Below are 72,089 nucleotides of genomic sequence, written 5' to 3'. Positions count from 1 at the left end.
AAGATCCTTCATTAAATTATATATAAATAATAGTCTACTTTGTTAGGTGGCTGCGTTATACTATTTAAATTATGCTTCAGATTGACGCGATAGCCGGCGACAAGCACTTTTTAATTTCAATTTTTACTCAGGATAACTTAAGTGGAATAATTCAATTTATATACTTAATACAAATCATATCCTGCATTTAAATTTGTAAGTATGAAACATAGTTATTTTTTAAGACTAAAATGTGTACGTGGCTCAGTAACAACACTAGTCTTATATTCTCGATCAGATTTTGAACTACAGCTACCGCTACGTGCTGGGCCAGTTTCTACACTACTTAAAACTGGTTCCCGTTTACCCTAAGTTTCATCCGTAGTAGATGTATATGAAGAAATTTGATTTCTCATTACCATTGACTTATCCGAAGTCGGAGAAAATTTAACGTTCACCAGAGCCCACAGAAAGTCTGCGCTACTCAAATCCTCACATTCTAGTTCTGTGCTTTGTTTTCACTAGTATTCTAACTAGTATTCTCCATACGCCCATTGCGAAGCCTACACTACTAAGTAGAGAAATAAATAATAATTGCAGTAATTCTGTCATTTCTTCTTCCAGTTAACTTTTATTTCCTTATTAGCTGGAGATTCGCTGTCGCTATGCTTAGAACCAGTGCTAATGTATGATTATTACTCACATCGTAATACTTCACGTTGCTTTAATTCTGGTAACAAAGAGTGACTAAAGAAACTCTTTTGTTGTCATTTATCTTTAAGCATATATTAGATTGGCAATGCTATCCAAATTTGTAGATTTTAATGATATTCTCGAAGATTCCGTCCTCAGATCACAACTAACTGTCTTCTTCTTCTTTAGAATGTTTTCAGCCGGGCAGAGGTGACGTCATCATCCTTCTTATTTTCTTCGGCCATAGTACCCTCCAAAGATAGCACAAAATATTGCAGCAAATTTTTAAAAATTTCCCATAGCAAGCCAAAAAGCTTGCAGGAAAACTTACTTTGCTAACGGAAAATTTGTTATAATTTGTTTGCAAATAACGGAGTTGGCAGTAAATGAACTTTCAAAAAGTTTGCATGGCATACGAAAATGTTTGCAAAGGTAAATGAAATTTTGACATGGCAAATATGAAATATTTACATATAGTTTGCAGCAAACGTTATTTGACTGAAAAAACTTTTTTTGTTTTTGGAAATTTTGTTGAAAACATTCATAAAAGTTTTCAGATATTTTACCAAAATTTATTGTAAAATTTGTTGAAAAGATTCTAATATTTGCAGACAAAGTTTGCTTTCTATATGCAATGTACGTTTGTTGTTTACTTGCAATGTACGTTGGTAGCAAACGTACATTGGAAGCATACAGCACTTTTACATTGCAAATATAAAGCAAACTTTTATTGCAAGTATACTGCATACTTATTTGCAAGCATAGAATGGCTTACATATTTTCAACCTGAAAAATTAGTATACCTTTTTTACAATTACACACATTGTAGTGAATTTTACTGCGATTTGCAAAGTACATTTTGCAGGAAATGTTCAAAGCTAAAATTATGTAGAAAAACTTTCTAACTTGCGTAAGAAGTCAGATCATGTTACAGCTCCTTGAGCTGAAGAGAATACAAAATCACTAAATACCACAATTTGTCATTGGCATTTATAGAAAGTAGCCGGAATAAACTCCATTACTCGTTTTATATGCTTTAAAGTAGGTCCGGAAACCAAAGCAGCTATAATAATATGACTAACGTGAGTTTCATAATTTTTCTACATAAACTTTACATTAGAAGTTTCTAGAAAAGAGTTCATTGCAAATTGCATATTATGCACTGCAAAGAGATATACAAATGTTCCAGAGAAAAAATATGTGATTCATTCCAAGCTTCCAAAGTAAGTATGCAGCAACATGCAATGAAATGAAGAATCAGCTGAATTTTAAGTGTATACGATTCTGGAATTACTGAAGAAAAACATAAAGTTAAACCTATTCTATTATAGATCTATTACACATGAAGAAAAGAAAAATTTCGTAATTACACGATATTAATTATATAACACTGTATCAGAATGGAGTACAAATATCATTAAGAAAGAGTATCAGTTTGTAATATGTCTATATAAACAATTAAAATGTATGATTTTCTTCAGAAAAATGTTTCAATCCAATACAAATCTTGTCCACACAAAGTACTCAATATTTCATTTAACTTCAGAAAAATGAGAAAAGAAATGTAAACTTGAGGACTCACGATGTTTCTTCTTACATTTAAGAGCCCAATCTTTCTTTATATTGCCAATCAAAATTCTACTTCTGATCTGGTTTCTTGTTGACTTTCATTGTCGTCTGAAGCGTATGTGCTGCTTCGACGTTTTCTGAAATGAAAACTCAGCGTTAGGTATGTTTCTATTTATAATTAGCTGAACGTACAGCTTTGCTACGCCAGACCAACAATTGAGCCCCTTAAATCACTTGGTTAGTTTTCAGGGTAATTTCACCGAGCTACCAGAAGAGAACAAACTTATATGTTTGTTAATGTTATACTCGCGATTTGAAATGCATAAATAGAAGGTGTTTTCATTAATTCTCTTTGCTGGCAATTAATTGCTCATTAATCAAAGAAACGCTGCGATTGTGAATGCTAAGCAGAAAAGTACAATGACAATGAAAAACTGTATGTTGTATGACTTGCAAGGTCTTATTATATGAATTATAATTGTCATCCGTCTCCTTTCTCCAATTGTACGTTCTCAAAAAAATAACCTGACATACGAGTGTAATTATTTTAAATGAGAAATGCATAGTCCATGTGTCTGACCATCACATATCGATTTATTTTAATAATTGAGAAAGCATCCCATTTCACATCTTTTGTCCATTTTTACTGAAATATCAAAAAAAAAAAACATTGAAACACATGTCAAGTTGATTAAAATGGAAAGCCCAAATACAAAACAAAGTTTCTCAGCATAAGAGATTCGAAGTTATGGAAATCTTATTACAACATTTCCCAAAGCTTCCTCGTTGAATTTCCAAAATTTCGTCCTTAGTGATACCTTACATCACAGATACTATCTACTGTCCAAATTTCGTTTCCAGCTTAAGCAGTTTGGCTTGTTCAAGGATTACTGATTAATAATATCAATAAGCGTCACTTGTGTCTTTCCTCACTCTTTTCTTCCCCTCTTACTAAAATATCAAAAAAATGCTCAAGCACGTGTCAAATTATTTTAAATGAGGAATCCAAATTCAAAATTGGACGTATCTAAGCTTAAGAGATCAGGAGATATGGCTATCTTATTAAAATATTTTCCATGCTCATTTTCCCCTTCCCCGTTGAATTTCCAAAAATCCTTCCTTAGTGGGACTCTACATCACAAATCCACAAATCCTATGTTCTCCCCAAATTTCATGTTTCTAGCTTAAGTGGTTTTACCTGTGCGAGGATCAATCAGCCAGTCACTCAGAACTCTGAATTTTATATACAGAGATATCACTTGTGACAATTAAGACGAGAGTGAACACATAATTTGCAAGGAACCATTTTTATATAAAAAATACACCTCTTGGCACAGGGCCAAAGAGACAGGGCGACACATATAAGCGATATAAAATTTCCTTTAACCGAACAATTTTGAACGGACTGAATTCAAACTTGGTTAAGGAATTGGTTTAGAAAATACGACGGATATATTCGTTAGCGAGAATAATCGCATGAAAAATTTCAAAAAAGGGACCATTTACACTTTTTAAAATAATTTCTTTTTCGAATAATGATGTTCATACACAACTAATGTTTTATAAGGAGATATTTTTGAGCAACGGATGCGAATGGTTCATAATTGCGGAAATAAGTATTGTTAAAGTTGGGGTAGATAGCAGAAGACAATCCTCCATAACTGGTGTTCGGTCTTTTATATGGGCTGATTGTGACACTGTCCTACTTCGTAGCAGCGATAATAAGAAAAAGTTTATCGTTGAATAAAGGAAATATTCAATGTCTGAAAATGGAGATGCTTAGTTTAGAGAAATAGAAGAGAAATATAAGATTGGGGTTTCGAATAAACTCTAGGATTTACAAGATTTGGAATGGATTAACGTTGAGGATACTTAGATTGAAATCAGAGAGAGCATTAACATTTCAGCAAAAAAAATATATATGATATGTGGAAATACGTTCGAACAAACTATAGTTCGACCAGGAATAAATGAAACTAGCTGAGAAGAGAAACTAGTGAAGAAATGAACGTGATATATTAATACTGCTGCTCAGTTTGGGTCTATTTTACCCGAAATGAATTGTGTTTGCTAATAAAATTTGTTTATTTTCGTTGTGTAGATCAGGTTTGTGATTTGGTTTTATTCATTTCGAATGATGTTTTGTGAAAAATACATACTTTTAATTTTAACGGTTTTCGAAATTTTCCTATTATTAATAATATACTGTTCGGATCACCCGGATGACCCGAATATTTTTTCTGTGCTGTATAAGTGAATTTTCAACAGGTGTCTTATATTTCCCGTGAAATGTATGTGTCTATGTTTTTCCTAATGTAAACATCACTGTTCTAGAACAATTGTATTTAGATGGTGTTGTCCTTACAAGAAATGTACATCCAATAAACCGGCAAAATACGGTATAAATATCTTGACTCTATGTATACCAAAACATCTTACGTACTGAAGCAACAAGTAAGTATACGGAGGTTAAGGGCCAGGTACATAGCCTCGCAGAAAGCATGGCATGCGTGTTAGAAGTGATCTTGTTTCCGAACTAAGGAGTCATAATGTTACTTGGATAACTTCTCACCTCGTTGAATTTTGGAAAGCATCTTCTTGATAAGAAATTAACTATTCTTGGGGTTATAAGGAAAAAAAAACCTGAACTTTCGAAGATTTTGTCAAACAAAGAAACACTCATCATTGTTTTATTTTGGAAACAATACAACCGTTGTAAATTATCGCTAATCAAAATGAGAACATTTGATCATGAGTACCCTTCACTGAAAACAGAAAATCAGCAATTAAGTGTACAGGAAACCCAACATAATATTCTTTGGCGCCCGAAGAAAATCTTCTGGGGGCATCTCCCTGGTTGCTATATTACGATTAGTATTTTTTATTTGTATTAAAAAAATCATAAGAAATGTAAGTTGCTTTCTTCAGTCGAGGGTGGCCCGGACTCCACGCTGTCCTCTTCGGGCTCCCATGATAATATTGCATTATAAGTCAACCAAAAGTGCTGCTTTCCGATCAATTGGTGAAAACGGACCAACGGATGGCTGACGATATTGTTATATAATATAATCGGTTTATCAGTTTACAATGGATTTAATTTGTTGATTTCAATCAACGAAAGGTGGCAACAAGGGAAGCTTTTCAAAAGGAGATTGTACGTATTTAGAAGAACTTGGAAAATCTCATTTTACCTTACATACAATATAGCTAAAATATGATGAGAAGTGACAAATCTCGAAGAATTGTAAAAAGAGCACAAAGCAGTAGTGAATCACAAGCTACAGTGACAACACCCGTAACGAGCATTCCTTTTCAAGCGAGCAAGCTGCAAATTCTATCCATCATCTAACGAAAAGAACTGATTTGTATATTCGCAAGAAACATATCAGTAAATCTCACGCTGCTTATTTCTGTCCGCGCTGTAAATAAAGAGTGTTGTAGTCGCATGTAACGCTTACAAAATTGTTTTATGCAAGTAACGCTTACCAATTTTTACCAACAAATAATATGAGTGTCAAATGTATTGTATTGTCCTTACTTGACTAAAAATAGTAAAGCAACGCTATGGCATCTCAATTTTATGAATATGAACAGCTTTATAGTAATACAAGTCTTATTACTTTAAGTCATCTTCTTTAGTTAAAGTACAGTAAATCATTATAAAATGTTCAATATTTGTGTCTATATCAAAATTCCCTACATTTTGATTTCATCAAGAGAATTTGCACGTGTTGATGATGATTATGAAATTCCTCCCTGAAGGCAGGTTTTCACTCAAAGGTCCCTGTCCAAGGTAAGCCCGTGCCGGTTTGCCTTCCTATGATAATGACGACGTCCTAGGGACGGAAATTGTAGTTTAAAGTGGTATCCGCAACACTTGTGTCCTCAACGGGAATCGAAGACGGATTCTTTTGATAACAAAGAAACCTGTGTAACCACTCATCCACCGGGGACAGTATGTGCATTGCAAAAATATTAGAAACAATTACAATATTTTCTTAGCACTATACTATTAAATAAACTAGTAATTGAAAACCGGGCCGATTACGCGACGACACACGAGGCTCGGAAAACCGGACAAAGTTGCCACATCATCATAGCTGTGTTTTCATGTAGGAAACAATTAAACACAATATTTGAATATTTAAAATGACCATTTACTTCTACCGCTTTGTCATTATTTTCAACTGTAACTATGAATCTGCTTAATTTATTCGCGTGTTTCTGTTTTAATCTCTCATTTACTCGTGTTATGCATTTTCGCATTGGAATAAGTTGCTTTGACTCCCACTCATTGGCTACATTGAAGGAAATCACAAGTAATGTAGGAAAATCCGCTATAGTTTCTACGTTTGTTCATTTTAATATATTGTAATCAGTAGCACGTTGTCCTGGTCAGCGAAGTTGTCAACTTAATATTTATCGGTCCCTACTTTAAGTCACGGTGGGGTATTCGATTAAAAACATCTTTCACGCTAGCAATCGTGAATGAGGTTTCTCATTGGATTTCCTCATTTAAACTAGGAAAATTTTGGATGATACCTAATATACCGGTCACAGCCATTTCCTTCCTTTCTCCTTTCCGTAGATATTGTAATCACCAAGAGACATCATACATGACGGACATAAGGACATGAATATCACTAATACAAAGTAACGGTAATAAATTAGAACGACCCTTATTTATAGTAGAGATTTACTACTTCAAATTTTAATATTGGATTTGCATAGTTTGGAATTACCTATATTCAAACCGAACTCGACCTTCGTTGGGATTAATTCAGGAGTCTTGTCTTTTGTGGGATTTAATAAAATTAAGATTTTACGCATATATTTAGAGTCACGTGTTATATGTTTTCGTATGAAATGTTAGGCTTGGGATTGACATGAAATTCGCTGGTTTGTTTCTTTAGAGATTGGCTTTCATTTCAATTGCGATTGTATATAAAATGTAGGCCTGCTCATTAACGTGTGTTTCGAGCAACATAGCATCGCATTTAGCATTTTCCGTCCATATTTGGATATTGTCAAATTACTGCAACGCTATGAAGTGTGACAGATTTTGTATCATGGATATTAATACTTATGAAGGACAAGGGGTTCCTTCAGTTTTCATCACGATTAGAATAAAAAAATCGCAATGGTATTTCTTCAGTAGTTTTAAGTTATTTCTAATGATGGATGTAAAACAATTACCTGTTTGCCATGTTTTTCTGAAATCTCCCATTTTTAAGTATTCCAAAGCATAAAATGTTTGTTAAATCATATATATTCGCAGTTAAATTTAGTTAAATTCGCAGTTAGCTAAATGCGATGCTATGTTGGAAATTATTTGTCTAAAAATACCGATGGTACTAAAGTAACTTCAACAAAATTATCAGTTTAATACATATATTCAAGACTTTTCATCTGATTGTGCATATATTTAAAGGTGATAATTAGGTTGGTGATTATATGTCCAAATGAAAATAAGCTACCTAAATTCTTTCTTTTAATTGCATTGCATTGACGTTTATCTCTGAAAGACATTTTTTTAGAAAATATATGCACTGTTATAAATTAAGGCTTTCATTCTGATGGTTTTCTTCTAACATTCAAGCAAAATACAACTATAAAACTTAATTATCTATTGAATAATGTCATACACATTTATTTACTTCTTGACCCTTTCACTTCCAGGGTAACTACAGAACTTATCTCCATAAATTTGGCTTGAACGTTAAAGCAATCTGTAATTTGTTACAACTTAAATCAACAGTAAACCTAAGTTTTTACAACTCAATAGATTCCTGATTTCACCCTTTTTTCAAATTAGTATGTTTCGATTTTTTAGACCTTAGTAAGATCACATGATTTTTTTCAAGTGGTTATCGTCAAACATAAAACTACAATCACATATTTTTTGAATAATTTAATGTTATAAATTCTACGATATTAGTAATACATAGATTTATATTGACGAATCATTACAAATTATATACATTAATTAAATTTCCTTCTCTAAACTTAAATTTAAATTTCGTATCTTTTTTCTCAATTTTTCATGTAGTTATGGCACAATTTTGCTATCTGATATAATAACCATAATCCATAACACTGGTGTAGCACATGCTAGTATCTTAGAAACTAATATTATTTTCATTCATCTTTCGTTTATGATGCCACCTTCCAAGATATGAAAATAAATTATATGTCACCTAGTTGTTGAGGAGACAGGTTATGAAGTGGCAACTCAAATTTTAAAGTTAAGTTTCTTTAAAATTAATGTGACATATTTTATAACTAATCTGGGTCATGCAGCTAGACAACAGCCATCGCCTGTGTCAGAAGTATAAGATATATTTCTGGAAACCAAGAGATATACTGCTTTTGCAATAGAGAGCGAATAAAGATAATTCGAGTCACTCAAAATCCACACACTCTTCTACGACGGGACATTAGGTGATATCCGTAAGGTAACTTATGTTAATGTAGGAAAACAAATGTCAGAGAAAACCTTACCCAAAACATAAGATAAAACAAATTCGGTAATATATATTAACAATACTTAGTAACGGATATATCACAGGTGAAATGTTATCCGAGGTGTTTCTACCCTAAAACCTCTGTCTGTTGATATCATAAAAAATAAATTACCTTATTTATGGTAAAGAGGTTTCAAAATTTTATTTTACGTGAAAGCTCAATTTCTAATAATAAGATTTTTTAAAAATAACTTAAGTGAAAAAAGTACAATTGAGGTACAATATTTTATTATATAACATTAACAATATGTAAATAGTTTATACTATGTAATAATGTTCTCATATGATCATTTTATACTCACTGAGAAAAACTTACAAGTGAACAAGTACCGACACCCAACACGAAAATTACCGAAGTTTTCCAATCTGGTATACAAATGCAACAACCGAAAGTACTAGAAAGTACTCCTATGGATAAGAAGGCAAGTGAACAGCAAAGGATAGATATTAACTAAAAATGATTAGAATAAATACTAAGATGTATTTATTTCCGATATTCCGTGCCAATATTAGTACATTTCAGCAGCCTTGATTTCAGTGATATGCATTCATCAAAACTAATTAAAATATGTAAGTAGGAAGTCGTGTTCCAGTGGATTTGATGAAAGATTAAAAACGCGAAATACTATCTCAATTATATAAAACTTGTAATTCGTACTAGTGTTAAGGGCATTCCCAACCGGTCAAAGAAAAATTGCAAGTTACGTCTAGTACACATACTGTAATTTGTTCTTTCAGATGATATTTGAGTTTTGTTTAAGTATTATCTCTTTCTTTAATAGTTTAGTAGATACTTCGAGATGTCTAAACGTATTGTTTATTTTAAAGTAGGAAATGAACGAATGTAACAATTTTCTTCTTATTGTTTCTTCTTATCTAACGAAGTGGTTTCTACACTAGTGGAAAATATGTAGGTTAAAATATATAAAAATGAACTGCATGAATAATAATTTTCACATATCCTTATAAACAACATTTTTTTCTATTGCCCGTATCCATATACTAAAATATCGAATTAAAATTAATGTCTAATATCACAATATATTTTCTAATCAAAAGTAATCGTAGTATATGACATCATAGTAATCATAATTTACAGTATATATCATCATCACATAAACCTAAAATGTTTTTAATGTAATATGTTCCGGAAATTTATTTGCAGATTATTGTGGAGGTAAGTATATTACAATAGCATTAAATCCGAAAGTAATAAAGATTAAGTAATTTCATGTTAACAATGATTTATAAATAATTGTAGAATATTAACCGCGAATTGATATATTTACTGGGAAGTCAAACTTTTCTATAACTAAATACTTATAATAATAGTTTCCATCTATTTTTAGATTCTTATACAGGTTTGACGTCTTAAACAAATACACTGTTTGGGCATCAATGGGTGTAAAGATACATTTCCTTTTGAAAGTTTCGAAAAAGAAACTTTTTATTGCAACACGTTATGCAAACTTATGCAGATTATGCTATTGATTATGCATTATCAAATGTACGTAATACTTATATTATATTAGTAGCAATAATATGAAAATTACCTTTCTTAATGCCACATTCAACACACATATTAGTAAACTTTCCTGAGATCTACATAAAGTACACATTTTAAAGCTACATTATATTATATAAAACGTATCGTTCCGTGCTGACGCACACACATGCACACACATGCACACGCACACACACACACACACACACATATATATATATATATATATATATATATATATATATATATATATATGTCTGTTTGTGTGTGTTGAAAATAAAAGTTATAAAAAGTCACATCAAGGGAAACATGCAATTTTTAACACACTCGCTACTTTGTATCTAATAAAAACTAGTGAAACTGGTCGCCATTAAATATTTAATGAGAACTCCTTTGCAATTAAATCACCAAAAATATGCACAGAGTGATGATCAATTAATGTAACTTTAAGGTTAGTCTCCTAAATTTTAAGTGTAACGCCAGGTCCAAAGAAGGTACACTAAGAATACGAAAGAAATGATTCGAGTTCTTTCGCAACATGTATGACACTTACTGGTGGAGTACTTCAAGTGGTTCGATGTCTATTTAACACATAATCTAAATGTGTTAAATATAATTCGAAAGGTCATACCAAGTACACTTCAAGCTTGAAATATCCTGCTTGAATGGGGCCTGTAGGGATCGTTGCGACCATTTGAAGATTAAAAGTAGACCGCTCCAGAAGCCATAACACGTGGACAAAATAGGAAACTATGAACTAATTGTTTTCAGGCGTGATATTTACAGGTTTAAAAGATAGCTGAATACGAATCTGACATCAAATGTATACACACCAAAATCACAGATCAAACATGACGCACAACATTTCCGAAAACATAAAAATAATAAATGAGCAATGGATCTGAATTTCGATATTTTGAGATATTTGAATTCACCATGAATGTATCAGATACCAAAAGTGCAAAATTCAAAATTGCTGATGCAAGATCGCGGAAAAATTCAAAACAATGTTAACGAAACTGGGTAGAATGAGGTCTTCATGGTTACGGAGTACAAATCCAATGTTAAGAGAGGAAAATGGAATATGGCGTGTTCAATATGGTGGGCAAAAGTATGAAATGTAACACGAAGGCTCATATCAGGCAGACAAAAAGTGTGCAAAAATGTATGTACACAATATACATATTACACATGTAGTAGAAAAATAGTATAGTACATAACGTACGTAGTAACTGTAGCAAGGTGATGTTTTAATATACAGTCATGCCAATTTTGGCGTGATTGTTATTGGCTCGAGCCCAGTCCAAATGATTTTTTGTGGTCAACGTCATGTTCACGGATGAGGCATGCAATGTAAAGAAGTGTTAGTAGCTTACATGAAAGTTCTGTGACACGAAGAGATTGTAATCATATACAATAATTGTTTTACAAAAATTCCTTCCCAGCCCTCGAAGATATACGTACGGATATGCATGTGTTTTTCGTTGTTAGAAAATTCGCACAGAGCGCACTTTATAACTTTATCGTCTCGCTTGAATAACAGCAGCAGAGTACCTTGCAATTATTTGAAGATACCATCTCAGGATTCGAAACAACGAAACGGAAAAGTACGAGTTGTAATTTAGGAAATCGTTATTTTCCCGCAATTGTGTTTCCGGTATCACTTTATGCCGTGTACACTTATGAGCCATATATATGACAAATGCCCACCATCATGACTTGGGATGGTACCGACAAAGATGGTAGTCTCGATCTCGCCACGAATTCGAAGCCGAGACTGAGATAATTTTTTGAGATCGGGACGAGACTATGACTGAGCCCAGACGAATCTTTGTACCATCCCTAGTCATGGGGACTTTCTGCATACTCATTCGTTTCACTTGCATTAGTGTGAGGGAGAGTGATGGTCAAATATATTCCGTAGCGGAAAGTGAAATTAGATTCCTGCGGTCTTCGTGAGGGTGAAAGCGATGTAGACAAGGGCCAGTGGTTGTCGTGAGGTTAGGGAAAGTGTGGCCAAACGGTTTACGTGACCGTAAGTATGAGACAGGGCCATAAAATAGTCGTGAGGGAGAGAGCCAAGTGTTCTTTAGGAAGCTTAAGGAAAGGGACAAAAAGTCTTCAAAAGATTGAGGGATGTATCAGAGTGAGGATGTGCTGATGAGAAATGACTCCTTTGCTAGTTGCTAACTAACTAACTAGCTCTATGGCCTATGGAATCCGGAGGTTAAATGCCGCGTTCACAAAAGCTGTCCCCTCTCTTCTATTCTTAGCCAATTGGAGCCAGTTTCTACTTTGTATTCCTATCACTCTGAGATCCATCTTGATATTGTCGTCCCATCTGCACCTAGGTCTTCCTAATGGTGGTTTTCCGATTGGTCTTCCAGTCAAGACTTTGAAAGCGTTTCTACTTTCCTCCTGTGTGGCTACATGACGTGCCTACCTAAGCCTCCTAGACTTGACGACCCTAACAATCTTGGGTAAACCGTATAAATTGTGTAGTTGATCGTTATGAAGTTTCCACCATTCCCCATTTCCGTTACTCTTGGGTCCGAATATTCGTTTCAGGATCTTGTTCTCAAATACTTTCAGTCTATCTTCTTATCTCAGAGTAAGCGACCACGTTTGGCAACTATACATAGCAACAGGCATGACTTTCGTTTTATATATTTTAAGCTTCAAATTCCTCGACACAATTCGCGACGACAAGAGATCTTGAGTCGAATACTAGCGCGAATTCCCTGCTTTTATTGATATTTAATTTCTTCATGAATATGATTTTCGTATGGTAATATTGATCCGAAATATTTGAAAGTATCCAATTTATCAAAATTTAACGCATTCAGAATTGGACGTATTACGGTCCCGACGCACTTCCATGTATTTAGATTTCTCTGCATTTACTTCTAAACCCATGTCCTTGTAAGCGCTTAATAGGATCCCAGCATTTCCTTCTATTGTTCTTCTATCATCCCCTATTAAATTTGCATCATCAGGATATGCCATTACGTGGTGAATACCGTTCAACTCTAGGCCCAGGTTGCTATCTTTGATTTTCCTTATAGCGTATTCCAGAACAAAGTTAAATAATAATGACGTCAACGGTTCTCCTTCCTTCAGACCATTTTCGACGTGAAAGCTCGTGGAAAAATTTTTCCTACCGAGTCTTCACTTTGTGATTCATTTAAACATATCTTAATTAATCTATTTAGCTTTCTTGGTATTCCAAGTTTTGTAAGAACGTTGTATAATATTCCCTTCCTAACAGGGCCATACGCCTTTCTAAAATCAATAAGTAATTGATGTACCGGAATATTGTATTCCCACTTTTTTAGAGTATTTGGCGAATGGTAAATATATGGTCTATAGTTGATTTATTTCATCTACATCCACACTGATAATCTCCAATAATTTCATCTGCGTACGGGTCAATCTTGCTAATAGAGTAATTGAAACGATTTTATAGGATTTTGACAGAAGATGTAACCAATCTCAGTTCGAGTCGCTGTTCGGGCGGCCATTTATTTGTAACCACCCTGTGTTCGGGTCACTGTCCGTTGCTCGTGATACTACCAAGAGGTATCTTCCTGATACTTTAACTTACCTGGACAGGACGGTGAAGGACCTCTCCAGGAAAAGGTTACAAACTGCTTCCAAATCGTTCGTCGGTCACAATAATATGAGCATTAAGCGCCGAGAGGTTCGGGTGTCTCGTCTCGAAGACCTCACGGACGATCAGGCGGTCATCCAGCCATGATGCACACAAACATCACTCATACAAACAACGAAACACACTGGATTAAATAACACTATACTTATTTATTAGAACACTATTTTATAAAAAAAAAATAGTGAAGAGGAATGGACACAACACTGAACACTGAGGATGTATAACAATTTTAGTCGCTAAAATCACGCTTTGCCCTTTTCGGGCAATATAGCCCCTTTTATATATATGATTATGATTCAGATATCACTACAAATGCTTCTCTCACACCACCTGGTTATGAACCTGGGACTTCACTAGTTGGGGCTAGCCGTAAGAAATCGTCCTTCACCGGCTAAATAGTTTGTGCCCCTTCACAATAAGTCGTATCTGAAGCTCGACACGACATGCGTGGTTACGGCTTCCAGACCTGGAGTCAAACTCCCTGAGCATCCAAGCTCAAGGAACGGGTTGCAATGGTTAACTGAAAGTGTTGGCAGTTCATTTCAAAAATCACTCCGTTAACTCACCTGTATGCACATACAAACAGAATACGGAAAATAATATATGTTAATTTTGGTCAACTGCCTATAATGCACTAGACACGGCGATAACTTTGGCGTGAGAGAGTACAGATAACGGACTGTAGAACAACGCAGTTGGTGCCACTTTGGTTGCTGGAACATCTGGTCAGCCCGTATTTCTGTAATCTATTATAATGTTTCCATAAGCGATTAAAGAAAGCACTTAATTCAGTTCCCAATAACTATAGAATATACACTGTGCATATAATAAGTCGGGGAGAAACACTGAAATGGTTAGTCACTAAATGAAATGTTCTCAGCAAAAGCAATGTTTTAAATATATATATGAAAAAAATATGAAAGATTTCTTTGTCCAATTGTGTGGGAAAGAAGCAATTCCCACCAAATAAAGAACTTATGTGCGTTGTAGAATAAAGTATAAATCGAAAATAATAATCACTGTCTTTACGAAATATACAGAGTATCAACAAAAAATCCTTCTATAACCTGGTAGCGGTTATATATGGCGTCTGAAACGTGGAACGCCCTGCCAAGTGCACACGTAGACAGGTTGAGAACCCTTGGCCGTCTGACGAAGTATGAATTCCTGGGTTCTTCACCTGGGATTTAAAATGAGTTAGTTGGCAACACTGTCATATGGTGTGAGACTTACGTGCATAAACGATGAATGGTTTTTCACCTGAAAAAGAGCTATTTAAAATAGTTAAAGAACTTGTTTACTCACTACAACATGATGAGGTTCCTGCATGAGCAATGTCCAATCCAAGTGTTCCATAAAGTAATAAGATCCTCTTGAACAATTGGTGCAATTGGGTTTCCTTATCTTCCGTTTCTTCACATGTTGAAACCATACTGTCTTCCTGTGTGAGTATCCTCCATGGTTCTCCAACGATGAGTTGATGAGGGGAGAAGGGGATTTTTTTTAAACACTGGTGTGAGAAACGAGGTATGGTTATAACACCTGTATGATAACCTTTTTTTTAAAGTTCGCAGAAAGCGTTTATAGGGCTATTAAAATTCTTACTTAAAAAAAACACAAATAATTTTCGTAAAATGTTTAAGTCTTCCGTTTCGATCACTTTATTTGATATAATATGAAGTAAATACGTTATAGGGCTATTTAAATGTTTTTTTTTAAAAAAAAGACACTAATAAATTCTTTTCGTAAAATGTTTAAGTGTTTCGTTTCGATCACTTTATTTTGTGTAATATGAAATAAATAAACACACACGATAACTATTCATGAAAACATCGACTTAAAGAATTATCAAATATCTCAATAAAAATTAGTAAATATACTGATATCTATATTTAAAATATCAAAATATGAATGAATAAGCAAATAGCAAAACATGTTAAAGGTACTAAAATATTAAAATTATGGTTAAAGTTTCGATATCACTATAATATATTTGAAAAATATGAAAATCATTGAAAAAGTAAAATGAATGAAAATGTAAACACATGATAAACTGACAATATGTAAACAAAATAAGATTTTAGCCTGTATGTCCTTTTTTTAACTGTGCCTCGTGTTGTTTGGCAGAAAAGAACGAAAAATCGTTTTTCAAAAATAAAAAAAAAAATAAACTTAAGTGTTAAAGATGACGTTCATAGTGATTCCAAGAAATAAGCATGATTCTATATATCAAGAAAAAATCGTGATTTCGTTGACATGTATGAAGAAAATTCGGCACGCCATAAGATCAAATGCCATCTGCTCGTCGAGACTTTAATTCAATAATGCTCAATACAACTAATGGTTTCATTCTGAAACAAAGTTATTATTAGCTTAAGCCTAGAATAATGGTCGTTGTTCACTTACAAAAACGTAAACATTGTAGGGTTACCAGAATAGGTGAGTATTATCTGCAAAAAATTTATTAATAAAGCTTTGAAAACTATTCAATATTGATCCAAGTTTTTCAAAGGTCTGAATCAAGGAAGTTGACTCAATAGTCCAAACATTCTTGAAAATAAATGGTCATTACGCCATGAATTGACCAAAACCATAGGTGGGAAAATTCGTAATACTACACGTACTTACACACGAAATATGCCATCGACACCTGCGAGGCAAAACTAGAAACGAGATAAGGCCTGCAACCATAGGCACTTACAAAATGTTTCTATACATAACAGTAATATCAACACTAATATTCAGTAAAATACACGTATGTTCCCTGGAACATAACGTACATCATCCACCTGGAAAAAGATATGTAAAAACACAAAACACAAATGCTCTCGTAGCACCGTAAAATGTCTCTACAAGACAAAATACATGAGACCTATTAGAAAAACATGAGATACAAACACAAAAATATAGTCAACGACATTACAACTTTCTGGTCGATCTGAAAACATCCAAATTAAATTCCTTACAAACAGTTATGTCACTCCACGACAGGTAAACTTCCTTAGGCATCTTCGCTACAAATATTCAAAATGGTCTTATTGACACATTAAAATTCAGAGTCATCGAGCATATGAAATAATTGATAGAAAGTAATTTTTATAAAACGTTATGGCTTCATGCTGTTGGAAAGAAAGAACATAAGTTTATTTTTCGGGATCTATATCAATATCTCTAAGACGGCTGAAACCTCATAAATAATGGGCCATGTCGATTTTTGAAGAAAATCATCCGTCATTGGCAGTATGGCTGAAACCTAAAGATTTATATTTCAAAACCTTTGGAAATGTTGATTTAAAAAATCCTCCATACTGTTTGTTATGGCTGAAACCTAAAGATTTATATTCCAAAACCTTTGGCCATGTTGATTTAAAAAATCCTCCATAACAAAAACAATTTTACTAAAAAAATTCCAAATAATTTAGGGACATACTGTGACTAAAATATAATTTTCTAAAAATTAATGTATAAACTAAATATTACAACACATTAGTATACAAGTACACAATATAGTTACGATTCATAAACACAAAAATATTCATTAGAATATTACTAGACGTATAGAATATACTAAAAAAATTAACCTAAAAATTTACATGCTTAATTACGGGTTACTATAAAGAAGAAAAACTATATTAAAATTTTTATATTCTACGCATGAGATTACGTACTAAGTTTCAATGTCAAATATACAAATATATATATAATTAACAACTAAAAATTTTCTTATCTATACATTCTCCTTTTCTTAAAAGGAAATCAAACTAATTGTGAGTCATACGTATGATAACATGTTTAAGAATTTGGAAAGTGGGAAGGGATTCTAAAAAGAATTTTTAAAATTTTAAAACACAACAAAAATATATTATAACGCCAAAACATCTTCCCACTGGCTGAGGGTACGGAAATCGCGCCAAGATTTCAAACCGTTTTTGGATAAATACGGTCCCCCTACGTATGTGATTACATACTAAATTTTATTTATAAACATACAACTATATATATAAGTAACAACTAAAATTTTTATGATTCTGTGCATCTGGATACATTATTCTTTTTTTTAAAAAAATAGAAAATCAAACATTAATTGTAAATAACATGTAATAGCATATTTAAGAATTTCGAAAGTGGGAAAGGATCCTAAAAAGGGATTTAAAATTTAAAACATTTAATAAAAATATGTTATAAGGCCAAAATATCTTCCCACTGGCTGAGGGTACGGAACTGCGCTACTAGTTCAAACCGTTTTTAGAAAAGTACGGCTCCCCTACGTATGTGATACGTTAATTATTTACTAAAAAATCTAAATTCAAACATCTGAAATGAAAACAAGAAAAAATTAATGACATTAAACTAATAGTAAGTCAGTGATAAGGTTTGCAACACTCATACACAGCTGACTAAGATATGAAGTGCTACACGGAGCAAAGACAAAAAGAGGAAAAGAATTAATCAGCTGTATATCACCCGTTATTCGTAACCATAAACACAGGTGGTCAAAAATGCAGCGACTATCTTATCAAAATAAAGAAAGAAAACGTGTTATCTGCTCTTTCTTGAACAGTGAAAAGCTAGAAACAAAAGAAGTTTAAAAACAATGCGTAGTTCTCTTTTCGTATCCAGGTGTTCTGATCAAAAACTAAAAGCAAAAAGGAAGAAAAATGAATACATACATGTTTATCACCTAACAGTTGAAAGAAAGATTAAAAGAACTGCGTTGCTTTCCTGAAAGAAAATTCGTATCAACATACAAAGTCTTGGTTACTTTTTTTCTTTCTTTTCTATGATTACTGTTTCTACTTTGATAATTACGGTTTGTTCGTCTATTCCTACAGCGATTACCTCTATGTACAAATCTATGCTTAATGTCACACAAATTCCGGTTCCTGTCTAGTATGTGATAACTCAGGTTACGTGGCCGTGATTACGTGATTTACGACTCCTTCTGTTTCTGTTTCTGCCTTTTCGAGTGCGGTCTTGGTTCTGATTCCCTTTAAATTTCGTATTGTTTACGCTCCGGTTTGCGTATCTTTGCTTATTGCTATAATTGTAATCTCGTTTACGCCTTTTCTCTCTGTGGTTTGTGGTAGTTATTCTTGTGCGCTTACGACCTCTGTCGTGTACAATCATATGTTCGTGGATTTCACTACTTCTACTACAAGCGGCGTCACTAGATTCTGAATAGATAAAATCATTATCAGATTTGTTACAAGGTTGGTTGAGACTATCTGTCTCTGGTTGGAGTTCATTAGGAGTGTTAGTCTCTTCTCAGGTTCCAATTCCAATGTTTTGTTTACACTAGGAATATCAGTCACTAACTGAAGCTCAAATTCCGATGTTTCGTATCCAGTTGGAACACCTGAATGTACTTGGGTTCACATTCCGGTATTTTCTTTTCGGCGCTCTCTGTTCCTTGGTTATTTTCACGAAACACATCCCGTAAAGCGTCTATCTTCTGACCTAATTCTTCAAAATTTTCTTTATTCTCATCTACTTTTCGTTCTAGTCTAGCTAGGTTTTCTTTATTCTCAGCACGGGACTCTTTACTTTCTTTCTCTAATCTAGCAAAATTCTCTTTACTGTCTCTCCTTAATTCTTCGAAAAGTGAATTCATCCTAGTAATCATATCTACTTCCTGGTGTGCCATCTTGGACAAGAATAAACTTAAAACACATGATTAGGATAAAATATACTATCACAAAACAATATGATTAAAATCACCTGAAAGAGAAGTTCTTTTTCGGATTCCTGGTACTAAGCTGAAAGAGAAATTATATATTAAAATATTAATCTTATATGTATATTCGAGCACCAACGGTCTCGATTCGGGTCGGTAGTTCGGGCGTCATTTATTTGTAACCAATCTCAGTTCGAGTCGCTGTTCGGGCGGCCATTTATTTGTAACCACCCTGTGTTCGGGTCACTGTCCGTGGCTCGTGATACTACCAAGAGGTATCTTCCTGATACTTTAACTTACCTGGACAGGACGATGAAGGACCTCTCCAGGAAAAGGTTACAAACTGCTTCCAAATCGCTCGTCGGTCTCAATAATATGAGGATTAGGCGTCGAGAGGTTCGGGTGTCTCGTCTCGAAAACCTCACGGACGATCAGACGGTCATCCAGACCATAACGCACACAACCATCACTCATACAAACAACGAAACACACTGGATTAAATAACACTATACTTATTTATTAGAACACTATTTTATAAAAAAAATAGTGAAGAGGAATTGACACAACACTGAACACTGAGGATGTATAACAATTTTAGTCGCTAAAATCACGCTTTGCCCTTTTCGGGCAATATAGCCCCTTTTATATATATAATTATGATTCAGATATCACTACAAATGCTTCACTCACACCATTAACACACTTGGGGGATTCGCACTGGGGAAAAATTGTCTGGATCGTCCCACGATGAATCCAGTTGTTACGCTGAACAGTCCTGCAGCGTAAAGGTGAATCTTCAGCAAATAAACAAAAAGAAGGTCTCCAAAGTTGAATACTGATATTGGAGGGCGTGTATATAACTTTAGCGCACTAGGTTTATGAACCTGGGACTTCACTAGTTGGGGCTAGCCGTAAGAAATCGTCCTTCACCGGCTAAATAGCTTGTGCCCCTTCACAATAAGTCGTATCTGAAGCTCGACACGACATGCGTGGTTACGGCTTCCAGACGTGGAGTCAAACTCCCTGAGCATCCAAGCTCAAGAAACGGGTTGCAATGGTTAACTGAAAGTGTTGGCAGTTCATTTCAAAAATCACTCCGGTAACTCACCTGTATGCAAATACAAACAGATATATGTTAATTTTATGAAAATAATATATGTTAATTTCTGTCAACTGCCTATAATACACTAGACACGGCGATAACTTTGGCGTGAGAAAGTACAGATAACGGACTGTAGAACAACGCAGTTGGTGCCACTTTGGTTGATGGAACATCTGGTCAGCTCGTATTTCTCTAATCTGTTATAATGTTTCCATAAGCGATTAAAGAAAGCACTTAATTCAGTTCCCAATAACTATAGAATATACACTGTGCATATAATAAGTCGGGGAGAAACACTGAAATGGTTAGTCACTAACTGAAATGTTCTCAGCAAAAGCAATGTTTTAAATATATATATGAAAAAATTATGAAAGACTTCTTTGTCCAATTGTGTGGGAAAGAAGCAATTCCCACCAAATAAAGAACTTATCTGCGTTGTAGAATAAAGTATAAATCGAAAATAATAATCACTGTCTTTACGAAATATACAGAGTATCAACAAAAAATCCTTCTATAACCTGGTAGCGGTTATAAAGAGAAATGCCTTGATAATTATTACAGTCAGTTTCGTTACCTTTCTCGTGTATTGGAACCGTGATTGATTCTTTCTACTCTAATGGTAATTTTTCCTTGCTGCAGATGAGGAGAATGAGATTGTGTATCATGTTCCACACTTTTTTGCCTCCAGCTTAAATTAACTCAGCCGGAATTTCATCTACACCCGGGAGATTTGTGTTGCTTTAATTTATAGTGGTTTCTACTTCTATTCAATTGGGTTCTGGAATATACGGTTCTGTGGTGTGTATCTCTCTTTCTCCAAGCACATTAGTTTTTGGCTGTGTGTTCAGCAAACGGGGAAAAATCTTTCCATCTATTTAAGATGCTATCCGTATCAGTGAGAACTGTTCTATCAGCTTTCTTTAATATATACTCACGAGGTTGATAGCCTTTCTTAAATTCGCTGATCCCTTATACATGTCCCAAATACTTTTATTTTTATTGTTATCATCGAGTTCCTTACTTTTAGCTTTCAAGAAATATTGTTTCTTGTTCTTTTGGAAGTTTGGAAGTTTCCCTGCTGATATCTGTGAAATTTTGCGTAATTATTTCATTCGGATTTTGTAGCCAGCGTAATTTTGCCTGTTTTCTCTTCTCTATTATTTAATGAATTCTTGATCGAACCATGGTTGGTTTCTTCGTATTTCCGTGTGTCCCAATTTTTCTATTGCTGAACTTTTAATGGTATCTCTAATTTAAATCCAAGTATTCTCAACACTAGTGCATTCAGAATCTTCTAAAACCGAGAGTCTATTCGAAACTTCAATCTGGTATTCCTCTTTTACCTGAATCTCTTCTAATATCATTATATTAACCCTTATTACCGCAAGGTGTGTCCAGTGGACACTTAGCTTTGAATTTTTGGAAGCTGTAGCTTTATTATTTTTAAAATTTTCTTTTCCTTCTAGGTATGCTTCTAACTAATCAATAGCATTATACTACCAAAGTAAGTTCGTTCTTGGTGCTGATTTGTGTTGTATATGGCGGGATTAAAACTTTTAGTTCGTCAACGCCGCAAGATGTGTCCAATGGACACATATTTAAAATGTATTGAATAATTGCATTTTCAAAATTTGTGAATCAATTATTAGCCGTTTTATCATTCTCCCTTTCTTACTTGCGTTCCTCTTTCGTGTTTTCTTTCTTTGTTTGTGTCTTTTTCGATATTTATGTTGATAAATTTAGTAAAGTATCTGCTGTAGGTAGTTGCTTTCTTGCCAGATGCAGCTAGCAATATTGTTATGCGCCTTTAGTAATTCATTTGGTTTCCTTCGCTTTTGTGTTGGTGGATGTTGTTCCAGATTATTTATGTTTTGAAACATTTTCATTAGTGTTTGTGAGGATACTTTATGTGTAAATATGGCAAAAGGAAACTGAATTATACAGAAATCGGACAAATACTTGCTGATAATGAATCGTGTTCAGATAACAGTATAAACACAGATGAAGAATTGCTTTTCGATGAAACACTTGAAAGTGATTCGAGTGAGGCGGATCACGTGAGTAATGTAAGTGAACATGAAGATCAAGAAACTGCTTCGGAGAGTGATAATGACATTCAAGTACCTTCCAGTTCAAGTGTAAGTGGATATGTAAGGAAAAATGGGACCCGTTGGAATAAGGACGTTCCAACTTCTACCAAAATAAAATCACGAAATGATGTTAGAGGCAGTTGCAATAAAGTAGTTCTTCCTGCTAACTGTGAAATAAAGGCACCTGAAGATGTGCCTTATTCTTGGGGATGATATTATAAGTGATATTGTTACAAAATCAAATGAGGAAGCTAATCGGATCTATAGGGAAGAAAAGAAGAAAAATGTGTGGAAGATGTGTGTTTTTGAATACGTTTTAGCATTTATTGGAGTTCTTATTACTGCTGGTCATCTGAAATGGAAAAAAGCATAAACATGAAGTCCCTATGGAATAAGAAGTACGGTTCACTTTAACTTCGCGCCATTATGAGTTATAATAGATTTATTGATCTACTGTCTTTCATCTGGTTTGGTGATAAAACTAGATCAGAAAGAAGAAAGAAGTACAAAAATGCTCCGATTAGAGACATTTGGGAAAAGATTTGCAAACACTTAACAAAACACTATCTTCCTGCTAGTTGTCTAACAGTCAGTGAAAAGCTTGTTCCCTTTAGAGGTCGTTGTCCTTTCAAACAATACATGCCATCAAAACCGGATAAGTACGGTATGAAAATTTGGTGGATATGTGACTCCAAAACGCATTATCCTTTGAAAGGTTAACCCCACTTAGGCATAGAAGGAAGAAAAAGAGCAAATAACTTAGCTACAGAAGTTGTTTTATCCTTAGCCAAACCATATTATCGAACTAACAGAAATATAACATGTGGCAATTTTTTTACAGACATGGAACTCCGAAAAACCTTACTAGAAACTGCCTAACAATAGTAAGACCTGTGAGTAAAAAACAAACCAGTTGTTCCTGAAGAATTCAAACCAAGCAAGAACAGGATTGAACAATCATCTATCTTCGGTTTCACAAGTGATTTCACATTTGTTTCCTATTGTCCGAAACCAAAAAAGGCTGTTATTCTTTTATCAAACATGTACAACACTAACGATATAGTAGTTGATAAAGAAAAGAAGCCAGAAATAATACTGTATTATAATGAAACAAAAGGGGGGTTGATAGTTTAGATCAATTAGTACACTGCTACTCCTGCAAAAGGAAAACCAATCGATGACCTCTAGCATTCTTCATGAATCTTCTGAACGTATCTGCTGTTTCCGACTATGTTGTGTCGTTAAATATTAATCCTCAATGTAACATAAGATAAGCGAAATGGAGACAACATATGTTTCTTGTAGAGTTGGCGGAATCCTTGGTTCTCCCTCAAATCCATCGAAGAAGAAAATTAGGACTTCAGAGACCTGTTCTTACTGCAATCAACGTAACACGTGATGCGTCGGCAGATCAGTCAAGTGAAACATCCACAGGTGTTACCACACTGAAATTACGCCCAAGAGAAGATGTTACATGCGAAGCCCCAAAAAGTGCAGAATGCAGAGACAAGTGTGTGATATTTGCAAGAGGAATGTCTGCTCTGTGCACTCAAGTGTTAACAGAATGTATCTGAAATATTCCATGGGTAACTCTTAAGGGAAAATATAAAAAAATGTAATGTCAACGATATATTAAAACATATGTACTAAGAAAATATTTGTGCTTAGTTTTTCAAATGAGTCGTTTATCACACATTAGATACTTGAGGATGGAAGGCGTGAACAATATATATATTAGAATGTAGAATGTAGAATGAAGTGATGTTAAATGTGTGAAAAGTTGAATGTTTTGTCAACAATGCCAAACAAGTCTATGAATAAAACATTAGTGTTCGGTTTTTCAAAGTAGTTGTTTATCTTTGGTAGTACAAAGAGATGGAGACACTGAATATTATATTTTTTTCCTTATATTAGAGTATTTTGATGTTCAATGTATAACTTAATCCATGCTATTTGAATAAAATACAGAAATATATCTATGAACAGTACGTTTGATTTTACTTTTACAAATTTGTTGTCGTTTATCTTTCGTAATACAAGGGGTTGGAAACACTGAATATTATATATTTGGCTTATGTTAGAATGTATTGATTTTAAAAACATATTTCTACAAAATTATAGTTAAGAAAAAATAAAACATTACAGTTTCGAAAACGAAATGGGGTGAAAAATCGCAATGTGTCCGTTGGACACACCTTGAGGTTTTGTGTAACTGAAATACCTTGCAGTATTAAGGGTTAAATCTCTCCGTTTTCGGACATTGAATATTACCTTCATTCAACGATAATCTCTCTCGTATTATCGCTACTACCAGGTAGTGATCATGTCACAATCAGCCCTTCTAAACGACCGGACATCAATTATGCTAGATTGCCTTCTTGTATATACTAACACGTGATCAATTTGATTATGTGTTTTTCCGTCTTGTGTATTTATGAACGTCATGATGTAGGAATTTTGTACTCTTCACGATTAGGTTTTTCGATGTTGCAAAGTACAAGAGTCTAAAACCGTTGTCATTACTTTCGTTATGCAGACTTTCGTTCCCTATAAACGGTTTTAAAATATCCTCTCGTCCTACCTTCGCATTGAAATCCCCTAATAGAATTTTCATATGGTATTGCGGGAGTTGGTCAAATATAACTAGTTGGTAATAGAAAGAAACCACTCTTGTATATTTTTTTATCTCCAGATAATATATTTGTGTTTGACAGAGGTTAAGGATCACAATTTCGTTTTTTTAGAAAAGCCTACACTCCTGTTGTTGTCAATTGGCATGATGTGTAGAGAATGTCTTATTGGAAAGACTTGCATACATATAGTATGAATACTTTGATAGCGCTGCAAAACACCGTTGAAACATCGTTATGAGAGTAGTCGAGGAGGGCGTTGCAGTAGGGGATATGGGAAAGTGAATCAGTTTGTCAATTGCAGACTATTATTTGTGCTCTTAAACCCCGAGTGCTTTCGAGGACTTACTTTATTATTACAATACTCGAGTGTTAAACTGCACAATGGCATTTTTCATTCGGATAATCTACAAAAAGATATGGAGTTGCAAATAGCAAGGCGTGTTTAACCATGAATATAGGATATTTGTTTAACATAATATAGTATGTATACATTAGTATGATACGTCTGTAAACTTTCTGTAGTGCGTATATATTATTTCGTATAAACTTTCAAGTTTTGTACATAATGTTCTGTAAAAGTAGACTCTTGGAAGACATTGTGGTGAATTTACTGTATTTTCTTTTCCAATATGTTCACATGTAAAATTACATATTCAGGATTGGTTGTTTCAAATAAAAATTAGAACACTGAAGGTGTATAAGCCTTTAAAGAGGAGGATTGAAACTGTTCCTACGGTTAAAGGAAATCCATCAAGGAAAGATATACAATTAGTGGAGACAATTTCTATGGTCAATTCGATGAACAACGCTGATCAATTCGATTACGAAATGATTTATGATGTACTCTGTGATGATGGTTTCGATATTCACGAACTTGAAATAATTTATGACAACCTGGATGCTTCAGAACATGTGCAGGCAAGTGCATTTATACCTTTCGAATAACCATAACGTGTTGTACAGGTGCAGAAGAACTACATATGGTAGTCGTTTTCTACCATCAGGGCAAGGTTTCCTTAAATAAAATGTCGCACGTATTTATCGATATATAATTTTATAATATATGTCGCACGTAACATATTAGTAGATGTCAAAATGTGTTGACGAATAGGGAAGACAGATGGAATAGTATTCGTTGGTGACCAAATACTTTTTGCAACAGTTCTTACTAGCACGAGAGTGAAGCATATTACTTCAAGAACAAACAATTTGACGGTGGACACTTTATCAGGATTAGGTTATTTTTACGGGACTTTAAACTTCAAATAATTTTATTGAAACTTTAAGGAAAAGGTTTCGTTTGTCATCCTGGAGAATATGAGCTTTCATATCTCCTAAGAAGTATCTTGAAACGGAAGGCACTAACGATGAGGGCGTCGACAATACAATATACCTAAAATTTTTATAAATCAGATTTCGAATATTGACTAATTTGTAGTAATTATACTTTAATATTAAACTGCGCATTTTCGCACACATGTGTTAACTAATAACAGCATTAGTTTAGGTTAAATACTGTTACGCATTCGTATACCATCCAGACTCCTCTATCCGTAGGGACAGTTATAATCTCCAATGTTTCTTTGGTTACAAGATATTGGGGATCAGTTTGCTCCCACCATAGTACTTCCCAATTACCAGAATCTTACTATTCGATGCTCCAAATGAAGAAAGTTATACAATCAAGTTTTGACGACTTCTTCTGTAATGTTCTCAAACATAAAGTATAGAAGTTCCTAGCAAAGAAGGTTGTAATTACAACCGATGCCTGAACTGCTCAAATGTATGAGGCTCAAGTAGGAATAATTTACTTTGGGAAATTTAACCTTGACCTTGCGCGACTGTTAAAAGACGGTAGTTACAATGGCGTATGTAGACATGTATTAGGGCAGTGTTGCTAACTGTTAGGACCGGTGTGAAAATTTTCGACCTGGGAACGTTCCCTGCGCCATGGGTTGCTAAGCATAATATCTTATTTGGTGTTCCTTAAATAATAAGATTTCGTATTTATAGGTGCGCCCATAGATTGGACACTCAGTAGTTAGTTGGTGGGAATAACGTATTATGACTTTGGCCTTAGGCCTAACGTGAAATTTGTTGCAACATTAGCAGCTGCGTCGAAATTTAGCCTTGGTCGTTTTCCCCCGGGGATACCTGTATAAACAAGATGAAACATTTTTTTCTCAGGTATTGAATATATAGTTTGTATTTGGATTCCATTGAGCATTATCTAATGACGGAAGCTTCTCATAGCATTTCACAATGCTTTGACAACGTATGATGAAAATTTGTATACTAAATTCCCCTAGTGACCTTGCGTTGCACGTGAAAATGTTATATGAGGAACTACATCAACGAAACCTTAATATATGAAGGTGATGCATGTAATGAAGCCGTGATGAGATTTTTTCGAAACACATTTCCATAGAAAACGATGACTAGTAATCAAAATCAGTTATGAAGATAACCCAAAGATCAAATTATGGCAATGAATTTGAAGTTAGTATAACCTTGAGATCACGCAAGAAATTGGATGTGGTTAATACGGACCTGAATATTGAAGACGTTTTCGATAATTGAGTAATGTTTTGACAAATGTTTCAAATACATCTTTTTTAACCTGAGTGACATGAGAACGTATTTACTTTATATATTTCATAGGATAAACCTCCGGTTCAAGTTACGACATGATATGTCGAAAGCAACCATGTGTGTGTGTGTGTGTGTGTGAGAGAGAGAGAGAGAGAGTGTGTGTGTGCGCGTGATGCTTAAACTTGTATAGGAACGGAAAAGAATAGTTGTACTTGGTAAGTGACACAGTGTACATTTGTTCAATGCTTCGTTCTCCGGAGAAGTCATTATTTGAGTCAGTTGCTGTAATTATTAAAATAGGTAAGTAAAAACATAACTTAGAATTATTAATAGTTATTAAATAATAATAATAGTTTAGTTACACGTCCCATGAATATGACCTAAGGCATTAAAACTGTATATGTTCGTTTATTTACGAAGAGTTCGAGAGAGACGACAATGAATTCTAGCAAAAAAAAACATATATAAACACATACAATACATACACATAATATTCAAAGAAGTAGAAGAAAAAGACGGTAATGGAAGGAAGAATAAGAAAGGAATACATGAGGAAGAAACAAGGTTACCATCAGATGTAATTGCTGAAGAAAGAGTTACACTTAATGCAATTCAAATAGCCGAAGAACAGATGATGAACATTGCACTAGAACAAGGAGAAGAAAGAGATGCAGCTAATGAAATTCAAATAGCAGAAGAAGAAGAATAGATGATAAACGAAGGTATAGATGATGATGAAGGGACAGAACTATTAGAAACTTTAGAAAATGGAGGTAACTGAATTATAAACAAGAAGAAGAAAAAATCATCCGCTAATAGCGAAAAAAATACAAAAATGGCTAAAAGAAGGAGCAGAAGATGAAGACAGCGAGGACAAATGAAGAAGGATTGCTAAATCTTACGTTTCGCAGATAATATGAGATGATTTCAATGAGAAAGAGAAGAATACAGAAGAAGAGTTACGAAAATAAGCTTCCCAATCCTGGAAAACGAGAAGAAAAAGAAGTATATACATCCTTTATGGAAATATTAGCAGAGGCTAATACTGCCAATGAAGAAAGAGAAGTTGATTTGGACGAAATAGAGAGGAGAATGGATGAATTGTTATCTCAATTTTAAGTAGAACGAGACACAAATACAAGTGGGATTTGAAATAATCGTAATCATGATAAAAATAGATTTCATGCAATAGAAGACCGTAGAAAACATTACAGAATATACAATATGGAGGTTACAATTATAAGAACCCATTTAGCCCCCGTGCTTAAAGATGAAAATTTTTTACAAAAATTGAAACAAGTCTGCATGCTCTAATAGATGATTTGTTACGTACTGTGGAACATCGTGATTACTTAGGAATAAGAATCAGAAATGGAATAGGACATCGACATTTTCGATTATCATTCAGAGAGCACGAAATCTCTCAGCAGAAGTGTTATGGACAAGTTATGAGAGAGTGCTGCAAAGTATTGTGGTTTCTCTTATATACAAAGATCGCATAGTAAAATTTTGTCATGTACATTACCAAGAGGATGACATCGTTTGAAACAACCTGTTGTGAATTCCGACGAATATGTAAAACCAAAACGTGGTATTGTTACAATTAAGAAAAAAGGTATAAGATTTTTAGAACATGCAAATGTCATTGCCATAGCATTAAAAACACATAGAGAGAAATCAAACTGAATATAATAGATATAAAAAAAGTAATTTTATAATACAACAGAAGCAGAAGTCTTGTGTGAAGCTGCCGATGTAGATCTCAGTCACCGAGGTGGTACTCCTGAAATTCGTAAATTTCAAGAAAACTAAAAGGATTATAAATTTGCAGTGTATACTGGCTTTTCAGGAAGTGATGTCATGTTTGAAACAACACCAAGTGATAACGAAAGAACAGCTTTAAATTTAGTTTTCATAGATAATCATTACAACCTAATTAAACTCTTGACAGCATGTTTTAGTTGCGGTTATTATTCCGAAAACTGTCATAACAAATATACGACAAATCATGCACATTTAAAACAATATATAGCTGTATGTTACCGTGGTCATCAGAAGCCACCATGTGATATTAGAGAATGGTTGTAATCGAAAATTTTATGGTCAGTCATGCTATGTGGTCAGTCATATCACAAGCTAGATCATTATGGAAATGGAAAACCTTTATGCTAAATTTGGAAATGTTGTTCCCAGGGTTTGAAAATTTATGTAATGAACGAAAAGGGATCTCACGTATGTGGAGAAACGCATTGCAATATTTGCTATACTATAGCACCACATAGTCACGAACATTACATGAAAGTGAATGAAATAAGATCAAAAAAGCTTTATAAAAGATTATCATAGAGAAGAAAGCTATGATTGTATGGTATGAATTTGAATATACACAAGATACGAAACTAGAAAAGGATGATGCAAAAATAGAAGAACATATACTTTATGTCTTAGTTATTCTGCATGCATGTTACCGTTGTTATGAAGATAAAACCATGAGAAACAATTGTATTTTTTATGGAAAAAGAAAAATTATATTTGATGGAGAAAATGTAATAGAAGACTTTCTAACACACCTACAAAAACGACGTCCAAATATTAACAGAATAAAATGCATTGCATAGTACTCAAAAGGATATGATGCACATTTCATCATTAATACCATGGTTGAGAAGATGAATTGGGCGTAGATGAATTGAAATTAGAAGAAAGATTCAAGTTTCCGCAATGGTATACTGAACATACTACACGCAAAAAAAGAAAGGTTACTAGTAAACAAGAAAAAGGTGGACAGTAACCAAGTTAGTTTGTCAATATATAGACAACAGAGTCGTGTGTCTCAGCAGCCAAGCCAAAAAGGTTAACGAGAGAAGGTGATAGCAACCTTGCGTTACAGGTTAACATTGCTAGGTTACAGTGTAATAACTCACAGGGGTACGCTAACCAATCACGTACTTACCACTATCAATCATAGCCTGTAACCGGTAACCTTGTTAGTATGTTGGAATAACCGACTGCTCGGTTAATGAGACAGGGTGCATCAACTGCAGCAACCGAGTATTTTGGTTAATATAACATATTCAATTAGTATAAATAACCCGTTTACTCGGTTGAAGCAATACGGTAGGACAAATGTATAACCAAGTAGATGGGTTAATATAACATATTCAATTAGTTAAGATAACCTATATACTCGGTTAATGTAATAAGATAGGGTAAATGTTTAACCGAGTAGATCGGTTAATTTAATCTGTTCAGTTAATGGAAATAACCCATTTACTCGGTTGATGTGATAGGATAAGTCAATTCTAGTAACCGAGTACCTCGTGTAATATAACCTGCTTTATTAGTTGAAATAACCATGACTCAATTTATTATAACATCTTTTGCTTTGTTGTCCATATATTGAAAATTTTTTCAGGGATAAAATTGTGTTTAACCTTTCTGAATGTTAAAATTTTATGCCGAATTCGGAATTGTTCTCGCTTTATAAAGTTTTGAACCACTTAAGGAAGTGATGTGAAACAAACGTTTGTGTACAAAACTAAATTTTCTCTAGTTTATAAAACCACATAAAGTGAAAAAAGGCAAAAAAAATATATAGTTTTATAAAAGAGAAAGAATTTAGCTTTGTGGAAGGTGTTTGCTTTACGTCAAACTTAAGCGGTTCAAAGTTTTATACTGAGACACAAATCTAGGTTCGTCATAGAATCTTAACCTTAAAATCAATACACAATTTTTACCCTGATAAATATAAAGCGCTTTATAGTCCTGTAAAACACGGTAGAATAGGAGCTCTGTGAGTCTTTACACATTGTACACACTAAATGAAACAATTGAAATAAAAGCAGAACAATGTTATAAAGAGTCATGATAGTATCTCTCCGCCCTTAACGTGAATTCTACTTGCCATTTCCATACTGCAGAGCTTTTGGTATTCTGTTTGATTTGTTGCAAATAGATAGTGAATATAAAATTAACTCAAAAAATTATTCACAGAGTAAAATAAATAAATTAACCTTCATCCGCTCCCGCCCGCGGCAAATTGGCTGTCATTTTTAGTTTTTGTGTGCCCTTCTTCAGAGAGTTCTAAAATTATGGTTGGAGGGGCGTGTATTCTCTATTTATACTTCCGCCCTCTAGATTATGTGCAGTTACAGTCTAACAAGCGATTACTTCCGGTTCAGTACAATCCCAAAGTTGGTAGTGGAGGGTGGACGGCCAATTTGCCGTCAGCGCGAGCGAAAACGTGATTTTTTTCGCATTTATATAAAAATGTAAGTAAAGGCTTCATTATTTTTCATTCGCTGTTTCATTTTTAACTGCCCTAACATCAAAAATAATACAAGAAGACCAAATCTGTACGAGTTAGCATTAGAACTAATAAATGAAAACCTGAATGCTCGTTCTAAAATCTCAACTTTGAAAAAAAAATGCTGCTGTTCTTGGCACAATACAGAAAGCAAACTACCGACTATGAACCAGTCCAACCAATTTTTTAAAGAGGTATTTGCTACCTCTGAGGATCGAGAAAAAACAACAGAACTTGCCTTGAATGTAAACATTGTGGTAAAAACGTCTGCAAAAAGCACTGAGCCATTACTATTACTTATAATACATGTCAACAATCTCACAACGAGGACAGTGACATGGACGTTGAGTAGCTTAGGACCCGCCTTGAATGCACAGATTGTGAAAAAGCATGTGCAAAAAACACCCAATCATTACTACTACTTACAATAAATACCAGCAATCTCACAACTAGGACAGTGGCTTGGATGTTGATTAGCTTACATTCTGTTTCGTGTTTTGTTCACTGTGTATTCATTTATATTTAGCCGTGTTGTAATTTAATTTAAATGCATATTTTTGGTCAACAATGATTTGTTTTAATTTACTAAACCTAATTACTCCAAAACATGCACTTTGTATCATACACAATGCTGAAAAATGTGAATAATCGATGACGGCCAAATTGTCGTCGGCGCGAGCGGAAACGCGAATTGGCAGTACGCGAGCGGATGAAGGTTAAAATACAATAATACTGCAACATATAAGTTAGCTCAGTCGTTAGTGGTTATGTGTATATGAATCATGGTTCAAATACTGGCCACAATATTAAACATTTTGCATGAGCGATTCCACACCTGCGTCTCTGCATGCATTCATTTTCTTACACTATTCTGGAAACCAAAGTGTCTTTGCATTTCTTGTAACTTTGGAAAAATAAAGGTGGCCGGAGCAATCGCTTGTCTACTTATGTCCGGCTATGGTCAAAAGTGTGGGGCAAATTTTAAACTTTTCGATCCTAATGCGTCATGTGTGTATTCTTGAAGCGAAGGTGTAGCTTTACTTACACCCATGAATATGTTCGTAGAAGTCAAACATTAAAATGCACCAAATACAAATACTAACGACTGAGCTGTCACTTCTAACTCTATACCTTAAATATTTATTAAAATACACTTTAAACGTGGAAATCTAAGATGAAATAACAATTACGTAGGTAAATAATTGTTCATTTAATTTGTTTCTATATGATTTATACATTAATTTTATACAATGAGACGGCAACATGTGACAAAAAAGTAATTTACATCATAAGTAAAACAACCACATATACAGCATGTAATACTCACAGTGCATACCCATTATATAGAGAAAAAAAGCTAATAAAGTCATGTACAGCGAAAATAAAATAAAAATAAAATTTAACATAATACTTTGCAAAGATCCTCTGTTTTAAAGTGATTCTTTAAAAGAATTAGCGAAGTATCTCATACAATATAGATTACAATTTTATCTGGTCTATATAAGCACTAAAAACACAAATTGTATTAACACAATACAATGCACATCTTTTAACTTATATATTTATATATTAGCCTATGTAATGAACCTTCTCATTCAATAGAAGTTATATGTAATATACGTTCTGATGTACCACTACATTTTGATTTTATTAAAAGAAAAATATGTAGCATTTCACAAAATTGAGTTTCAACACAGGTAGCATTCATTATTATGTAAAAAGAGAAAAATATCTAAAATGATTACAATATTTAAAAAAAAGCAATATGCTATCCATATTTAAAGGTCTTGAATACTTCCGCCATTTTTCTTTTCCAGCCCATTGATATATTTGAGGAAGTCTTCTTCTGTTTCTTTGAGATTTTAAGAGTTTTAATTTATTGATTTTTTCTTCAGGTCTATTTAAATGTCTCTTATTTTGTGGAAACTAATTTTTGAGTTGTATGTTTTTAATATTTATAAATAAAATCCAATTTAAATACTAATATATTTATATATACAAAATCATCATTTTGACAAAGCAAGGGACATTAGATATTCGGACAAAATCAGTAAAATCAAAGCATCAAAAATTTGATCCATTTCAAAGAAAAGAGAATACTTCCTCTACAAATCAATGAGATAAAAAAGAAACGAGACGAAGCTACTGAAGCTCGCCGTTAAAGAGCTTGCTCTCCAAGAAATATAATTACATTTTTTGTCTTAGCAGATTCCACGAAAAAAAATAGCCAAATAACAGTTGCCTTAATAATTGACGCAAACTTCAAACCTATGAAATAGCAATGTAGCATTTAAATAGCTGAGAATCGGGATTGTAAAAATATAGTGACGCACAGAAAATTTTACAACATTGCATAGAAAGGCTGAAGTAATAATAAAAAGAATTCAACGCCGAAAACTGTGATAGTGAGACTAAAGAAATATAGGGAAGACAAAAAATTAATTTTAAAGCCGGCAGTCCAATCCACATAATTATAGAATCAGACGACTCTAGCTGGCAATAAGATAACATGGAATAGAGCACGATAATGCTGTTGTGAAAAAAAAGTATTTTATCTCACTAACATGAGAATAAAAAATTGAAAAGAAACTTTATTTTTGAATGGACTTACTCAAATAACTTAGATGCTGAATTGCTTCCTTTTTATTTTACTTGATAAACCTAATCAGGAAACTTAAATATTGAATACCAAAATCTACACAAAGTTAAGAGAAAACATATTTTATATTTTAATAGAAATGCATCTTAGGTAGAAAGTTAACAACAGAAACTTTAAGGAATCCACCCCATTTCCACTTTTCAAAAACGCATTGTCAATGTGAACAGGAATAGGCTCTAAGAACATGAATATGTCACTCTTCTTTTTTTTTTTTAATGGGTGGATTTTATGCGGTCATAACATCTGTAAAAGATGTTCAATTTTAATGCGGTTTGTCGCAAATGACGCAGAAAAGATGAACATTTTATGCACCATTCGTTGTGGTAGTGTGAGCAACGCGTCACGCCACTGGAGCTATTTTTTTGGGGGGGAGAGTGAATACGGCATTTTATATGGACTTTTTAAATGAATTTGTTCAACCCAACTGGATGATACTGAAGAGACGGTTATACCGTATTCACTAGCCTATCAGCACGATGGGACAGAGGTCTTATGGCCCTGATCAGCAGTTACTTTGGTGATCGAATCATTTGTACGAGCTTGTAATCCGAGGTCTCTTGATTTTATGCCCTCAGATTACCTGCTATGCAGTTAACAGAAGGATTTTGTCACTATGATAACCGACGAATACTGGAACATTTGCGAGCTAATACTACAAGAGAAATTGCAAACTCCTGTACGATACTTTGAAGGCTGCAGCAGCTAACCTGGAGTGACGGGTTCGACTGTACCAAAAGGAAGATGGACGTAAATCCCAATATTTGCTTTAAAGATAAATGAAGGCAATCATTCTCGTGTTATTTGCAATAAACCGCATTAAAATGGCACAATCTTTACAGATGTTACGGGTAAATGATATTTACCCGTTCTAAAAAATAATATCAAACAAATACGCATCTGGAACTACTACAACGAATGGTAAGAGCATTAAAAATTGGACAATTTTACAGACGTTATAACTGCATGGAATTCACCCAATGAAAAAAAAAATAGTAACGAACTTTTAATGTGCTGCAAGAACTAAAAAAACAGACTTGAAATAGCGAACTACTTTTATCTCCTACATGCGAAAAGTAATTTCACTCAGAAAAAAGAACGTAGATGGGGGTGGTATAATTGAACACCGGTGAACATGGGGAACTACCTCTCCTGAACTGAAATGTTGCCCGGAAAAACTGACGTTTACAAATTACTTTAAAATGCTAACATATGAAACAAATTGTAGAAATTCCAGTATTTGGTAAGATTTGAAATATTTCATTTTTAAAAGACTAACAGCATACTCGAAATTTATTTAAGATAAGTTTCTTCTTCCTTTTGAGTTGAAAATTAATATTTAAATGTTATATGGTTAACAGCTAGCTTCTTGTGTGTTTGTGTGTAAAATGATTCCATTCTTTTAAAGATGCACACGACAAATAAGGTATCTATTACCAACATTCAAATATTGGCTCTTGCAACCAATGAAACTACGAATGTCACTTATCACTCCAAAATTAAGAATTATCCTACGGCGTTTCAAATCTCATCTGGATTTATTTCAACTAGTAGATTCGAGACATCGTAGGACAATTGTTAGTTTTGTACTGGTGACATTCTTAGTTTCATTGACTCAGATCAAGAACTACTGCGCTATAATAATAATACTAATACTGGTTCTGCCTTATGTTAAAAAGTAACTTATTCAAATATCTTAATATAAGATTAGTAACAAAACAATTAAAAAAACGATTAATTTCCTGCATTATTCAGTGTCTTAAGTGAATAGTAGAACTTTACAATTTTAGTGAAATTCATAACCAAACATTCTTCATCGTCTGTGAAATGCTACAGTTCACAATATTTTAAAATTTAACAATTTTACAATGAAATAAGATAGGCTACGATAATGTATTAATTAATGAGCAAAATGTGACATACTTGTGGCACATTTATACGAACTCCGAAAAGTCTGCACGAACTTCGGGAGGTGATTCGTAAGATCAAAACAAGAGAAAAAGTCATCTTGCAGTTTCTTGAATTCACCATCGTTTTCGTGATACGCCAACCTAGAATCCAAAATAGACTCCTGACTATTGGAACTGAATACAAACATGTGGATGAACTTCTAGAGATGAATGACGAGATCAAAACAAAAAGAAAAGTCTTTCTGCAGACGTTCGAATTGAATTCGTTTTCGAGATACGTGGTTGACAATTCTCAGGAGTCGATTTTGAATTCCAAGATGGCAACCCTGTATCTCCATAATGAAGCTGGATTCGAAAAACTTCAGAACTTTTTGTCTTCTTTTGATGTAACGAGTCACCTCCCGAAGTTTGTGCACATCTTTCAGGTTCACCCTATATTTGTAGATATACATTTATAGTGAAAAACGCAATACAACATAATGCTGCCCAGACATGAGTACCGAATTAGTGTTAGGAATGGTTGAAAGAAGAGAATTCTGAAAAAGATGAATATTTTCGCATGGGGAAGCCATTTCTACTTCATATTCATCAAAATGTTCATCGAAGCTCAAAGTACGCAATTTCCTACCTGAGAAGATCAAGTGTTCGGAATCATATACGTAAATTTTCTCGACAATGATAAAATTTAAAAGATAATCATCATCAGAAACATCAGTTACCAGGACTGAACCTTTTTCGTATCGCAATGATGTTTTGTCTGCCCAAGACACAATAGTTAAACTCTTTTCACAATCCAATTGTAAATGAGACTGTACGTACATGATCTCAGAGAGTAGCATTTTCTTAGCGGGTCCTGCAGAAAGTGTGTCAGGAAGCTTACCTTTCGTTAGGGTATGACTCAACTGCAACTGATGCTTTATAGCCAGAGTGTTTGTAAGATTTCGTCTATTCATTGAAGCTCGGGCTGCTATTTTAAAATGTCTGTGCATAGCCTCATACCTCATGGACCATATGTTCACAAGTGGCCCATATAGAACAAGAGCGCTATGATAGTGGACAAGATTGTGAAATTTGGGTTTTAGTGTCTTCTTAGTCAATTTTAAATACTTTTCATTAAGTTCTGCCACCAAAGTTTGAAGCAACTCGTCAGTGCCTTGAACAATACTTCTGCTGAATACTATATCAAGGATTTTTCTTAAGGTTATGTACATGAGCCATAAACCATTTTCTCTAGGAACAAACTCTCCAAGAAGCAAACCTAAGTATCGTAGAAACGTTAACATTTCTGATGCGGATAGACGAACATTGTTATTCACCAGATGCTCCATACTAAGGCAGCTTGGTTTATTTCTATTGTCAGACCCGTAGTTAAAAGTCTGTAACCTGCTGTTGAGAATGGAGAGCGATATAAGTTTATACGTTCGTATATACTCTACTAAAATGTAACTGATAATATATTTAGCCACTCCCTCTAATATATCATGCATAATATCTACTCCTAGTTGTTCAAACAGCCTAAACCCATTCACACTGAGCCACACGCATCTCTCGGTAATACCTGTTATGGAAGGATTATTTGTAAGCAAGTCTGTTTCGTAGGTAATATCATCTCGTAACAATGCTTTGTCCTCATAATATTGCACTTGCATTATTTCTTTACTGACTTTAATACCCTACATGAAAAATTCGCAGAGAAGCTCTCAACAAAGCCTGCTATTGAATGTAATCCCAAGTTTTCGCCAAGAATGAGAGCCAATTCAAAGTATATATGGCCTGTGAAAGCAGGAATATCAATAAACATACCTTTGTCACTGAGATAATTAAATTCGTCTATGAGGGGTCGAAATACAACTTTATTTCCAAACTGTTTTCTATCTGCTGAATGGAACAGCAATGTTAGGAATATGTTACTCAGAGCTGAAGATCTTGAAGGGGGAAGACATGGTACAGAAATATACACAGCTCCTAACTTATGCACTCCACTGTGGCTACCAAGAACATTTCCTGTCTCGTAATCATCAAAACCCATGAACAACGGTATCAATGTTCGGTTATTATGGTGATCCATGCGACTTCTCCAGAAAGATCCTTGAATAAAATTTTCGACATCTGAGGTATTCTCATGTAAACTTTTCATGTAGTCAAGAGTTTCAGAAAGTACGTTCTCAAGTGAAAAGAATTTTTTAAGAACATCTCTAAGGGGAATGAACTGACACTAACATTCCACAGTCTGCATACACATTACATCACCCTTTTTAACTTGCTCTAATCTTTGGCCAATAACTACTCGACGCGGTGATATGTAAGAGCCCGTTCTACTGAGATAGTCCAATCTTTTATATTCTGATGATAAATTTTCTGCTGCAGATGTTAGTATTAAGTGAATATTTTCCGTTACATCCCTAGGAGCATCAGGTGATAGAAAACCATCTGAGCAAATATTTGCAAGAGAATGGCTTACTGCTTGGGTAAGGGATTCGCCGATGAACTTACTGAAGTCATTAAAAATATTTTGTACAACATTTCGTGGAAGTAGCATGTTAGCATACATAGAAGAAATGAAAATCGCAAGAGATTTATTGAGATCAAAATCTACTGTTTCATCTGTGGGAGACTCAAATGTCCGCTGGATTTGTCTGTAAAGTTTACCCTTTAAATATTCATCTGTTTCCATGTTCCTACTAGTACAAGCACATTCTATTGAATTATCCGAGGGCATGCTGTTAGTAACCTTTGTGCAATGTTCTTTCAAGGATTCACTGCTGATATGTACAGAACAATGCTCTCTTATGAAATGTTTTTTAAAGGACTCAAAAATATGAAATGTGCGGTAACAATTCCCTTCAATACATTTGTAGACGTCAAACTTATGATTGCTATGATTGAATGCAAAGTGAAACCTCAGTGCCTTACAATCCTTTACATTATCATGACACAAAAAACACAGAACCATCCTTTCCAATAAATATAGTTACATTAACAGAAATCTCTAATCCTTGAAATAGTAATAAAAGTGTTAACAACAATAAATGAAATAATATAAAGAAAAAAAATAGCCAATTACAGACCTTTGATTCAATCACACTGAATTGTGCCTACAAGACTCAGTAAGGTATTTACTGATGTACATTGCTTATCCTGTGGCGACTGCATATTATAGCAAGATTTCTGAATGAACATCCACACAGAATGACACTCAACAGGATAGGAAGCGTTTGTTGCCCACATTACTTTGTAACAAGTATCAACAGCCGCTATTATGTTGGGCAAATTATAAATAACGTCCTCAACGACAACAAAGTAGGAAGTTATACTTCTAAGAGATTCACCCACCAATAAGAGAAATGGCTGGAGCGTTATCCCAATAGCTGCTGCCTTCTTTCTTCTAGCTTCCAGTGATGAGACAACTTCAGAATTGCTCACAACATATGTAATGAAACCTTCCAGCACTTCTACCTTTGCTGGTTTCCACACGTTTGTCTTTGAACACTTGATATTTGAGGACGAAAGAAGAAATGGGATGAGGTGGAACGCGGCAATGTTTGACGTCTCTTCATCAGCTAAAAACAAAGATAAAAGTAAAAAATTGGTTAAGATGAGCAATATGCGGAAACTGTAAAGATTCATAGATTTATTCGTCATGTGTTATTTTACCAATTTCTAAATGAAACTGTGACATCAACTTTAAGACTTAATATCATGAAAATGATCCTAACCAGATATCTATTTAAAACACAAATGATTAAATTCTGAAAATATCAATGACATCTTATTCTAACTGTACCAGCATTTCCTTCTTTTCGTAAGAAAATGATCAGATGATACATACTTTCGCAATAATAAAAATAAATAAATAAATAAAAATAATAATGAGTTAGTGAATGGTCATGCGAATTGAGATGTAACTCCGATTTAGATACAGGAGGAGAGAAAGAGTTGAATAAAACACTGAATTATTTTAGGCGTAATGTTTCACTCATATTTCGTGAATTTTATCTTTCTAGCTGTGAAAATGAATGTGTAATTGTTTATGTTCGCCTAGCTGTATTGGCAAACTACGTATTGTTTCTGGTACTGACCTGACCTACAAGCAGTGGCTGTCGTTTTTGCTGTATTGAACTTAATGTTACTGTGGCTTTGGCTGTGGTCATATTTCTGAGATGATGTCCTGGATGTGATCGCTACCAAGACCAATTCTCTGCTACCAATGATGACCTCGTGGCATCTTGAGTCAGCGAGGTTGTCCGAGGAGAGGTGTTATCCAAGAATTCGGCAATCAGCATCAGCAGTAAGACATAGGAATAAATTTGTGCATTCGTAGCCTACTCGTAGGACCACGTTAGCTGTGGTAGAACGTTCACCTCTGGTGCATGGGTCCTTGGTTTGATCCCAGCTTTGCCAAGTGAACTTTGTGGTGGACAAGCACCGTGTGCGTGGGTTTTCTCGGGGTTCTCCCGTTTCCTCTCACTTTATTTATTCCACCATTTCATTCATTTCTCATCATCACTATTCCTTCTGCATAGCGGGCATAATCGTGGCACGTAGAACTTGTAATTTCATTTCGTACCCTATTCGTCTATCCACATGATGGTGGCAGTTCTTGTCTCTATTATTGAGTTACTGAAAGGTCGCCTCTGACAGATAGCTGCACATGTTGTAAACAAAACGAGAGGGAAGATTGTTCGCCAATCACAGCAGTATTCTTTCACGCTGTTGCTAGGCAACGAAGGTCACTGATCGCGCTGTTGCCGGTAGTTGAGACGACTTGGTAAATGTCTTAAGTTAGTCCCCAGAGCTGCTGTCTCTGTTGCAGCGTCTGGCAACAGCGCTTCCAGTATTCTACGTGCTCCACCGATCTGTCAGAAGCCACCTTTGCTTGCGTACACAGTAACTAGAGTGTCTACTAGCTGCACTATCAAAAGTTAAGATTCTTTGTGGAAACAGAAGTAAATCCTAGTCGATGGAAAGACCGATAACTGCTCTACCGGGTCCACACCAGAGAGTCGTCGAGAAGAGACACTGCGAATCCGTGTTGGTGGTTTTTGGATGTTGCTGACTTTCATCCTGTTGCGTGTTTCTTACCACGAATTCTGACTTATGACTTCCTTTCTCCAAGACCTTAGTCCCAGAAACCTGACATTACATTTTCGCAACCTGGTTAGCTCTAGCTCTATTCTGATATTTTCTAATGAATCAAACAAGACCAATGTATGTTTGCAAAAACTAATAATCGAATAATAAACACTTTCCGTTTAAAATAGTACTATTTCTTACAAGTTTTCAGACAATACCACATCAGATTACTCCATCAAAAAGTAAGGAGTAATAACGTCAACTTTAAGCAACACGACGTGAATCACAGTGAAATGTATAGTTTTTCTTACTTTATTGTGGTTTTACTGAAGGGGAAAACCTGCTCAACAATTGCTATTTGATAACTTCCCAATTTCTTACACCGTTGTTTCTAAATAGGGGAGGGGAGAGTGTTGCTCATCTCGTTAACAAATTGACAGCAATGGCTATTTACCACAGTCCAAACTGGCGTCATTGGCGCCGTTGCATAAAGACAAAAGAAAATTAACTGAACTGCTTTCTAAGAGAACATATTCAGAAAACAATTATCACACTATACGATATGATACAAAACTCACCATCCTGACTTTCGAGCAAGGTTGTTACGAACTTATCCCTTCTTAATGCTGGTCGTCTACTAGTGATATCAAACAACTTAGCTTTTATTAGAGGAAATTTCTCGAAAAGGGCATTGACATGCTCTGGATATGATGCTTCAAAATATTTCAGTAGCTGTTGATAAAAAGTAAATGATTATTTCAAATACTAGAAGTACAATTAAAGAAACAACAAATATATACATATATACTCATATTAAATTTTACATAACGTAAACTAACCATATTTAAAAAGAAATAGCTTTTATTCTAATATGCTAAATTCTTGTCGAAAAGAAAAAGAGAAATGTTAATTTTCCCTATTTCTTCTCGGCAAATAATTTCCACAATACAATTAATATATAAGGGAGAAGTTGCAATGTTATTGTGTTTCTTTGTATTCAGAACTTTCACAAGATATGATACAAGAACTTTCACAGACCTATTACTAGTAACTGAAGAGTTCCATTAAAGAGTGTTTACTCCCTATTGTTTTCATAAAACAAAAATAAATGGACAACAAGGTCATGTAAAACGAACCCGCTTCTCCACATTTTCAATAGGGTTCATATCCGGGCTATTTACAGGCCAGTGCATTAATGTAAATCCACTGTCATGTTCTTCGAACTAGTTTTTACAAGTACTTAATTGTCGATATATAGAGTGGCCCACAAGTAGGTATACAGGCCTGCATCGGTCAAGTATGACATTTTAACTGATTAAGATAATTAATTTATTTGCTTCGATTTATTCCGAGCTTAAGATATAAGTGAAAAAAATAAAAACAAACAATGAAGAAACTAAGTTAATACTTGTATGGATAACAATAAGTAAATGATATAAAATACCATGAGGCGATCAGTACGGGACTGTATACTTACTTTTGGGCCACCCTGTATATAGTACTGCCAACGTCTCGTGTGTAACCCTTCCTGTTCCAGAAGTGAAACATGATCTCGGGTCAATCTTGGTTATAACGTAATGGCACACAGGTGTATATCATCGAATACAGTTAAAAATACATTGCAACCATATGCAAATATGTTATAGTTTACTCCGAGTACTATATTTTACTTGGAGGGGAAAGAAATGAAACGACAGTAATCATTTTCCACATACAAAGAAATGTCAAGACAACAACAAATCATGTATCGGTACTATGGTGAGTGATCCTAACTGGCTATCAAGCTATAAATACTCAATTTTCATCGAGAACAAATATAAAAGGTTTTCTGTTGAACTGTAATTCCAAACTCGTTGTATCTCGCACTCAGGTACAGTAAGGATTGCTCCTGGATGTAAGCGATAGGTCACAGGGACCCTTGTACACTTATGAACATTAATAAATGGAGGCTGAAGCCATTATTTCTTTTGGCTCCAACCTCCATTTATTAACGTTCGTGACTGTACATACCTAAAAAAGGAGAATAGCATGAAATATTGTTTTGTTTGGCATTAATTTATGAACGTGTAAAACAATTGTCATTCGCACGCTCCATACAGGAGTTCGATTCTTCACTAAGTATTGAACCTTGTACCTAACAACTGCAGAAAAATTAGCGAAATTAGAAAACTAATATGGAAATGATAAATCTTATTCCCTTCATTAAAAGCAAATAAAGATCATAGTGACATGTTGCTCTGTTGGTAACATTGATAGTAGTTCTTACAAAAGAACTGTACGTGCCATTTAGCATACAATTGTATACGCATATCACAACTTTTATCTCTACATGAGAAGTCACACATCTGCTCGTTGCAGCAAGTGATTTCACGATGCTTCCTGATTTTATATTTAGCAATACCATCTTCCAATATGGGTTTGTGGTATTCATCAATCCCCTATCATAGACTTGATGCCCTTGACACTTTTGGTTTACGTAACACTACACAGCGTATGCAATTCACCTCGTCACTTTTTCTCTCTCATAATATACGACATATAAAGTAAGCCAGGTACTGAAAACTAAGCGCGAATCAAGATATATATACACACTTCCTGCACTGAAAACTATGCGCAATTCAAGATATATTAATTTCCTACACTTCTATCTTTATTTCACCTCATTTATCTATTTTCTATCTCTATCTTATTTATTCATCTAAATTAAATAGTTTAATGCGTTTGTGGCATTTGTTGCCTAACCTCGTCATGGATTGAGTTTTCGCTTGTTCACGATTCTTGTACTTTAACATATTAACCTAATTTTTGTATTATATAAAAAAACTAGGAAATGAAGGAATCAGATGAGCTGTTAATAATTTTCTTAATGTTAAAACATATTATTTTTTATCATTTTAAAAAGTTAATAATTACATAGTTATGAATATTAAAATTTGTTTTCTTTCGTATTACGTTTACCAAACTCTTCTCTTCATTAAGTCCAACAAAAGATTTCCGCGCGCTCGAGTTGAGGGAAGTGGCACCGCGTAGCATAGTAGCTAACGCTTTCGTCTTTGGTGCGAACGGTCCCGGGTTCGATTCCAGGAGGGGGCACTCGGTCGAAAAATGTAACACGCTCTTTCAGGCCAGCCACCCTGAATGACGTTTTCTTGGGTTTTCCTCATTCACACCAGGCAAATGCAGGGGTGGTATCTAACTTATAGGTACCAGGCCGCTTCCTTGCTTCGCCCGGATAGTGTGCTCGCCGAGAGATGTCATCCTTCAAACATAAATAGCCTTAGATGTCGAGAGCCCAGAAATCTAGAAATCTAAATCCTAATCGAGTTGAGGGAAGATGTTAATACAGGGTGTTTAAGACATTGAGTTTTGCAGTAGCCGTATTTCTGGCTTTTTTTATTATTATTAACATTCCAATATAAAAGTTAAAATTTAACACACTTTTCTTTCGTCGTATTGTAAGCATTTAATCTGCATTAAAGAAAGTGGCGAAAGAAAAAAAAGAAGGATTTCAAAGTGAAAAATAATAGTTGAGTGTACATATATTGATCATTTAGCCACTAAAAGTGTGTTTGACATCCATACTTATTGCATAACTACAGTAGCAATCCTGCTTTAAGTTTTTTAATGGAATAGGCTCACTATGTATGTAATGCAGTCAATCCTATCTACTCTGGTTTACTTACCTTTGGCTTGAGAAGTTATCAAATAAAAAGCACACTTAACATTTTGCCTGAAACTTAAATTTATAAAATTTAATTGTTAATTAAGTTTTTAGAATTTTGAAATTCCAGTATTTCTAGTATGTAAAACAAATCCAGTATAATTCAAGAACTTCCACTACAGTAGACACCTTGTGATATCTTGATTCGAACTTAGTATTCAGTGCCTAACATAATGACTTCTTAATTTAACTCGCGCCCAACTGTTCAGTGCCCAAACGTCACGTGCCGTGCACATACTGACTGATCATCAAAATTGTGCTAAATATAGCCAAATACTTAATAGGCGAAAAGTATGTCTAAGAAAAGAACTAATATCACTAAAGGAAACTTTACGCACGGAAAAAACGTTTATGTTGGACTTTTCATGATCTAATGAAGTTAATGTAGTTACAAACAATATCAAAATTATAATTTCAATGAATACAAAATTGTGCACTTCGTAAACTGGTACCAAACTTTGTAATTTAATTTTCTACAAGTTTCTAATTCATTCCAGTATAATAATATGTTATGATTATTACAAAATTCACATATGAATTAGAGCTCCTTCGTGGCTAAGCGGTTAGTGTACGCGCCTTTGGCGTACAAGACCTGGGTTCGATTTCCTGCGGGAGCTCATGTGGTTCGGATTTCACGTTAATCAGTAGGTCCCGTCTTATATAGCCTCGCTGCTGAAAGAGACGTTAAACTTGAAACCAACCAACCACATTACGGCCACTAATTTTTAAGTCAATGGATGACGGAATTAGCAATTTTTAAATAAATGCTTTTACATGGAATGTGACTTTTTGTTTATTGTACAGAGTGAGGCAAAAGTCCAGCACCACCTTTATATTTTTAAAAAAGCTTGAGGAAAGATGACGAAATTTTGAATGTGGATAGTTGGGGTGGGAACGTCAGAAGGCACCATTAAGCATCATGGCGGCCATCTTGAAATCCTCCATTTTGAATTCAGGAGGGTTCAATATTTCTAATGGGAAGAGGGACATTTCACATGATTTAACGCTAAAATTTCACCAGAAATACGAATCTGAAGTTATTTTCACCTAACTCTAATCAGTAATAAAATGTTGTTAAGTAAACATTGCATATGGGTTAATACAAGATATGTTCTATGTGTTCCCCGTGTGGGCAACACATAATGCAAGACTTTTTTCAGTACTAATCGACACGTAATAACACTTCCGGCGTCACAGATCCGCAAAGTACCTGATTCATTGTTCAAAATGTCGGAGATAAGTGATTTTTTCTTGATAAACAAGGGCTTTGAGAGGCTCCACAGGTAAAAGTCTAAGGGTATCAGATCGGGGAAAGGGGGAACTGTGCAAAGCTTTATCACTAAACAACATACTCAGAGGAAACGTGGGATTCTCGTTACATTTGATTCCAACCCATTCTGCAAGTTGAATTCTCCTATCTGGGTCATCCTTCATTAGGTACTGCTGCAGTTGGAGTTTGTATGAATAACGTTTGTGTGCAGCACACGGAGTATCGATTTCTGATTAACACCTGGAACTTAAGGAAAACGTGTGGTACTGCGTTTCTGGCTTTTTACCAAGGACGCTACAACTGCCGTTCTGTTCTAGTCATCGGGTGTCCAGTGCGTTGTTTGTCGTGCACAGACTCAGAAACAGGAACATTCCAAAATACGCGACAGTGTGTATGTGCAATGTTGTTCCTCGCTGGATGCTGGGCATTGAAATCATTAGCGATCTCTCTGGCACTGCGTTCCCCACTGTTGATAACAATTTCAATCCTTTCTTGGAGGGTGATAGCTATGTTACATCAACTAAAAAGACAAATCAAAACCCATTCCATGATGCAATATGCAATGTTTACTTCACAAAATTTTATTAGTGGTTAAATTTAGGTGAAAAATAACTTCAGATTCGTATTTTCTGGTAACATTTTAGTATCAAATTGTTTGTCGCATATCCCTCTTCCTACCTGAAATACTGAATTTGAATTCAAAATGGTGCATTTCAAGATGGCCGTCATGATGTCAAATGGTACCAACTGGTGCGCACTCACCAAAATTAACCACATCCAAAGTTTCATCATCTTTTCGCAAGCCTTTTCACAAAAATACAAGGGTGGTGCGGAACTTTACCTCACCCTGTATTTGCAATACTAATCTATTAAAAAAATGTATTTTTTTTCTTACCAATTTGTATCCCAAAGGTTTTGTGAGGGGCTGGAAATCGTGTAAGTATTCCGCAATTGAATAACCATCTTTGGACATAAGCCTGGATAGGCGTTGGCTTGTCGTTTGCATCCATTTATTTTCTGCTACCTGCCAAGGCTCACTACAATATCTTAACCATTGTAGGTTTTCCTGTACCTGTGCCTGAATTTCTTCGGGCCAATAAGAAAATATGTCTGGGCTAAGTCTTGAAGACAGAGATAATGGTGACCGTGGACTTACAGATGGTGATGTAGAAAGCCGGCGACGAGGAATTAGACCACTATCTCTGCCTTTTCTTTTAAGATTGTGTATCATATCTGGTAGCTTTCCTATAGCACGATTCACCATTCCCTTTTCACTTCTGTGGAAAGTTCTGGTAAAATAAACAGATTCTAGCTCACTAGGAAATAACTTCTTAATTTCCTGAGTCCAAAATGCGTACGTTTGAGTCGTTACAGCCTTTGATAGGTCATCTTTAAGGATGTTAGTACATATAATTTTTGTCAATATTATCCGTGACTCTTCTTCCATTGCAACACTTCTGTCTTTCTTGAGCAAAATTTTCCCCTCGAAACTTGCTTCCAGAAGTAAATGAAGTGTATAAAACAGAACAAACGTAATGCTTTGTAAAATATACTCTTCAATGCCTACGACGGTGGCACATCAGGTATATTTATTACAATCGAACATATACTTCATCACACCAAAGCCAAATCAAACTAGACAGTGTAACAGACCTTATGGCCCTGAACCGGCACCAACGCTGTATGTTAGAGATTGGAGGAACTACGTCCACCTGAGTGACGAATAGGTAGTCAGCCCATTGCGTCAGCTGCCTCCAACAGGTATACGTAGGGATTTCTAGACCGAATGGCCATCACGTCTTTTATTTCATGACCCAAGTGTACTCATAACGCTTCGTAGACGCCGAAAATTTGGGGTTCTAATTCAGAATATTAAATCCGGGACCATACATACATGAGTCCAACGCTCTAACCCTAGACCAGAGATCGCTAACTGGGTGAGACATTTTTGCACTCTTCAGAGCTAGTGCGCAGCGAGGTGCATAACTATGCATTTACCTTGAATGAAATCAGAATAGGTAACTGAATGTAAAACGTGTTTGTGCTAGTAGTCACATTAGAAGCAGGAAAAAAAAAGAGTGTTGGCCCTTTGACTTAATGATTATTTTCATTTTATCCTTTGTAAATTATAGCACCTGTTCTCAACGTGGACGTTAATGTCCCTCAGGGGATCATAAACTATAGTTACAGTGCCATTTAAAATTGTGCTAGCAAATTGGATTTACTTTGTCTGAAAATGACAGTTCGGCGAGGCGTGAGATAATTCCTGTGGGGCATAAAGAGCTCAACTCCCTGGTCTGCTAATTGTCGCATACCAACTAGAATTTGTGAAGTTCGCGCTCATGTCCCCAGCGACAAAGCTGCACACAAAAATATCGCAAACCGGCTACAAACATCACAAAACGCAGTGCGCTGCTGAATACTCGTACAATGGAAAGCTCAACATACATCGTGTTGCCAAATTACGAAGCTTAATTCAGATAAGAGGGTCCTGGTACCTGTTTATCGGCATGACATTCCAAGTTTCTACGGAATTGATCAGAATCGATGTAGGCGCTTCAAGACAAGACATTAAGTCTAACTTCTTGTTTAACTGCCTCTTCCTCAACTCATGTTAGCAGAAACTTGCATTCATGCCAACCCGTTCACAGGCATTCAGTGAAGACGTCTGATGCATCACTCTTTCGGGCTATTGACACGAGCCTTCTCACGCAAAAGCCACACACCATTGAAGGATTGTGAAAAGCCAGTCAGAAGTGGTTACGATAGATATGTCTACCCTTCGTGTCAATCTCTAACAGTGGAAACTTGGGATTGGATTAAATAGTTCTGAGTTTAGTGTCCCACGGATTGTTTTGAGTTTAATGGAAACAACCTCTATATACTGACTCCGAAAAATATAATTGTATTAAATGGGGACTTATTCTTAAGAGCGTTCACCTCTGGTACGTGGGGTAAATGGGTCGATCCCAGCCCGCACCAAGTGAGTTTTGTGGTAGACAAGCACCGTGCGCATAGGGTTTTCTCGGAAATTTCCCGTTTCCTCCCACTTTCTTCATTCCACTATTTCATTCATTTCCCATCATCACTGCCTACATTAGCCTCAGTGCATAATCGTTAGACGTTAGATATTTTTCATTTTTAAAATGGGAGCAAGTATTTTCTTCTAAATTCCCAGTTTTATGCTCTAAGAAACATATTGGCTATTGGTAGTAGCTAATTTTAATGGATGGTACACTCCGCAGAAAAAAACCGCAACATGAGCATATAAGTTTGTGAAACTACGCCTAACAGCGCAGGGAATCAACATAACGTCTAAGTGGCACAAGTCTCGCCACGAGAAACCTCGACGTCCTTCCCTGCACATTTATTTTGGAGCAAAAGACTTTGTCGTTTCACAAATAACATACATGTTCATGTTGCATTTTTTGCTGTGGACTGTACAAACAAGATTTTTTTTTAATATCTAATTTCTTACCGATTTTTCATCATCTTGTGGCAGTTCCCGATGAGTTGGAAACACCTCTCTTTCCACTGGTGTTGTAGTTCCACTTACATCTAACATTAATATATTGTCATCACATGGCAACAATATTTCGTGTTCTGGAGCAAGCTCTTCATTATGTGTCAAAGATGATGTAGTTGTTTGGGAGGCCTAAAACCAATATAATATTGTATGAAGAAATGATTCCTATTTCATTTTGTTTTGATTGTGACAGAGATAAAGAGTGCTGTCAATAACGAAAAATAATTACAAACGTTTCTTTCCCAATTTTCTTTTCTTACTCTAAGATTCACAGTCGCAGATTGTTGTGAAAGAAGGTATTTTGCTTAAAAATATATATGCCGTCATAGTGAGAAACAGTGTTGGAGGTGCTATGAAAAATTTATTTTATAATTATTATTATATGTTAATATACTAGTTCAAAACCACTTACATTGGTATGAAGTTTATACACTCAATCATCGCTCTGGCGAAGATCTGTAGTTTAGGAAGAGGATTTACCTTGGAATGAAGGGAGAATTTCGAACTGACTTTGCAAATATGGAGTGGGAACTGAAAATTGAGAGAGAAAGAGAGAGAGAGAGAGAAAGAGGACGCTGGAATATAAGGGGGCTAATTAAGTAATTTACCCCAACTTCTTCCTATTTTAGTATAACAAATAGCAAACTCGAAACACCTGACGAAAATCCTGTGCCGAAGTTAAAAGTAGCACGAAATGAAACAATGAACATAGAAGAAAGTGAGATCTTCAACTGAAAATGATCAAGTTTATTCACTTGTTATAAGTTTCCCACCCCCCCAAAAATGCTTACAACAGTTTGAAATATGCAGTCTGATTTATTCATAACAGACTAAGGAAGAAAAATATTGTGAATATTGGCTGAAGTTACAGATAATTTCTGCCTACTACAGAAATGGGAATACGTGGTTACACACAGGACGATGATTACAAGTACGGTACACGAAATTAATAAACTTATGTGGAATTACGAAAATATTCTTCCAAAATAAAGACTAAGACTTGCTTAAGAAGAAGTTCAATATGTTTCTTTTCAATTACTTGTTTCATATCTCCTGAAAAGTGTAACAAGTTCAATAAATATGAGAACCGTCGTCAAAATTCTATAGAATATACTCCTTAAAGTTGTTACACCTTCGAAATGTAAGTCATTATTCCTGACAACTGGTGTCAATAATCAATCTACTATTGAACCTCGGCATTGGGGTCCTTTAGTGCTACACAAGCAAAATGAAAGGTTAGGTTGATCAAGGTATAGGTGCCAACAAGCTTATTAAACATAAAAATGGATTGATTGGTAAAAATATACGTGAGAAAGTATGCGCACTGAATGCGGAAATCAGAAAAAGTCTATACTGCGATTTGTTTGTTATTAAAAAGAAATTATCCAGTTTGTTGTTTAACTAAATTCAAGGAAGAGGTAGGTAGAAATTTACTGCACGAAGATCATGTTCCCCGAGAAAAAGTAACTCTAATATTTTAATGTACTTGCGAAATCCGAACTTTATTTTTTTTCAACCTTGGCAAGTACACAAGGGGAAGTTTTATATAATTATTTCTGCATCACATAATTATCCTGCGATGCTAATTAGAATGCTCAACGACTACAACGACTTCACTATCTTCTAACTAAATACATGATTAAAAACTACCATAATTTCTTATAATTTGCACACCTAATTTTATCAATTTTGATATTCTATAATTTAAAACATACAAGAAAATATGATTTCAGCTTGTCGTAATGATTCACTATGTAAATTGTACTAGTATTGTACCATTACCTCATTTATAACTACGTTATGTAATAAAATAAAGAAATACGAAAATAATAATAGCTTACAAGCGGAGAAAGTGGACGATCACAATCAAGAAATGGATGCATGTCGCGTTTCCAATTCTCCCAATTTCGTGTGAAGAGTGCTCGATGACCAATTTTCGGAATTAGTTCCTTGATATCTTTATCAGTCAAAATAGCCATCGTATCTACAGTAATGGCATTCTCTGTAAGAAAAAGTGAGTTTGTACATGTCGCTTCCTTTTAGGCGAAAGTTAAGAAAATGATACTTTATTTTTAAGGCTTTTTGAAAATGAGATACAAAATTGTACAAGAAAACCTGTAAGAATGATCAAAACTATAGTCACTTATGATGAATTCAATTAACACTCGAAACAGTTAACTTTTATTTAATCTATATTACAACAGAATGGTTGCTATTCCAAAGTGAAATCAGAAAAGAAAATAAATCCTGCCGTATATCCAATGGTGGGAATCGCCGTTTCTTGGAAAATCTTTGGTACATTATTTTGAAGCTACAAGTTCAACACTAAATCCACATATCTAAAACAGAAACCAATTAATTAACAAAATCGAATGAACAAATAACTGAGAAACGCTTTAATAATGATTTTAAAACATCCAGATCGCAAAACTATAACTTGGCAGCAGAGAGTCTAACATTTTAAGAAAAAGTCATACATAAACCGAGTTACGTTATTGTTGTATGAGAACATCTTTAATATACAACAAATCAATTTATTATTACATATGTTTGAGTATAAAAGGTATTTTTATGTTTCACTCATTTTTCGAATTAAAAGTCTTAAGTGTCAATTAAATAGCTAATAATTTTATTGAAGTCGAACAAATTGAAGCCTATTTCAGAAAATAGTTTTCGTAGTACTTTAAATCACTTATTAATCGTTATGAAAGTGAACTCTTCACATTAAAGTCATAAATTTGGAACTAAAGACGAGATTATGTATCTTCATTATCACTGATACTGTAAAACTTTTAACTTCATCAAAGTTAAGAATCTGCTTGCCTTCATTTATCTTATTATAGTAAGAAGCAATTAAAATGTTGTACTTTCCCCTGAAATAATATTTAATACTGTATGACAAATCACTGACCCTGTCACTATTCTTAAACAAGTGACAATGTTACTGGAAGTATCAGCTAATGTGCGACTATCTGCAGAAAATGACAATTGAAGAACAGATGTCACTGCTGAAACCGCTACAAAACGAATTTTGCTTGACTACGCTCCTGTTTTGAGTTTCCTTATTCCACGATTAAATGATGAATCAGATGTATGGAGAATAAATTCTTTTTTGTTACTGAATTACTAACTGACAGAAATGTCGTTAATAAAGATCAAAAATTAAGAAGTTGAATGCTTAAAATTTCCAAGTTGATGATGATTCTTTTCTCCTCAAAAAGATTTTCAGGGCAGTCGCTAGTGGCTTTCTACAGATGTTAATATTGATTTTTTTTTCCATCATACTTTCGATGTATAATGGTCCTAGTTTTCGTACCTACACGTTGTGAAACAGTGTCGAGAGAATAGCTTAACACTCGGAGTGACTACTTCAGAAGCTATTGCAGGGTTCCCACTCATTTTCCAAGATCAAATTCCCTGACTTCTCCAGGTTTTCCAGGTCACTTCTCAGAAATTTCCAAGTACACCATTCTGTAGCACATATTTGTACCGGTGCATAGAAAAATAGAATTTGCACATGAAGGAAAAGAAACAAAACTTCTTTTTAATTAAGAAATGTACTTCTTTAAACCTGTAGTACTGAGCCATAATACTGCATATTTTCACCACTACTGGTGTATCTGTTACTACCATCATGTTACTACTTTGATACAAATTTTCAGTATTTTTGTACTCATTTAAAAACTAAAAGGAATATTTAATATTTTTCACTCTACAAATATGTACATGGTTTATAGCTATCAAAAAATAAGGTTTACAAAAAATCAGGTGTAACCAGTTTTTTTTAGTGTTCATAGTAACCTCGGGTTTGCGGTTACTATGAACAACAATTTCAACTGCTTATAGCTTGTTTGCCATGGAGTTCAGGGGCTTCATTGTGACAGAAAAATAGCTGGGGTTTCACTGAACACGTAGGTATAATTTAACCAGAGATATGTTAATAATTACTATTTTTAAAAAAAACGAAAATTTGAGACAATTCACCTAGAAAACTTGAATTTGCTCTTCCATGCATAAATCCTTCCAAACATCCATGAGAATAATAAAACTGCTCGTTTATGGCTATTGACATACCCACCAAGTATGGAATGTCCAAAATTTTCTAAAATGCATTGAAAAATTGCACGTAAAAAATTGTTGAAAAACGTGAAAAAAAGGCTATTTGCTGCCCGTTCTCGTGTCCTTAAATCAACATGAAACTATGAAACTAAATTTATATTTACAAATATGTACATTCTTGTGATTCACTTGCATGTAGCTCTAGTCTGATCTTCATAAACTTAGCATGTTTGGCTCAGGAAGTGTCAACACTATGTCGGCGTATGTCACATTATCAAAGTCATCTCGAACTGGCCAATAAAATTCACTATGATCCTTCTATCGGAGGAACTTAACCTCAGCTCATTTTTCATAACATTGAAACACTTCCCAACAGAGACATGTTCAAAGTAGCCCCATTTTTTTTACAAAAAATGTGCAAAAAATGTTATTCATAGTCATATTTTATTTCTTTAATTTTTTTATGTATATGGGAAACTTACAACATAGTCTTATTAAAAAATACTAGAGCTCCACAAATATACAACCCAGGTCTCCACAGTAAAGAGTTTGGGTGGACATAAATTTTTACTCTAAAACATGGTTCCAATAAATACTTTTTTTTGTATTTTTTCTTTCAATTATATTGCTCCATTTTACTTATATAAGTAAAGTAGAAGAACTAGGTTATATGAACGTGTATAATTGAAGCGAATTGTTGCAACTTTTGTAAGATTTATGGACATTACAAACATTTTCCGACTTTATGTTCATAGTAACCCCGGTTGACGGTAATCTATTCGTTCTAAGGTCGTTCCTTTGGTCCTATCATTATGATACTTCGGAGGATGCATAGTCTGAACAAGAAACAAAAAAGACACCCATAGTATTTTAAACGATGCCTACAAGAAGAAGAGAGCCTAAGAAAAAAAAACAATTGTATGCAATTGAAGTAAAAGTACGATTAAAATTAATATAAATGTCAATGACTCAAGAAAGACAAAAGCTCTACTCTCTGGTTCGGTCATTTACAGCAGCAGGACATAATAATTAATAATTCGTGCAATTAAGCCCCCTTTATTTTTACTGTACTTATATAACATTTTAACAAACTCTGCTTTAAAAACACCAAAATCAAATATCGCAATATAAAACTAAAGAAATGGGACGATTCATGTTTTTATTTATTTATTTATTTATTGCGGGTTCTAATTTTTGAAAGTGTATTGTCAATTCTTGATGTGATTTTGATTACCAAAGAGTAAGAGGATCTACTAATACGAAGCCCAAATCTGAAAGTTACGGTAAGTGGATTTCAATCACCATGAAATAGATTATCCACATGCATAGATTACTATCATAATAGAAACAACAAAAATATATCATAATTCCATGAGCAAATAAAGATCATAGTTGCACGAAAATAAAGATTCATTAAAAAATTTCAATGTATTATTTTCTTTCACTGCTTTGAACATAGTTGGCACATTATCTTCCAAGTGATTTCAAAAACGATCTAACATTATTTTTCCATCCCAGGAAAGCAAGTACATTCATATAGTAACAATGCACACTGGATTATCTATTTTCAAGAATCATGCATCACTATAGAGATTTCTTTCCACTTTTGTACCAAGGAAAAAAGTTCAAAAAAATCATGTAAAAGTGCAGAAGACTGACTTTTCAACATTAGAAATGTAGAAGTCAAACACATTCATGCATTAACCCAGGAAATGCCCTGTTACATACGAGTATATGCTTTTTAAAGTGGAAATATTAAACCACTGGCTCCAGTAGCAAGAGTTGCCACCTCTTTCAAGCATTTGTCATTATATAAGAAATTCATGCTGTAGCTAAATGAAATTTAAACAATAAGTTATGAAATTCCCTGATTTTTCCAGGTTTTCAGACATTTTAGTGAAATTCCCTGACTTTTCCAGGACTTTTTAGTGCTAAGCATGTTTCCCTGACTATTCCAGGTTTTGCAGGTGAGTGGGAACTCTGTATTGTGGCCCGTTACACAAAAGAGGATCCCTTGCTAAACTTTCACCCACGGACCACTACAAGAAGGACTGCAAGAAAAGTGACACCCGTAGTGCTAAGGGCGATCCGTGAAGTGCCAAGAAAATTCCCGGACTCAACGTGATATGGATCAAGAATTTCACATCGCACCCTCAACAGTGAACAAAATAATTTGCAAGTGCCTCAGGTTGAAGTGTGTAGAAGGCCCGTGTACATCATCTTTTTCCTCGTCACTTTGCCGAACATAAGACGAACTGCAGGAAAGTACCTGGCGAGTACCAAATGAAAGAAAGTTATCACTATGGATGAATCATATGTCCATCTCATTGCTGGTGATCAGATTCAGAGGATTACATACTGTGAAGTAAACGGCAATGAGCGCAGCAACTTTATTTGCCAGTGCAGGGAGTTTCTTTCATGGATTTATGGTTGATATGAGAGTATGTTAATGATACGCAGGTCAAAAAGAAGTGAAGGTGAGCTCCAGATACTTCCAAGAATCCATTCTGACATTTACCTTTCGGAGAGAAATCTCAATTGTATGGAATAGACGCCAACCATGTGATGATCCATATGGACATCCTTCGAATCATACCGCAAGAACATCACTACGTTTTATGAGAAAGTGGCAGAAGAATTAGGAATTCGTGTCATTCCGCTTAAGACATTCCTGTGAAAAGCCCAGATGTCAGTCCAATGGAGTTTTGCGTATTTGGTCTGTTGAAACGAAGTCTTCAACATCGACGCCAGCGCTCCTCGGATGTTCTATGAATGTTCTTGCAGGGAGGAAAAAGATAGAATGCTCATGCCTGTCCTGCGTCGGAGCTTGCTGTAATGGAAACTACGATGCAGAGCGATAGTCCACAATGCTGGGGTCAATAGAACATGGTCGGTGGTGGTATCTCGTAAGCTAAAAGCGGTCGGGAATAAAATGAACACATTTCTGTACCTGTGTGTGCAACAGTTGCCCCCTTTCTCCTCGTTCAATACATATGAAATGAAATCTTTGAGTTTTACGTCCCACGGTTATGCCGGTTAGGCTAAAGGAGACGGTGATGATGAAAGATGAATGAAATGGTGGAATGAAGAAAGTGGGAGGAAACGGGAGAACCCCGAGAAAACCCATAAGCACGGTGTTTGTCCACCACAAAGTCCACATGGCGGGAGCAGGGTTTGAACCCAGGACCCCAAGCACCGGAGGTGAACGCTTTACCACTGAGCCACCTCGCCCCCTCGTTCAATATATATGCATGCATCTCTTACATCCCCTGCGTTTTCCCAATTCAACAGAAGAGTCTAACTCATGAAGAGATCTTATGAGGTTGTCATATTTCACTTGTCAATAAAATTCTTAACGTAATATTTATACAAGATGTCCTAAAAGTAATGGTGAAAAATGAAACCAGATTCCTGGCACCAAAAAAAAAAGTTTATATAACAGTTCGGAAGTGAGCAGCGGAGCTAGGCCACTTCGAATGTGGGATGAAAGGAATTTCACACTAAGAGAATGGAACTTGCCAATTTACAAAACCCCATTGAAGACGCGCGTGAACAGTTACGCAACACACCGGAAGTGATGGAATGCGTTCGAAACTCATGATTAGCACAGATGTGGGAGGACAGCACTTTGACCAACTTCTGTATTTACGTTTATTGTTAACACGTAGTTTGTAGTGCTATTCTGTGTAAGATGCTAAGTTACAAATACAATACGTCGTTGTTGATTTTGCCTGTTATTTCATTACATGACACGACTAGTTACATTTCTTATTTCTATCCTCTTTCAGCAAAGATTTTACATGGTGTACCACTTTAAATTGCCCCCTGAAATTATACAACTATGCTAAGTGGTCTTTGCTTTGATCCCTATTGTACATGTGCGTGCAATCGTGCCATGTATAAGAAGTTGTTTTTTTTAATGGTTTCCATCTTTACTGCACCGTTTCATTACTCCTGTCGTACAGACATTCGGTGAATCCCTAAATGACGTATTATGGAGAATCTCTGGCGCAGTTATGTAACATGCGTGTAAGATGTTACGCCGATATGATATTTATGTATTTTTGAACCACCTTCTTAGCTCGTATTATTCTGCGGGCAGGTGTGAAGTTCCTTTCCCCCTTATTCGAAGCTGTCTAACTAGGCACGTATCCATTTCCGGACTGTATGCCATATAAACATTTTTTTTTTGTTGTTGTTGTTTTGGTGCCAGGAATCTGTGATTTCATTTTTCGCCAATACCCATTACTTTTGGGTCACCCTGTAAATAGAAGCCTTGTCAATTACAAAACCTCCAATACCCGATTACCACGGCTTGAAAAATCTTGCTTGCAACTACTAGCCAACAAAAAAATCAACTAGAGACCATTTTGCAGTCACAGTGTTTATATTCCCCAAATGTAGTAAAGTACTCGACAATGGAAGCAGCGCTGCCGATTACATATACAATCTATCATCGATAACTGTCTGTTCTGGAGTCCTAACGTGAATAAGTATTTTCGAATGAAGATGAACAAATACGAAGTGAAGTATTAATCCCCTACAGAATTAAAATTCGAAAATACTTATTATTGTCAAATACATCATACTACAAACGAATTAAGTTAATATTAAGTTTTTTTTAACAAATCTTAAATGTTGAGGAGCTAATATACGAGTAGTTTGAATATACAATAATCTTTCCCATAAGACATAGTATAATGACTTGACTTTACATATGATTAAGCACAAAAATTTAACATCAGTGTACAGAGAGCTTAAGAATTAATAGCAGTGAGAAATGTCAGATTTCAGAGCTAGATTTCGAATAAGATCGACTAAAATAGTAAAATAGAATGAATTTTACTATCTTTCTTCTTTATTATATTATTAAAACTGAATTTTGGAAATGAAATACCACTAGACTATAACAAACAAAATATTCAACATCTAATCTAATGAAGATGCTAAATACTATCACCAGAAACCACACATATTTATAATGTTAATAAAATTAAGTGAACTCTCAACGTCGGAATTACATAAGTATTCTCAAAACTTATGTAATTCCAGACGTTGAGAGTTCACTTAATTAACAGAAATGTTAACAGAATAAAATTAACAGAAATGATAATTAAATCAATATTCGAATAATTATCCTTATTATCTTTTCTAATCAGTATTTTACTTTCACAAAAAAAGACGAAAAAAATCATTTACTCGACTAATGGGGAGGCGATTAACTATTAGACGACACAATGAGTATAATAACGCCACTACTGTTTCTCATTCTGAGTACATGTTTAAATTAGCCTAAAAAGTATTTTGCTGTGACTTTTTTTAATTATATAAATGCGACGTAAGAGTCCGTTGCAGTTGTAGTTTCAGCGCACTACATTTTGGAAGATTAATAGGTAAAATTCAATATTTTGCATGAGAAGACATGCTTATAAGGAACAACTTTCTACATGCCACATTACATTACATACAAAGAAATGCAGCGGCATTTTAGGTTTACAAGTATAGGGTTACTATAGTCCGCGTCACCTGAACAGGCGTGTGCCATCTGCCAATAACCTCACAGTGAGCTGTTACTAAACCTGCAGGGAGGAATCTAATTATTCAATTGTCCACAAATACGAAGAATATCAATTATCAATGATTAGATTCCTCCCTGAAAGTTTAGTAGCAGAGCACTGCGAGCCTATTGGCTGATACCACGAGCCAATAGTCGGGTGACGCGGACTATAGTCTAAAATCATTACAAGTCCTTTACGAGGGATAAAATAAATGAGTCTATATGTAAGATGGTTAGATGCTAGTTTACATCGGCGGCTTATTTCTGCACAGGGTATTACTTTTGTATCACCGGACCACACGCAAAATGAAATGAAATTAAATCTTTGAGTTTAACGTCCCACGTTTATGCCGGTTAGGCTAAAGGAGCCGGTGATGATGAGAAATGAATGAAATGGTGGAATGAAGAAAGTGGGAGGAAACAGGACAACCCCGGGACCCTAAGCATCAGAGGTGAACTCTCTACCACCGCGGCGGACCGCACGGAAATAGAAAAAAAAGTTATATTATTTAGCTTCTCACCAAATAGTAGGCTGTCACCCCGGTTCACTTGCTAGTGATTACTGTTCGAAATACAGAAGTGATGTATGGCATAAAACACGAAGCAACTTTTGCTAGGTGGCCACTAAAAAGTATGGATGCCATCTAACCCAGTCTGGGCAGAAGCGCAGCAGGAGGGCCCCAAGCGGACGTGAGAGGATGCGTCTGAGGGAGCAGGCGCGTCAGTGACGTTGGGCATACGCATAAGCGAGGATAGTGGGAAAATACTTTACATGTCGTAAAATGTATGGCTTGTGAGTTGCACAGCTTAGGGAGAGATAGCAGCCTAAATACCATCCAAACAATACCAAAATGCACTACATAGGTCACATTCGATTGTGTTTGGTTAGATGTTCCTCTTGTTTTCTGTAGTTTCAATTCGTTTTTACACTTACGACAAACTGTTCGCCTGTGTAGTAGACCATGCCTTTCAGACAATTTCAACAACTGACACTCGTTTATTTTTGTATAACTCGATAAAACTCAAACACTATGCCACAATCTTGTCATTTACGTACCATTTCCACACTCTCACCTATAAATCATGTCAAGTGTAAATCTCCGGCAAATAGTCCCTTCCACCTCCATATATAGTGCTGCTTACATAAAAAAATTCTTAACTTCAACTATTTCAATCACCTGACTTGCACTCACTCTTTCTCACAAACCAAAATAAATTCAATTCATCTGGTAAAGAGCGCAGTTTTACTACACGGATCCATAGTATAAGTAGTAGTAGAAATAGGAATAGGGGTAGCAATACGAGTAGGAACGGGTTAAAAGCCCTGCAGAAGTTCGTTGGGTTCTGTTCTTGACATTAAATAGCAAATTTCCCCACATTTTCCCATGCATTTTACAAACTATGAATCCGTATAGTAAAACTGCACCTTGTAAATTTTCAAAATTGGTCTGGCGATACATCAGTCAGCTTTTGCACACTATACAGAACCTATATTTTATGTTTACAAGTGGAGTTTTGTATAACCAGGACAAGTGTTATTGAAACTCGCATTTGTCAAAACGCACTTCTTTCCACTACTTTCACTTGTGCGCATAGTCACCATCGCTGTTTTGGACGAAACCCACGTAAGTCCACCAGCTTTGCCCTAGCCTTATGCGTTTAAATAGCACTCGTGCTGCTCAGTGGCTTCACAGCACAGGTTGATTTGTGTTTTGCACCTTAGTTTTGGGTTAAGTGCAGTATCGCCGCCCAATTTTAGGAAATTTACCGGGTCAATTGAAGAATTCATTAAAGTTTGTAAGTACAACGCAGATAAGGGGAATAATAAAAATTAAGAAAGTGGTTATATTTGTTGGTTGTTTTTGATGTTGTTAGCGGCACTGTATGTGGAGGTGGATGGACTATTTCGCGGAGAGGTACAGTTGTTTCACTATACAGATCCATAAATGTAAAATGTACAGAAAAAATCTGGCAAGTCTTCATTTTGCCCATTTCATATCGAGAAAAGAACCAAACCAATCCCTGCCGGGCAGGCACGTACGCAGGAATTTATTTCGGGAGGGGCCCAAAGCTTTTCGGGGGGGGAAACAATTTCAAGCTAAATCATATTAAAAATTGTAAAACTGCCCCTAAAATTAAACTAAATTTACAAAAAAAAGTCCGGATTTGGGGGGGGGGAGTCCGGCCTCCTGGGTACGTCACTGCTGCCGGGCTTCTAACCCGTTTCTACTTCTACTATTATTACTCTTACTCCTGTTTCTACTACTACTGGTACTTATACTATGGATCCGTATTTAAGTAATACTGCACGCCCAATGTAACGTAATCTAAGGTAACTTACTGTAATCCAACAAAATATAACTAAAAGCAATACATTTTGGTGCTTTCCTTCAGTTTTCAAAGTGGTTCGGCGATACGGCACGAATGCCCTAGTTCTCATAACCCAGAAACCATATATATACGTAAATTATAAAAGAATTATAATTTTCAACAATTATTTCTAGGAGTCTCCTTGAACTTTACTTATGCCAAGGCAGATACTTTCATGTCGCCCAGTGTAAATCTTCTAGGGAACAATACCAAGGAACTTGGTGAAAGAACTATAATTTTTCAACGAGCGCCACAAGTAAACCTGTACACAAGAGCGTTTAATCACTACTTCGTTTCTTGCTTTTATTTTTTTTATTATTTTTTATTTATTTATTTATTTATTTTTGAAATATTTGGTGGTTCTCGGTCACATGTCAAACAAGATCTATTTATATAACCTAGTGGATATAGTCCAAGGCAGGTTACTAAAGAAATACTAAATAATAAAGAAACACAATAAAGGTTTTGGCGCTAAGCATTATGTAAAATTGTCCAAGTTTATCTAAGAAAATTATCTACGGTTTTTGTTGTTTAGACCTAAGTTACTTACAAAGGCCGAACTTCAGTTTATACTCCAATTAAATATTCATATGTACAGACCTTCAAAGCGTAATATGTATTCCTTCACGCCCCATGATGACAGCAGGTTTCTCATTTCCTCTCCATTCTCGCTTTGTGGTTTTGACGTCCCCGTCAAGTCATCACATATTTCCGCTATTTTCGTGACTTACGTTTCTTGTTCTTCCGTAAGGGTTTTAGTGAATGTACGAATAACAGTAAGTCTGAAAATTTCACTGGTTTACACTGAAAATTGTATTAAATTGAAAATGCATCACACTACATTAAAACATGGCCACTAACTCACAGATCACATAAAGCCTAGCTTACGTATATTCGTTAAAGTAACATCAATGCAGTGTTACCAGTACACAAGTTCTAGAGGGTTAAATTTAATTTGTCGGAAAATCGGTTGATAACAACCGAGTATTTTAAATTAAATTAACTTTCTTAAATCGGTTACCTTTTTCTAACCTACTTTATAGGTTAATAACAAGCAAACACTGTGTTGTTTCTACGCATTTTCCAGCAACCTTATTCGATTGATTACTGGTGACCTCGTAAAAGTAACCCTTTTTGTCTCAGAAGGGCTACTGCAAATTATTAAGTGGTTCTAGCAGCCAAATTGTCCTTTAACCTCCAGTTTGTTACTGATTATTTTTCTCAGTGTACGGACACCATTAAATTAAAGAAGAAATCATCAAGTATGGTGTAGAGAATGTCGATGTTTTACGTCAAGTATGTATTCTTTTATGAATACATTTCAGTCAGAAACGAATGTAAATCTCTTGCTTGAATGTATTACAATCGCTAGTTCTTGTAACATGAACAGTTATACGAACATACGAAAGAACAGTTATAGAGGTAGAGATTTACAACCAATTGAAGCAGTACAATGAATAGTTTTAGAAGAGAAAAAGAAACATTTAAATTACCAATGCTGCACGTAGTAAGGAAAAACGAATTGCAGCGATGAAAATAGATAGTGAATGGACATACCACGATACAGGAAGAATATACATGTGCGAGTATGAAGGATGTTTGACAAATGGTTGTATCTTTTGTTACCCTAACGACGGAGAAAAACCCCTTATAACAATGTTACAGATACCATTCAATTTCGGTAGGAAACAATAAAGAAGATTCAAAAATTAAAATATTTTGGAAGTCAAGTTCATTAACTATGAGACTGTGAATTAAAAAACAATTGGCAGCAAGTGAAGAGATGAAGAAGTACGATAGTAATCATCCGTACACAAAGGAAGCTCCATTGTACCCTCGTAACGCTTTTTATGGAGAACGTGTGAATACCATACATTTGTACCATAAAGCACAAGAGTCTGAAGAAGAAACAATATGCTACAAATATGTTATTAGCATGTGTCCTTACGTCTCTAAAATTAAGAAATTTCCAATTTTTTACCCGAATATATATTTGAATGGAGATTCAAATGATCGCAGCATTAAAGAAGTAGAAGCACTAGTTAAGAATTCTTCCTTCAGAAACACTCTCCTATCCAATGCTCTTCTATTAATCGAATGATAGATTGCAAATGTATCCAATATTAAATAGACAAAATTTATTTCATCAGTGAAAAAGAAACAGAGAGATGAATTTGAATTTTTCTTGTCCGGTATTATTTTAAAAAAGCTAAGAAGTAAATCACAAATTAAACATTTGCGTTTTAGCTAACTCCTGAGTGTTCAAAATTTCCTCATGAAAATTTTCAACGAAGCAACAAAGTTACCGTATGGATATTTATTTATTGACTTAAAGCAGGATACGCAGATGAACATCGTTTCCAAATATCGGTTTCTGATTATATATATCATTACGTTTATGTTCCAACAAAATAGAAGAAGAAAATGATGTGTTTATACTGCTAGTTTTAAACTGTGTTTGTTCATTCTGTTAATGTGTCTCCAAGAATAAAACACAGATGCCCTTTTGGTACTCCGAGCAAAGTAAATCCTAAATTACGTAAAGCTTTAGTGGCAAATGCAGACTCTTCAGTGATTCGTAGTATTTGCGAATGGTGTTATAATGCATAATAAGGGAATGTATCCCTTACAAAGACACAAAAAGCAAGAAGAAAGTCATACAAAGAGAACTTTCGACATCTTGTAAACAAAGGAAACATCATCAAAAAGAAGAAGAAGAAGCATTTATTAGTGCAACAGGGTGGATTTCTATTGCCATTAATTACCCCTATTCTAAGTGGTGCATTATCAATTCTAGTAATCTCTCAGTGCAATTAAACACGCAAAGAAATTGATTTTAGTTTATTCTGAAGTTCTTAAACTTATACAAACACTAACAGTATAATCATCAGCTTTGGAGAAACATGAATCTAGTTTTAATCAATAAATGCAACACATTTTAAATTTATCTCTGCTTAGTGATGAAGAAAAATGGAATCAATATATTAATGGTCTTCAAAAATATTTACATTTAATACAAAAACAATAAGAACATTTGACACTTTCGATTACGTCAGCAAAATCAGAGAAACTTAAAGTACAACATGAAATATTGTTATCTATTCCAAAAATGTTTCGTAAGAGAGCTGAATTACTACTGCATAGTGGGAAACATGACGAAAAACGGACTGTTTACAACAAATATAATAAAATAGAAGGATCTCACATTGTAGGTTTAATTTGTAATGTGTCGCGAAAACGGAAATACAAATCCACCTGGTTGTGATCAATTTTCTAATTATTTACCTTCTAATAACACATCTCAAGAAATTATTGAAATCCAAAACGTTTGTCATATATTTTACGACAAATTACGCATCATCGTCAAGGGAAAAATTACCTCTGATATCGTTTGGACAAGACTAAGAAGGAGAAAAAGACGAAGAAAAGGAAAAAGTAGTATTTACTATAAGAAAAAGGAAACGTCCAGCCTCACATAAAGTATGGTCAAGAAGGATATCATGAACAAACAGTTAAGCAGAATTACTAGAACCTTTCATATCCTGCTAAGTTTTCAACTGCTAAACATATGGATAGCTACAAAGAAGAAAATTCTTGCACACTGTATAGAAAAATGTTACTGAAGCAAACAACATATACGTTATACAAATCAGCATTTCGTCGTTTTAAAAGAGTGTATGTAGTGAATAACATTCATGATAAGTGGGAAAGTGATATCAATGATCTTCAATCTCTTCATAAATTTAATGACGGATATCGTTATATTCTTACAGTGATAGATGTGTTTAGTCGACATGCCTGGGCTCTGCTATTAAAATCTAAAAGTTCAAATGATGTCTTATAAGTATTAAAAATTATTTTCAAACACAGAAATCAAATTACATTCCTAACAGATAAAGGAAGTGAGTTTACTAATAAAACAATACAAAAGTACTTGGAGAACACAAGATAAAACATATTGCAACTAAACATCCTCACATAATGTTATTCACTATAAGGAAGAGCGTTTTAAGAGAACGTTTAGAGCGTTTTAAGAGAACTCTAAAGGAAAGTGTGTGGAAGTATTTCCCAAAGTATCAAAGGTATAATTATGTATATGCATTACCTCTTATTCTGAAATCCTACAGTGAAGGTTATCATTCAATCATTAAGATGTCACCTTCAAATGTTTCTCAAAACAACCTGTTACAAGTATGGCGTAATCGGTATAATACTAAAATAAAGAAGAAGGAGAAAAAGAAGAATCCAGATTTTCCAAAATATCTTAAAATTGGTGATAGGGTAGGAAAGGGAAAAGTACATTCGATAAACGATACATGCAAAACTGGACATAGCAAATATTTAAAGTGAAGAAGATAATACCTAGAGACCCACCTGTTTATGAAATAGAAAAATTAAAAAGTAGCCACTGGATGAATTATTTTGTAGACAGGAATTACAACCTGTGACGTAATATAAAACATTTTACATAGATAACATCATACGCATACGAAGAAAAGGTAACGGAAACGAATATTTTGTTCATTGGAAGGGATATCCTTCTTTCCTTCCTCGATACCTGCATCATCAGTAAAGAAAATCAAGAAGAACGGCAGAACATGATAGAAATATTTACGTTACGCTTCACAGTAATATTTCCATGCAATATTTTCCTGACTAGACCTTAACATCATACACTACTAAACTTCATCAAAGAATGTAATTCCGTGAAAATTGCGAAGTGGCTACTGTTGAGATTCATTATCTTCATTTAATTTCAAATATTAATGAAGAAAATAATAATGTTTTACAAACCTACAAAAAGTAATGAATGGAAATTTGTAATTATTAATGTACCTTATTATACTGATATTTCAGATTTGATAAATATAATAAATACCCACAATTGATTCACAAATTTACATATTCCCTACATTCGTGACAGTAATTCCTGTTTAATACGACGTATTCATAGACGTAGATGTGGATTTTGCATTATCACAAGTGTTCTGCGATGTTCGAATTTGATCCAAACGTTGATTTAAAGGATATGCAACAAGGTGAAAGAGTTCCAAATTTACGTTTAGGACTTCCATCAACAACGTATGTATATTGTGATTTAATTCAATCCGTATTTGTTGGACATACAGTAGCACCATTATTAGTATCATAAATATGAATCCTGTGAATCATTCATTTGGGAATAGTGGTATAGAAACTTTTAATCGTCCACATGATGTGCCTGCAGAAGAGATGCATTGTGAACAGATCAAAATAGATATAGGGGTTAGTACAGGTTCTCCATTGACATTTACGTTCGGAATTGTATGCGTTAAAAAAGCACCAACATAAGCAAATATTAATAAATATTTACAATAGTATTAAAACAAGCTCTGTCTGGACCTGGAAACGCTCACTAGCTGATAAAACAATCAGTTCACTAGCTCTATAATGCTCTAGTAATGCATCTATAGAATTTGTCATCCCAGGAGCAAGTAATGAACATACTCTCCTTTAAATTTATGCTCAAATCGTTAAGTCTGATGGATCAGCATTTGGTGAAAGTGATAAAGCTGAGGCTTCTATTAATGACTTTTCAAATTCTATGTTCACTGAAGTGGAAGTGTATTTAAATAACAAAGTGACTTCATTTCCATCTCATAATCATCCATATAGATCATACATCGAAAAATTTAAAATATGATGATTCCGCTAAAATACTCATTTTAAATGTGCATTCTGGTTTCAATATACTGTTGTACATATGGATGCAACATCTAGTAGCAACAAAGGATTTAAACAACGTTATGAATTAACAAAAAACAATGTAAAATTTGACATGTTTGGACGTCTTCATTCTGACCTTTTTAATCAGGATAAATTTTCACTCCAAAGAGTAGAATTATTGATCATGTTAATTCCTCAAAGCCAAACTTTTGTCTCATTGTTAGGGATTCGTCTTTTGAGGATAAAGTGAACATTTTAGACGCTGCTTTACATATTAAATAGATTGTCGTTAACCCATAAATAAATCTATCACATAACAAGCTTCTAGAATCAAACGAAAATAGCATGAGAGAGGGTAGTGGGTGGGTGAGTGAGAAAATAACATTTTTAGATATTATTAGAAAGAGGAAGAGAAACTGGCTGGGACATTGCCTAAGAAGAGATTGTATCATGAGGGATGTCCTAGAGGGTATGGTGGCGGGAAAGAGAGAGAGGAGGCGAAGGAGACTACAATTAATGGATGATATGAAAACAGAAAGATCATACGCTAAGATAAAGAATTTAGCGGAGAACCGTGGAGCAATGCAGTTTCTAAGCTACGTCAAGTGACCTGCCAATAAAGGTAGAATACCTATGATGATGATGATGATGACAATCAACAACTGCCAAACATCATCTCATAAGAGTGCAAATGAAGTCATTCGTCATTCCAAACGATCTTCTATCAAAATTAATCGATAATTTGTTTATGAGAGTATTACCAACACGAGTGATTGTGGCGTGTACTCAAAACGATGCCTATACATTAAAGATAACATCAAATCCATTTCATTTCAAACATTTTGACATCAACTTCTTCGCATTATACATTGTTGGAAAACCTGTACTTTTAATACTTTGCAATCAAATTTCGAAAATAACCTATATGATTCTTCATATCATAACTTATTCTGTTTATCAGGTATTCACTTTAACAATCGTGGCAATAACATTCCTCGCCTTGACTTTCCTCCAGGATACAATACCCTGGTGTTGAACATTACACTACATTTAGAAGCAATCCCTGTGCAGCATTCGGATGTCAAACGACATGGATGTTTTCGTCTGGAAATTGATTTTAAGAACCCTCTACCATCACCTGTGTCATGTATCTCATACGGCGAGTTCCAGTCACTGTTATAAGTGAATCATCGCAGGAAAATCATTATTTATTTTTAAGGGTACGTTATTATTTAACTACCGGAACACATTGTACATGTCTGCATTTTTATACATGATGTCATCTACACTAGATTTAGTAAATGCACTTCAAACAAATTCTTTATTTCAAAATCATTACGTTGGTGTATTTGCAGCGAACGAATTACCAACGCATGTTCCACTACCTGCATCTACCATCATAAATACAGAACCACCTAGTAAAATAAGTACCACTTGGATATCCGTATATATTAATACTGTTGAACGTGCTCACTACTTCGATACATTCTGTTTTCCTCCTTATATAATGCAATATATCCAGTTTCTTCGTAGAAATTCATTTCTTATGAATTGAATAAACAAATTCAAAGTGTGAAATCTTCCCTATGTGGACATTATTCATATCTATTCCTTTGCTTCAAAGGGAAAGGAAATCAAAAAACCGATTTTCTTTATACCTTCTCATCAACTCCGGGAAAAAGTGATCTTCGATTGTTCTATTTATACCTACAGCAAATCATTTCTTCTTTCTCCTTTTGCACTTCTATTATCATGTCTTCATTATTATGATTGTTATTTCTTCTTCCTCGTTTCTTTTGGATACTTTTCTTATAAATTCTATATTTTACTATCTTTTCGTTTGTTTTATTTGTTCATGACTATAGACAAAATAAATTTTAAGTTATGTTTTCAATTTTTTTTTTCATTTCAGAGATTAAAAGGTCGTCCGCCTGTGTATGGACAGCATCATTGTACAGTATGACTTTTATCTACGTCCCATAATAACCATCAGCATCATCATATGAAACTTAGTGTGGAGTCATCATCATGATTAATATTTAAAGACTATTATTATACTGTACGTGTAAATAAGTGCATGTTTTAAATAATTCACACAGTTAACATGAAAAAGGAACTGTATAAACACGTTTTCTTTTTAAAAAATAGATATAGTATTCTTACCATCGTTTTCTTACGTAAATATTATAATTACCTATAAATAGTTTGTAATCTTTTTGTCTTTGAAAACAAATATTTTATTTATTTTTTTCTTCCATTTCCTAAGAAATATGTTTTATGATCAATTATATAACGAAGTATACCATAAAACATATTTTGTACCTTTTTTAACTCACTGAATTAAGAATTTCATATTTTTTGAAAAAAGAATCTAGAACTTTTTTAAAAAAATCAATGATGTAATCATATAACGTAATAATAATAATAATAATAATGAATTCAAATACTTAATATATTATTCTTCCTTAAAATTATACCAAGTATGTGAATTCGCTATTATTATGATGATGACACGACTTTGTTTTAAAATTTAATATTAACTATTTTAAAGTTTTTTTCTAAATAAAAAGGCCTACCATACTTAAGACAGAGTTGTGTAATAATAATGAATTCAGATACTAACTTCTCTTATAGTATAGAGGAAATAATATTTAGGATTTTATCATAAAAATATTAGTACACTAATATACAAATTCTATCATACTGAAGTGTATTAAACGAACACAAAACACAAATAAAACATTCCAATTTCACTATATTTGATGTTATTGAATTTATAATTACACTCTTCTGTATAAATCAATTTTCTTTTTAATGAACAGAAGTCCGCTTCGACGATACCCTGCGAAGGTTGAGTATCGGTTTCCAACACCATGGCTGTCTCTGTACACTCTCAAATAAAACTGCCATAAAGAATCTATGAGTTTTTTCTTTGCGAAATACTTTCATTTCCAATTTTGATCTTTCACCATCAATGTTCACATCACTGTTTGTATCAAGAGATGTTTATTCCATTAATTAAGAGATCCATTCCTCTGTTCATCCACACATGTATGCATTCCCGCCAGTCCTCTGCATGTAAGATACTGCAACTGTACCAGATTGCGAATGATATCTGTACACAAGTCAACATATTCAAGTAGCATAGCACTGCAAGGTTTACTGAATTGTCACAGAATGTTCAATACACTTTAATATTTGCAAGAAATAAAGCAAATCACTTAAAGGTAAGTACACAGTATTTCTGGGAGCATGACGTGTTCATTTCTTCTCCAACAACAATAATTTTTCACCCATTAGTTTCCGCACCGACAGTTCGTTTTTTCGACCAAGATAAATGGGGTTTCCGCTTGAGAATTTAAATAGTCCCAAACAAACGGACTAAAATGTACAAGTTTCTCCCACTTTGTCAAATTTAACTTCACTCCAAACACAAGTCATTTATTAACTTGTAATATGTCTTTGAGTGTTATTAAAAATTGGTTTTATTTTCGTTGAATTGAGTCCATATTCAACACTTGAAAAGTACTCCAGTTAGTAGCCATGGTTAATGAACAAACACTCAAAGACATATTACTCCAGTAGCTGATCAACACAGAATAACAGTACTATGCATATAGGTGTCTGTGTATGCATGAAGTGGTGGCCGAAAAGGAAAATTATCTTGTTTATAACTGCCACCATACAGTTTCGATGAAGATACCAATTCAGTAAATTCAACATCGTGCATGTTATTTCCAGATAAATTAATCTTCATTTCTTTATATGTTAAACATGGATTTCTATTTTGTAAGTACTTTAATAATGCACCATTACCTGTTTCCAATTTTTCAGCACAGTTTTCTGGTTAAATCACTTTTTCGCCTTTTTCAATATCACATATGTCTTCCTGCCACATATGGTTG

General features: G+C 34.5%; 1 protein-coding gene across 1 annotated transcript; it reads right to left on the bottom strand.

Moving 5' to 3' along the window:
- Window positions 1-40,347: 40,347 nt before the first annotated feature.
- LOC145683344 (uncharacterized) lies at window positions 40,348-63,375 on the bottom strand. The gene is made up of 4 exons (XM_081754687.1): window positions 63,079-63,375; window positions 52,334-52,494; window positions 50,445-50,621; window positions 40,348-40,462 (listed from the first exon to the last, which is right to left on the bottom strand). The coding sequence occupies exons 1-4, from the start codon at window positions 63,131-63,133 to the stop codon at window positions 40,355-40,357; spliced, it is 501 nt and encodes a 166-aa protein (XP_081610813.1). The 5' UTR covers window positions 63,134-63,375; the 3' UTR covers window positions 40,348-40,354.
- Between the last annotated feature and the right edge of the window lie 8,714 nt (window positions 63,376-72,089).

The sequence above is a fragment of the Thermobia domestica genome, chromosome 4 (assembly GCF_964235325.1).
Source record: "Thermobia domestica chromosome 4, izTheDome1.hap1.1, whole genome shotgun sequence".
Lineage (NCBI taxonomy): Eukaryota > Metazoa > Arthropoda > Insecta > Zygentoma > Lepismatidae > Thermobia > Thermobia domestica.
This window is presented reverse-complemented; position numbering and strand designations above follow the sequence as displayed.

Bases quoted from the DNA above. Each gene is read 5' to 3' on its own strand.
- LOC145683344 (XM_081754687.1), bottom strand. From the start codon at position 63,133: ATGAGAAACCTGCTGTCATCATGGGGCGTGAAGGAATACATATTACGC. The intron at 50,622-52,333 runs GTAAGCTATTAT...TATTGGTTTTAG, and splicing joins ATCGTCCACTTTCTCCGCTT to GCCTCCCAAACAACTACATC. The intron at 40,463-50,444 runs GTAAGAAATTAG...CTTTGTTTTTAG, and splicing joins CACAAGATGATGAAAAATCG to CTGATGAAGAGACGTCAAAC.